The sequence below is a fragment of the Physcomitrium patens genome, chromosome 22 (genome assembly GCF_059467195.1).
Source record: "Physcomitrium patens ecotype Gransden chromosome 22, ASM5946719v1, whole genome shotgun sequence".
Classification (NCBI taxonomy): domain Eukaryota; kingdom Viridiplantae; phylum Streptophyta; class Bryopsida; order Funariales; family Funariaceae; genus Physcomitrium; species Physcomitrium patens.
In genome coordinates this window covers 1,219,699-1,271,575 of record NC_143431.1, presented here as the reverse complement: position 1 = coordinate 1,271,575, position 51,877 = coordinate 1,219,699, and the positions used below count along the sequence as shown (strand labels likewise).

At 31.3% G+C, this 51,877-nt stretch overlaps 3 protein-coding genes across 16 annotated transcripts in view; all 3 read right to left on the bottom strand.

Annotated features, from left to right (window-relative positions):
- Positions 1–13,654: 13,654 nt before the first annotated feature.
- Positions 13,655–23,925, bottom strand: LOC112274784 (uncharacterized). 6 transcript variants are annotated; one of them, XM_090246227.1, is made up of 22 exons: positions 23,295–23,925; positions 22,729–23,006; positions 22,254–22,508; positions 21,893–22,006; positions 21,395–21,542; positions 20,825–20,999; positions 20,420–20,660; positions 19,799–20,113; positions 19,559–19,708; positions 19,100–19,312; positions 18,766–18,843; positions 18,386–18,517; positions 17,902–18,133; positions 17,501–17,685; positions 17,299–17,349; positions 17,000–17,149; positions 16,708–16,823; positions 16,137–16,317; positions 15,578–15,736; positions 15,208–15,383; positions 14,681–14,984; positions 13,655–14,341 (listed from the first exon to the last, which is right to left on the bottom strand). In XM_090246227.1, exons 3-22 carry the CDS (start codon positions 22,317–22,319, stop codon positions 14,018–14,020), a joined length of 3,510 nt encoding a protein of 1,169 aa, XP_090102353.1. In that variant the 5' UTR covers positions 22,320–22,508; positions 22,729–23,006; positions 23,295–23,925; the 3' UTR covers positions 13,655–14,017. The 6 variants fall into 6 exon arrangements, with proteins under 6 accessions (XP_090102353.1, XP_073386113.1, XP_024360312.1 ...); XM_073530012.2 differs by having other exon boundaries at positions 22,254–22,503; XM_024504544.3 differs by having other exon boundaries at positions 17,030–17,149; positions 22,254–22,503.
- A 1,959-nt stretch (positions 23,926–25,884) lies between these two features.
- LOC112275244 (putative sucrose-phosphatase 2) lies at positions 25,885–29,559 on the bottom strand. Of its 9 annotated transcripts, none has more exons than XM_024505447.3 (10): positions 29,492–29,559; positions 29,332–29,394; positions 28,808–28,919; positions 28,333–28,629; positions 28,069–28,170; positions 27,670–27,864; positions 27,247–27,543; positions 26,886–27,072; positions 26,593–26,639; positions 25,885–26,350 (listed from the first exon to the last, which is right to left on the bottom strand). In XM_024505447.3, the coding sequence occupies exons 3-10, from the start codon at positions 28,862–28,864 to the stop codon at positions 26,204–26,206; spliced, it is 1,329 nt and encodes a 442-aa protein (XP_024361215.1). In that variant the 5' UTR covers positions 28,865–28,919; positions 29,332–29,394; positions 29,492–29,559; the 3' UTR covers positions 25,885–26,203. The 9 variants fall into 9 exon arrangements, with proteins under 9 accessions (XP_024361215.1, XP_024361218.1, XP_090102505.1 ...); XM_024505450.3 differs by having other exon boundaries at positions 28,808–28,915; XM_090246379.1 differs by having other exon boundaries at positions 28,808–28,851.
- A 20,731-nt stretch (positions 29,560–50,290) lies between these two features.
- Positions 50,291–51,877, bottom strand: part of LOC112274765 (uncharacterized) — a 2,472-nt gene continuing 885 nt past the window's right edge. The window contains exon 1 of the mRNA XM_024504507.3: positions 50,291–51,877. This exon is cut by the window's right edge and continues 885 nt beyond it. Coding sequence (XP_024360275.1) covers positions 50,688–51,877 — 1,190 coding nt within the window. The 3' untranslated portion in view covers positions 50,291–50,687.

The following is a 51,877-nucleotide window of genomic DNA, read 5'->3' as shown; positions in this document are numbered from 1 at the left end:
CAGACATTAAGTATGCAGCACATTTCTGCTCGAATCAGGACATTTTCAGATATACTCAAATCCCTCTGCACTTAAGAACTCATTGTTACAATACATAATAATCCATAACTAAGTAGTCAACTGAAATTAGAGCCATCTCTTTCCGACCAATCTGTCAACTCAAATTCTGTGCAAGATTCATTTGCCACCTGAACTCTAGGTGTAGTGCTATAGTACCGTTTACACAATTTACATTCTCAACCTTCATCTTGAATTGAAACGGAATCTAGAGTACTTACTGTACTGTTACAGATAATACTGAGATGCTTCGTCATTCACGACATTTAAAAAAGTTAATGTAATCGTAATTTACAACAGTTAGCCCATACAGAATTAAATATAATGTTTATGTCAAACATCGAATTTTGAATTGAATTTATATGTTGCAAATTTTAAAATAGTGAATTCATGGAATAGAATCAATAATTATACCAAATGTAAAGAGAGATTATGAACAAAATACTTTATGATATGGTAGATTTCAAGAAAATATTTTATCACAATAGCTATACATTTTAAAAAGTAATTGTAAATTAAAATTGTAGTTGAAATTGGAATAAAAGTACACGAATAAATAAACAAATAAACAAATAAACAATATATATATATATATATATATATATATATGTATATTCATAAAAGTTATTAAAGTCATAGCTGATAATGTTATGCATTGAATCATTTTGGGCACCAAGCTGATTCTTCTGATAAAAGCAAAATATATACCTATCATTTAATGTAATTGGAAGTCTGAGATGTCATTTTTTTCCCCTAATCTGATCACTTTTGATGAATTAGTTCCATCAAGATCAAGTTTACAATTTATATTACTACTATGCTAAAAAAAACTTTGTATTCTTTAAAAAATTGGTATTCTCAATCACATGCAAAGAGCAAATATTTCATTTTGTACATTGCTACAACTTATGTAATATACAAATGATATCATAATCACATCTATTTTCCAAAATCTCTTACTATTACATTGTATTTTTTTTTCTTTGAGAAATACTTAAATGGTTCATAAATAATTTTTATTATTCCACTCCTAAATATAAAAATAATAGGAAAATAAATATATTTGAGATATACATTTAGGAATATGAGGACAAACTTGTATAGAAAGGGAGAAGAACAAATAAAACACAGAATCTTGTTGATAGTTGAGTTATTGTTTTTATTGTTTTTATTTTTTTTATTTTTATTTTTATTGACATGGACATTCATCTACAATTGGATGACATCATCTTACTTATGTATATGTTTCAAGGTGCTTTAATTTGTTGAATTTGAAGTTATTGAAGATTGACACTATAAGCTATATGTAAAGATGGAAGATGCAATAAATGTTAGCAAATCGAAATGCCATAGATAAATGTGAGTCTCTAAAACTATAATGAGATATTGGTTGTGGTAGAAGTGAGAGTCTTGATTTAGATCCAACAAGCATGTAAAGACATAAAAATCTCAAAAGCAAATAAGCCTTAAGACATGCAAATCTAATATATATATATATATGTCTCAAAATTAGAGAACCTTCTACATATTACCAGACCAATAATTATCTTGTGTGTACTCTACAAGCTACGAATTATTTTGCCATCCAAGATTTATTCTATTTCTTGAAGAAGTCAATGTCTTATTTTAGATGTTTTTGTAGTTTCTTCTTTATGGATTTCTAATTAATTTTCATATATTCAATTACTTCTTGCTAAATTATAGTCATAGAATAGAGGACACTAAATGCTTCTTTTTTTAAAAATAAAATAAAATAAAATAAAATAAGATAGTATATGTACAAAGTTTGCTTTTTAGAAACTATAACTTATAAAAATATTTAAAATAAGGTGTAGTAAAGGGAGGGTATTATTTGTAAATATGTCTTGCTTGTATGTAAAGGCCTTTTAAGCTCTTTATTCCTTAAAGTTGGAAGTCGATTTATATAATAGAGAAGTAGACCAATTTTAAATTTTATAAGCTAGGTGACAATTCTAGAATCTATGTAGAATGGTTTTTGGCTTTTGGTTTTTGGAGACCTCATAAGATATAATAGATGTCAATGTGGGGATCAATACACCCTTTCTATATATTAATTGTTGGTACAAGATAAGCTGAATAAACATGACTTTTTGATAGTGTGTATTTGGAACCAAATATTGTATTTTAAAAATAAATTGTAGTCTAAGAAATTATTTTATTTGATTGTCAAGCCATTTGCAAAAAGTTATTTCTATATAAAAGATCATGCTCAAGTTTAATAGTGTAGGTTATTAATTTTTTCCTTGTTGAGTAATAATATAAATTGAGATCAAAAATAAATTTACATACTAGTTCATAGAATAAATTATTGTCAATAGTTTCTTTTCTTATTAACATGTTTTTAGAGCCACTCTAATAATTTTAAAAATCTAATCACTGTCAAGGACATGAATCTTAATCTACTTATTTCTTTCAATTGCATAACTTCCTGTTATAAAGTCAAAATCTCATTGTTGAATTTTTTTTATAGATATAGGAATAGTACCTCCATGGTTCATATTAGAAATATATGAAATTTCTATCCTAAGAATATTGAAAAATTCATAAAGGTTTGCTATAGTTACAAATCTATTTTTACTTTTATTAAATATAACATCTATAATTTTTTCTTTCATAAATTTTTTTAATATGCTCACAAGTTAAATTAGAAGATATTTTCCAAAATCTAATACAAAATAATGATTTCCACAAAGAAAGGTAGTCTATTTTTTTAAGAAAAAAAAATCAATGTTAAAAAACTAAATTGTTAGTTAAAATATAGATAGTCTACACTCTCAAAACTCAAGAATAGAAGTAAGATAATTTATTCACCTCAAAAAATAAAATAAGAATAATGAATTAGTATTCTTTTCAATCTATCAAGGATATGAATTTGAAAAAAAAAAAGAAAAAAAAAGAAAAAAGAAACTCAATATACTTTTGTGTCACTTGAAAATATTAGATATTCAATCAAAACTAATACAATATTGAAATTAGAATAGCTATTGCCAAAAAAAAAGACTAAAAAGTCTTGAAACAAGACTAAGGACTAAAAAAGCATTGATAAGAGTGAAAAAGTCTTCATTCTTGCCTCTATATATACTATCTAATTAAGAGCTATGTAGAAATATTCTATAAAATCTTCAATATATGTTTAACTTGTGAGATATGTATCTAACTTATAAGACAAATTTCTTATATGTGTGCCACATAATTAGTTTGTTCCACAATCTATTAACAAATGCAACATGTGAATAATTTGTTGGTTAAGTTTTTAACCTATCCATCAACTATAAATATTTATAAGGAAAAATATGCATCTATAAAGTATCTAAGAAGCTTTCATAGAAAATAATATCAAATATATCTATATTTATATTTTATCCAATAATTCTTATTTAAATAAATATGTTTATCTATGAAAACTATATATTTTTTCTTATATTTTGAAATTTGGTAATTTTGGTCTGAAAATAATTAAAAAAATAAAATTAAAGAATTTATTTATATAGATTAAATAAAAGCAAACCTATTATCTTCTTTAATACTTGTATATTGTATAGGTAGTTGGTTGTTTAAATTTTTTTATAAATCAATCTAATTATAGAATTTAAAAAGAATCAAATCTTATTAAAAAAAGATTTTTAGGCTCTTAAAAAATAATAATATACAAAAGTTCAAATATACCTCATATTGTTCAAAATCTAATGTTTGGATTTAACTTCTTTTAAAGTGAAATATTAAAAAAATTCATTAAAAAAGTCATTGATTCTTTGAAGATGATTTGAATATAGAATTGCAACATAATAAACATTAAGGTAAAAAATTTAGTGAGATAAAAGTAAAGATTTTATCATAAAAATCTATTATGAACCTTATAAAAAAATTTTAGGGAGATTGAATACAAAAAAAAAAGAAAAATAACCATCGAAGACTATACTTTGATAATCTTATTTTATATTCTTAAACCAATGCTTTATCTGTACTTAGGCATTATTGACCATGTAAAGTTTAGAAGCTATTGCTTATCATTAATTGACTTAAAATTTATTAATTTGAATCTAATAAAATTTTAAATACTAAAATGCTATGGTTATAAGGTGCGTATAATATATTTCACTAAGAAAGTATTAATAGCTTCTTTTGAATCAATCATATTCTAAATTTCTATCCCTTTAATTCTTACAACATATAAATTATGTGTCATAAATATACATATTTATTCTAATAATTAACTAAATATCATGAATAGATAATAATATATAAAAGTAGATTAATTTGATAATATCTTATAGAAAAGGTTCCTAGAAGCTTCATAGATATGATTTCACTTTCATATATTGTTGTATGGTACTATGATTGTTGTCATTATTGTATGGTACTATGATTATATGGTGAATAAAATAAATTATTATATTATAGAAGAGCTTAATTAAAAATACTTTAGCGATATATCTTAGATATATAGATAAAAGGCTAGGAGTTAGTAAAAATTAATAATTTTTAATGCTTCTTTTTTTAAAAAATAGACTTCTACTTACTTTGTAGGGACATAAGTAAGTCAAATCACAATAAATAAAATAAATAATTAATATAGGAATTTTTAAGAAAAGATAAAAAATAGGACTTAGCAAAAATCACCTCAAAATATAAAATAGATATCCATAGAGGACCAATGTTGTATTGTAACATGACTATATTATAAAAATATAATAAAAAATAAATTTCTAATTAATACTTAGTCATCTTGGTTTAATAATAAATCAATAGTATAGTTGGAAGACATCTAATTTTTGATAGAAGAAGGTATTGAAAGTTAGTAATTTAGAATCAAGTAGGATTTCTATGATATCTGAAGATTTAATAGTTAGAACAAGGTGAAATTTGGCATGGTATTAGAAGAATTAAAGATCAACTTTATACCAATTTTGAGTTGAAGTTAACAATTAAAAAAACAAAAAAAAAAAAAAAAACAAAAAAAAAACATTTTTGGAACATCTGCATTAACTTTTAAGTTGATAATTGAGTGATATCAATACAATTTTTGGATGTTTTCTTACAATCTATAAGTTGGATTGGATTGAATTTTTCTAAGCATATAGAAGTTTTATAATGGCATTTTTATGTAAATTTTTTCACTAAGTAGATAGTTAGCTTAGCATTTATAGCTTATTGAAGCTCACTAATCAAAATTAGGACTTGCAACAAGAAATAAAAATTATCTAATTATGAAAGTAATAAAGCAATTAGAATTTGTATATAATTGAGATTATGGAGAAGAGTATTTTTGAGCACTTTGTATTGGCTTTAAGCTTTTTTGAATTAAAATTTGAATTACATTCTTTTTACATAGGTGAAACCTATTAGGATTTCTTGAATACTTATAAATCACAACTTTACCATCCACAGCCAGCTGCCTAGTGCATTTCTAAATAAGAAAATATATACTATGACATTAATTATGAATTAAGATCAAAATCAGATCTTGAGGCACAAAACTATGTACATATAGCAATTCTAAGGTTCTTTGATTGATTGAAAAGCTTGATGTAAGAATAAACTTATAAGAGAGTTTTTGAGAATTTTTGAAAATTTAATTCATGTGATTTAAAGGCTTTTCAAAGTGATAGATATATTCAATGGATTTGGATTTTAAGAAATAAAAAGAAGTTTAAAAATTTGAATATTTGTAAATAGTCTATTTATAAGTCAAAATTTATTCAATTTATAATTATATTTGTCTTCAATGTGTTGAAAAAATTTGATGTGAATCAAACTATTAGATTGACAATTATGAAAATTTTGTGAATTATGGTCTCAGATAATTGAAATTTAGGATCAATGAGGGTTTTTGCAATCTTGCAACATTTACCAATTAGATTGAAAGACAAGTTGGTGAGATCAATTTGGACTTAGAAGTCTATACACAAGCTAAATTTTGAAGTAATTTATTAATTCAAGAAGGAAAAAACGTTGTTAAAAGATTAATATTTAAGATAGAAAAAGATAATAGTTGTCAAAGACACAAAGCTTGAAGAAAGAAATCCTTAATACATTCTTATGTGACTCAAAAGAACTAAAACGTCACTCAAAGATAGTATAGTATTAAACTAGAATGGCTATTTTCAAGAACAAGAAAATTAGAAAGACTTGAAACAAGACTAAGGACTAGAAAGGTATTGACAAGACTGAAGAACGCTTCACTCTTGCCTCTATATATACTCTTAACTAAGAACTACATGGCAATGTCCTATAAGACCTCCCAAAGATGTTGACTTTATAAGACACATATCTTAACTTGCAAGGCAAGTTTTTTATATGTGCACCACGTAGTGAGCTTATTGAGCAAGCTACCAACACGTGGTTAATTTGTTGACCAAATTTCTAATCTATCAATCAACTACAAATACATATAAAGTCAAAGCAACGTGTATGAAGCTTTTAGGAAGCTTCTTAAAAAAATTTATAAAATAAATCTATTTTTACCTACTTCTACTTAATCATATAGGTAAATATTAGAATAAATATATATATTTATAACAACAAATAATATTTGAAAGGTTTTGAATATATTTTTTTTAATTGGTAGATTTTATTCTCTTTAAATTTTGTTTACTTGTTAATTACTTGTGGATTGAAATGTGAGTGAAATTTTAGTTAAGATCAATGATTTGATTGATATTTATTAAAATTTTAAATCAACTTTAAATAATTATGAAGATTTACTTAGAATTTTGTTTGAAAGATTTGAATAAGGATTTAGAATTTGCTTAGGATTTAATTAAAATTTGGTCAAGATTTATCAAAAGTTTGTTTAAGATTGTTTGAGTTTTATTAAAATTTGATTAAGGCTACATTAAGATCTAGTTAAGATTTACCTAGGATTTATTTAGGATTAATTTATGATATTTATTATTAATATTTTTAAAATATTATTTTTATTTTTTTAAAGTTTTTTATTTTTGATATTTCTTTAAGGTTATCATTATTTCTTAAATGATTTTATTTCTTTATTTTTTTAGGATTATTTCATTTTTATTTGTTGAAATTAATTTATAATTTTTTATGTTTCTTTTTTAATTAAAAAAATATATATTTTTAATTTTTTAAAATTTGATTGTAATTATTAAATATTACTTAAAATTTAGTTAAGATTCTATTAGATTTTGTAAGATTTTTTTGTTGCATTTTTTATTTATCTTCTACAACTACATGCTTTGTGCATTCTCAAGAAAGAATTTGCATTATACAATAGTGTTGCTATGTAGCTCTTAGTTGAATAGTATATCTAAAAGCAAGAATGAAGCCTTCTTTATTCTTGTCAACTCCTTTCTTGCTTCTAGTCTATTTTCGAGGAAATACTTTTTTATTTCCATTTTCTTATCTTTCTTTGATACATACCTCACTTATTTATGTGTGTTCTTTGAGTTTTCGTCCTTGACATTATGCTACTATGGATTAAGTTAATAAAGATATATTTTAATATATAAACTTTTTAACCAGAAATTTTATTTTACAATTCTTTTATAGAAATCTTGTGTATATGATTAAAATAAAGAAAAGATATGCAAATGAATTGATAATTATGATAATAAATCATCCAACCAAATTGATTTTGGTAGAATACCAATACTCAAGCTTATAAGCTATTTTATCAATTAGAAATTGGTCAATATCCTAAATATAAAAAAAAGGCTAAAAAAATTACCTAATAACTTTCTAATATTATTGAAAGAAGTCTAACCAACCAAAAACATCTATTCAATTGAGTCTGAAGTTTTTTTATATTTCTATTAGGTAATTAATTTAGACCAATTGATTTTTATACTTAAATTAATTGAATATTCTTATAAAGATTTGTACAATATCTTTATCTTTTTTTTTTTTTTTTTTTTTTTTACTGTAATAGTGTAGTCAACTAAATGTTGGCTTATAACTTTTTGATTAATATTCCACAAAATATTAATACATTCAAGTTGATGATTTTTTATTGTATCTTCAATGATTAAGTTGAGGACTTTTGTTATGAGTAAAAATAAGTAAGAAACTAAAGAACATCTTTATATCATTTTTTTATATAAAGAAAAATATTTGATTAGGAATCTATTGATATCAACTAAAATAATAACACCTTAAAACATAATCTTAATTACATGAAATAATCAGGAATTAAAACTATTTTTCTAAAATTAGATTTTAAAACCAAAAATCAGGTTTTAAAGCCAAATTTCATGTCTTAGATTAAAAAATCCCAATAGACTTTATTATATGTTTTAGGAAAGTCAATTTAAAAAAAAAAAAAAAACTACTTCTTTGGTCTAATTGATATTTTAATAAGCTATTAATTTATTATTTTAAATATACTAAAAGATAAAGAATAATATATAATCTTGATGAGTAACTTCTAATAGTATAGATTAAAGACTCTTCAAATGCCATCAAGTTCCAATATTATAATTTGTATTGTCTTATTTGAGAATGCATCGGATGCTTGGCTATAGAAGATATATTATATTTGTAAGAAATAAAGAATCCAAAAATCTCAATAATATATTAAAAAAACCTTAATTGAATCATAAATATTCTAATTAAAGCTCATTTAAATCTTAAAAAATCTTATATAAATTCTAAAAGTATAATTAGATAATTCATAAAAAAAAGTTCAAAGAAATTATAAAGAACATTAAAAAAATCCTAAAGAAATTCTAAAAAATATATAAAAAAAATCATAAAAAATCTCTAAGTAAATCCTAAAAATATCCTAATCAAATCTTAATTTAACTAAAATAAATCCTAAATAAACCTTCATAATCTTTAAAAAATCTAAATAAATCCAAATAAAATCTTTAAAAACCACAAGAAAATTCTAACAAAATCCTAATATATCCTTAAAAAGTCCTAGTAAACTTTAAAAAATCCTAATGAAATCCTTACTAGAACCTAAACAACCTTAAATAATACTCTAGTAATCTTAAAACTTCAATAAATATTGATTAAACCTTCAACTTTATTTAAAACTTTGCACAAATGACAATCTAGTGATCAAAAACAAGCATGAAATTTTTCAAAAGAATCCAACCTACTAATTGAGAAAAAAAGCTCTTTAATTGCTTGGATGTTGATTGTTCTCTTCCTTCAACCTTGATGTTGATTTTTAAGGAGTAATAAATCTTCATTTAATTATTCACTTGCACTCAGAAATTGGAAAATATTTTGAAAACTAAATTCATAACTGATTCAATTTTTTTTTATTTTTTATTTTTTTATTTAATTTTTTTGAAAAGAATCCAATCAAAATATTATTTAAGTTCAAAGAAATTCTTGTTAATCCTTGGAATCTAAATTCCAAGATCCTATTTCAATTAGATTTCAATAACCTTGGATCTAACTATTTTATGATGTTTAAATTTATATATAAAAATTGAGACAAGTAGATACATACGTTTACAAATTTTAATTTGTCAATATGCTATAATTCTTATAAAATTCTTAAATAAACCTTATTTTATTTCTCAAAATTCCAAACCACTTAAAACACATTTCACTTTGAAATGCTTTCAGAAATTCAATAATATTCCAAATCACTCAAAATTAACGTTTTATCAAATTGTAGCAAGTTTTCTCTCAAATATTACTCTCCAATTAAAAAAATTATCCCAGAATTACCAAAGGTGTGTGGTTTTGTGTCTTTGGATCTGATTTCAAGCCTAGATTACAATTAATCCTCTCCAAGTATCAATTTTTAGCTTTTGAAGCCAAGTTTTGTAAAAATATAATATTAATATTATATATGATTATTACCTCCCTATCTTTTTATCCATGTCTTTTTAAACTATAATTTATATTTCTATTTTATCTTATAGTTATGTTGGAACACCAAACTTATGTCTTACTTTTTTTTTAATTTAGTAGATTCTTTAAATTTATTCAAATTAAAAGAGGAGATAATTTTAAATTTATTTTATTAATAATTTTTTAAAAATGTCACTTTAAAAACAAAATTAAAGGCTTCTATTGACTCTTTTAAATCACATTATTTTTTTATAACAATGAGAATAAAAACCAAAAAAAAAATCTTGATTTATTAAAGATTTCTTTAAATTATTTCTTGTGGATTTTAATTTTGAAACAATTGATTGTAAATGATGTAACTTTAAGTCTTCTTTGACATTACTGTATTGCAATTGCTTCTAATTACTTCTAGCAAAAGTTTTTTGAATTTCTTATTGCTACTCTACTATTAAATATTATTTATTTAGAATTTTTATAAGACAAAATTAGTACAAAAAATATTTGTAAGTTGGTACATAATTGGGCATAAAAAAATTATATTTGACCTTTGAATTTAATGTATTACCTTGATCTCAAGAGAGTTTTTTTTTTTTTTTTTACAAAAATAATTTATAAAATCATATTAATATCCTCATCTTCTGGATACATGACTCCTTATGTTTGTATTGAGTCCAAATTCTTCTAACTTGTTGTAATCCATGGATCTTTTAAGAAGAATAGATTTATTTTATAACTAAAGTTTTTTAATTTGGATTTTTTTAATTAAAAAATTGATATGGTAATAATATTATTGTATATATGTAAGGATCTATGGCAAGAGAGAAAAAGAGAGGAGGGAGGAGACATGTAATAACCATGTAATAAAAATGGAGCATCCATCTAACGGTCTTTTAAAAAATAAGCATTCTAAAATTTGTTTAAGTTCTTCCTTTCAAATCTTAAGACTAGAGTCTTGTGATTCTTTATCCAAAAAGTAGACAGTAATAGTATTTTAATACAATTTGACCATTTTTAGTCTCATCAAATCTTGGTCTAGTACAAATTTGTCCCATTTGATAAGAACAAGTAAATTAGTGTAGCTTCTAAAAAATCTCATTGACAAATTAAGATTTTTAGTTTAAGTGTTGGCTCCATTACTTATAAGAACTATTATCAAGTTGAAAATGCTTTCCTTCATGTATTTAACATGTGTTGTAATTGTGCCTTCTTAAATTTTGAAAAAATAAAATAAAATAAAATAAAAAATACTTTTTTTGATCTTTCTACTCTAATCTAATCTTATTACATTGTATCTATGGAAAACTACAACCTTAGATTGCAATTAAGACATATAACCTAAGCTATATCCATTGTTGTACCAAAGATATTGTAATGCTTTATAATCCTAGCATTCAAGGCTCCACCAATTGCAACATGCATTTAAATTTAATTTTAATTAACCACTTCACAAAATTTATTTTTTGTATTATAAATTTGAATTACATAGGTATTATGATTGTAATTGTTGGCCACCTTAAAAGAGAGCTGATAGTATATTAAAGAATAATACAATAAGACCAATAATAGATACCTAATATATGTGATGGGTATTGATCAAATTTTTAAAATATAAGCTTAATAATTCAATTAATTTTATAGCACAAGAAAAAATAAAATAAAATTATATATATATATATATATATATATATATATATATATATTTTATTTTATTTTTTCTTGTGCTATAAAATTAATTGGATTATATATATATATATATATATATATATATATAAAATATAAACACAATATGTTGTTAATAGATACATACATTTGAAGTAAATTACAAATGTCTAATTTAGGCCTAAGATCTTAATTTATTTTAAGTATTTTAGTAAAATAACATAAATTTGATAAAATATGTAATAAATTAATTAATTTTTATTATTCAAAGAAAATCCAAATTTATATTGATGTTGCTTAAATGATTATCTATACATGGAATTTATTTTGACAAACATCATAATTTACAATAAAGATGATGCATAATGTCTTTTTTTATTAAATTATCATTTCAAAAGTTTTAAGTTTTTATAACTTTAAATAAAAATTCTAAAAAAATATGAAAATTTATGTAAAGAAAGTATAACAATACAAGAATATATATATATATATATATATATATATATATATATATATATATATATATTCTGGAAAAAATCTATTGAGCAAGCTAAATAATTAATAATGTAATTTAGCTATTGAATCATATGTTACTGAAACATTGGTTGTGAATTTTCAAAAATAAAATATTTGAGTTTATATTTATAAAATATTTGAGTATATAATACGTTTATAAAATATTCAGTATATAATGTATTTTAATAAGAAGATTAAAAATTAGTGTCGAGTTTTAAAAAAAAAAAAAAATGGTTTTTGATTACTGTACATATTAAAGGTAAAAAAACAATTACCATATACTTTGTCTAAATTGTCAAAACTTTGGTGTATTTTCACTGAAAAATATTTTATATTTTTTATAGTTGGTGTAGACCATGGTATTATATTAAATAATATTAAATGAATATTAAAAAGTTTAATTTTTATATTATAAAATCATTTTTTATTACACCTTTTAAAAATAAAAAATTTAGAATATAATTATGAGCAGAATACAAAATATCTATGAAGTTTCATAATAATAGTATAAAAATTTGATTCTAACATATGATCTTGAATATTAATCTTTTAAAAAAACGTATTTTGGTTGATTTACTCAAACTAAATAACATAAATATAAAATATATTTTAAGTATATATTTTATTATATATTGGATTATAAAACAATCTTAGAAAGTGTTTAATAAAGATCTCACAAATACTATTAGCTTAAAATAATAAATAAATTTCTAATACTTAAATTAGTATACCTACAAAAAAGATGATATGTGTTACCTTGTAATAAATTAATAAAGTACGTTCCAAAAATTTATTAAGTAAATGCAAAAAGAAAAAGCTTCAATATTAATTTAAATTAAAATAAAATATAAGTAATCTAACATATGTATGATAATAAAAACAGGCACAAAATTTCTACATGTTATTCAAGTATTGCAATAAGTTTTTATTTAAGTATATTTCATTATTTTTTATAAAAATAAATTTCTATTAAATTTGAATGAAGAATCAAATAAAATATTAATAAATTGATTATTATAAAAACACACATTATATATGTATTTTAAAATGGCGTTATTGTACTAACACAGTATTAACTAAAGTGAATTTTAATTACAAACACATCTTTTAAAAATGCTAATTGGAAAATTTGCATTTCTATTTTTTTTAATTAATTAATTTAAAAAAAAGTTCCTTTCATATGTTCAAAATTCCTTGTGATGCTGAAGAATTGAAAATTTAATACTTCAAATGATAAAAACCGCTACATCTATAAATCTTCATACTTCATTACATTGGTAAAAATATAGATGGTAAGCGGATTTTAAATGAAAATTATATATATTTTTATGTTATTATCTTTTATTGAATTTAATAAAAATATTGATAATTGTTTGCTTCAACTACCTTCTTTTTGATTACTATCGTAATATAACCATTAGATTAGGCTTTTTAATTAATGAAGAAATATTCAAACAGGATAGAAGGTTAACTAATTACAAAATTAAAAAAGAATTTGATGGATTTTCATGTAATTAATTATTACATGAGGATCATTACAAAGAGTATTTTATGATCTGAAAATAAAAATATCAAAGAAATTATTTAGGCATGTACCAATCTCAGAAGAAAACCAAAATCACACTAAAAGTTTAAATGTTTTAATGACAGTTTTAATGTTTTATTTTAAATATATATATTTGAAATAGTCACATTGTAATAATATCAATACATAAATGAATGTAAGGTACAACTATCATAACCACACACAGTAAAATAAAACATTAAAAGCACCCAGCATCTATCTAGCATCCAGCAGCGATCATTGAGTTTTGTGAGTTTCTCCTGCTTCGTAGTTGATGTGATCACTAGGGATTTCTGGAGACTGGACGACGTCGATTATGTAATCAAGGATCAAACTCACCCCAAACCTTGCAGTGCATTTCTAAAGAGGGCGAGTCTGTGGGATCAAAACATTTATGCTATGGAGATGGATCATGGTACTTTTTAGTTCCTATGCTCGAACACAAACACGAGCTTTTTCAAGGATGTCTTTTTTGATCTTTGGATAGTTGGGCGAGATTTGTAGAACTTTCTGGCACACGATTATTGCCTCAATGTGCCTCTTGTCCTTAAGATACATATATGCGAGTCTATAACCGACTGCGGGTGATGATTCTTTCAGACACTTCCACGCATTCTCGTAGAAGCCGACAGCTTCTGGGTACGAATGGTTTTTCTCCATTATCCAGCCCAACAGCTCCCATGCCTTGGAACATTCTTTGTTGTACTTCAGACATTTTTTGCAAAGCTCCTCAGATGCCTCCTGTTTTCCTGCCTGAAAGATTTGGTTTCATGCAAAATGACCTTGATTCAAGAAGAAGGCAAAACGAAACAAAATAAAGCACAACGTTTTCTTGATAAGCAAATCACTTACATAGCATCAGTAATTGGAAGCCACGCAGCTGCTGGTGAAAATGACGGGAAGACATGTTCACTAAACTGAGAATTTGCATTGTTCCTCAACTGACAAGTACCACTAAAAACCCGAGGCGACTGTACATTTCATGAAGTCCAAAAAGTATGCAATTGTCTCCATATGTTTACGCAATTTTCTCCATATTTCTGTTTGATTTAATAGATGATTAGAAACAGAAAACTGCATGAATGTATGTACCTGCAGATGGATATATGCTAACATTAGCCATGCTCGCTCGAAGTCATCTCCATCATCCCATTTGTATGGCATACGGTCTATGGCTCGAAGTTGATTCTTTGCTTTTGCAGTTTGTCTGAGCAGTGTGAGCCCAGTAGCAATGGCAAGCATGGTACATACTCGCTCTTTCTCTCGGAGGGTCGAATCTTGACTCGACAGTTCCTGAAGCTTAACTAGTGCGTTCTCGACATCATCCTTGTGACGAGTTGCCATCGATGCATAGCATTCCAGCACTGACTGTTTAACTGTATTTCCTTCCAGATTTCTACACAATTGCAAAAAATGCAACAGTTCGTGTACACTACTTATGTTGTAACTCACGCATTTTCAACAAATCCCTTTACAGTTAGATTAATTCAAACAAAGTAATTAGCTTAACTTTCCATTGTACACCACTCGACAAAAAGAGAAGAACTAATAAGATTCACAAAGATGCTCACGTTGGATAGTAACAAATAAGCGAGTCTAAAAGTTATTTCGAGGCTCACCGGCTTTCACTCAACAGCTTTTGCGCTACCTTGATAGCCTCGTCATTAGGGCTGGTGTTTCCCTCTAGATTACCTTCCTCAAAACCAAGATTATTTTCAATGTTGAGATAAATTTCGACCATTACAAAGAGCGCGGGCTTTCCCCAGTCGTAGTCGGTCCGAGCAGTATTAAGAAGCTGCAATGAAATGATGTATCTCAGTTAAATTCAGAAGCACTGTCAATCTTAAACATATCATGGCATGTCTCAACACCATCAAACTCTGGGTTCTTTACACTATTACTATCTTCGACATATACTCTTCGATACTTCAAAAATCTAGAGCATCGAGTCAATAGCTTGTATCCATAAAGGTCAGACAGATGTAGAACCATTATGGCTTCATATGGCTTGTTTGAGTGTAGTGCGACCAAACCCTTGCAGAAATTTAAGCCTGCGTGAAAAGTAGCAGCCGGTGTAGCCTTCTCTGCATTACTCAGATTCTGGTTGATTTCCTCAAGTCTACCGGTCCTCCTGAATAGCCTTATAAGCTGCAAATGCATGAAAAAGAGATTCGTTTGAAATGTGTAAATGCTTGTAATCCAATCGTCTAATACGTATCATCTTTTCCTGGAAAATCCACGCTCAATCTGAGCATAAATCCCCTTGCAGTTGTTCAAAGTTCACTACATCTGTGTGATTGCAGTACTTCCAGTAAGTCCATAGAAGATGAACTATATGAACTAGAAGTACAGAGATTTTCAGTAGCTGAGAAGTTTAATACAACACTCAAAATAGGTGAAAAAATTACGAAACATACTTGAACATTTATTGATTTCTTCAATACACTAGATGGATCCATATTATTCATTTTTTTATTATTATACTTAGATCGCTCCAAGCCTCAAAATCTTACAAACACATCAATAATACTAGAAATCAATAACTTACTTGGGACAGTGCAGAGTAGTGATTTGGATCACGCTCCAAAATTTGCTGATAGTGCATGATGGCTGATTCATAGAGTTCCCTTTGAATCATGAGATACACCAAGATGTCTCCAGCCTCATCGTAAAAAAGATTTTCTCTAAGAAGTGCCGCACACCTTTGCTCACATTCTCCTACGTCCCCCCTGTCATAGAAAGCATCAGATTTCGCAATAGATTTGAAAATCCGATCGATTACGCCTATTATAGCTGTTCCATATGCGAGGGACATCGTGTTTCATACTCATGGACATTTCTTTCAGATTACACCACCAAAGTTATCTACGATAAAACTTCTATAAGCTGCTTTAAGTCTTTCGTGATGTCCTCGTTTTTTTATCCCCTTTCTTTTCAGAATTGCTTCCATCTCAGAAGTAGCTCTTCTTTCGAGCATGTTTTGATAGGTGCTACGCATTTGAGTTTACTAACCAAATAACCAAACCATAATAACATTGGAAACAAATCGGTACACTAGGTAGCATCTAACTTTTACAGTATCCTTCACTCGGAGACAAAATGTAGAACTAGGATCAAACCTTGCAAGAAGGATTTTCGCAAGAGCTACAGACGCAGCACTATGTGCAGGGTTGCATTTGAGTGCCTCGTTTAGCAATAATATGGCTTTATCTGCATCATTGTTCGCCTCGCATCCCTACAGTGCTGCCCCACCCGTGATTGCATAAGTTTCACATTGTTGTGTTTCACATATTTAGCAGAGGTGTTCCGCACTGTGGCACAGTTCCACAACGGAATTTATAATTGTTCCTCAGTTAGGGGTCCTGACTCTCGAAATTCAGGAGTACCACGATCCCACAAACATTTAAACACCTGCGTATATGAGAGGTAGGTGAAGAATACGTGTGCAAACTGGAAATAAATGTCAGCAGCCACATGCTTTTGCTCCTTGATGGCGTCACAATGCTGTCCTTGGAGCTCCACGAGGTAATTGTTGAAGAGATCTCTTGCTTTGAACATCACCTGAAATGCTGTCAATGTTTCTATTATGCCCGTTTTGGGGGTAGTGCAACAAAAAACGACTCTTTTGAAAACAAAACTCTGAAAGTTGTCTCTTATTCGGATACATTATTCCAGTAAAGGATGATATGCTGTGGAAGACAAAAGAGCACCTTGTAGTGATGCAGGTACTTGGACCGATTGTTGATCGCCTCAGGCGTCCCCTGTGACATATCTCGATACATTAGAAAACAGAAAAAGATACTAAATTATTATTCTCTGTTGAAAATTCTTGTAGCAGAAGTACTTAGAAGCTTCTGTTATACCTTTATCTAGATGTAAGAATTAGAGCTTCAAGAGCTTTTCCATGAGAACCTGAGAAGAATTCTGTTGCCCTTGGACGTTCTGCACTTTGGATAGAAGTAGAGATGCCTTGAGACACAGCATGAGCATCTTTCCATTTTTAAAACTTCGCTCCATGGAACCATTGTCTACATTTGCTAACAACTCGCAAAGAACCTCGGCAGATCGTTTGTAATTTCTCAGTTTGAAGTTGAGGTCTGCTAAATCAGAAATATATTCGGCACAAGATAATAAGACGAGAGCTTCAATCTAGAACCATAATACTGGAAAAAGCTTGATCAAAAAGTGGTTATTCAATGGGAAGCATATCTTGTAAAGTAAAGGCGCTCAGTTCTGCAAAGAAGACGTTCATTTTTGCTGTGTAGAAGAAAAGGAATATCAACAGCTTAAAAGCAAAGTTGTGGAAACTGAACCTCCAAAATCATAAAGTAGCTCAAGCTTATCGGGACTCTCTTTATTGCTGGCTAATGTATCCTCGTAGTGTTCCACTGCCTTTCTATACTCATATGAGGCGACCAGGGCTTGTCCCACTTTTTTTGATACTGTCGCATTAAGAGGGCTTTTCTTCCTGGCAACCTCGAAAGCCCTCATTGCTTCCTCAGGTTCATCTACTTTCATTAGAGCTTCTCCAAGCAACATGTAGGTCTGAAAACACAAATAAAAATTTATCAAAATATAAACATAAAAGATGACTTCGAAATGAGAGCTTCGATGTCTGTGAATTCTTTTACAAGAGCGCTCACAGAAGGTAATGAAACGCTGTAGGATAGATATCTTTAAATTAACTACCGAATAAGCTTCCAGTTCACAAATACAGAGCACGATGTTGTTCTCTCAAAACAGCATAAAGTATGACAACCTTTTAAAGAAGATACATATCCATGTAATGATTTCAACCTTCGCATTTGGGTGTAACTGGGTAATTTCAGTGTAACATTTAGAGTAGAGAACTCTGTTATGTTGATGCTTTAAGTACACATCTGCCAGTTTGATTCTAGCCTGCACATAGTAATTGCTTTCTCGTGGGATCTGGACGACCGATGCGTCAAAGAAAGTTCCAAACCACAACACAGGATAAATTAGAATCTCGAGCATGTGTCTAAAAGATCATCTTACGAACAGAGACATTCACATTTACTTAACAGAATTGCTGCTCGTTTATGAGTATAGACTACGCGTACAGAAGTCATAAATACTTTCTTAACGTTTCCGCCCCTTCACCCGATTGTCTCCAATCGTGACTTCCACCAAAGGGTTGAATTCTGGAATAATGATACCTGGCTGAGCATTGCAATTGCTGCTGGAACATCACCTCGACAAAGCGCCAGATCACAATTGGATAGAACCACTCGCATCTGAAGGAAGAGAGATTGCATCTGTCGGTGATCTATCCTTTGGTTGCTCGTGTGACAGTGTTACTTTTTCATCGCAAATGAATAGGTAATACAAGATGACACCTGGCCACTTAACTTATCAACTCCTTATTTTGAAGGATACAGAATGTAATTTTTTTCTCGACGGTAAATCTTAACCGGTCGGATAAACGGTTCTGGATCATTACAATTGTGCCGACAAATATTTTGGTCAGATTGGAGGGGCTGTATATGTCACCTCCTCCGGAGTTCCAGAAAATCCAGCCATGGCATCCTCTACGGCTTTTGCGGCTTCTGGGAAGCGACCGAATTGCGTGTGCACCTCCACTAGCAACAGAAACACCATCACCCTGTCGGTGTCTGTGGTTTCCACATGCTTCCTGGATGTGTAATATGATGACTCCTTACCTATATGTTCCATCTCTGGCAGACTTCTTGCTGACCTCAATACCTGTCATCAAATATTCATGAGGTCCATTGTATCTAAGAAAGACACACAAATATAAGAGGAAAAAGAGCACAGCTCTTGTGCTTTTAATCCTGCATGCCGGCTCAACTTCCGAAAAGATCGTCCAGTTTTAATTATGTGCATTATAGGTACTGTGCAATATAATGCCACCGATGAATTTAGCTGAAAACAAGATAAACATAAGCAAACGTGAAACCGCGGAAAAAGTTGAGATGGTCTGTAACGTGCTTTCAAAGCTTCATCAAATTGCTGGGAGTTCATCATAATCTGAGCCTGGAGAACATGATAGACCACTGTATGTCGCACAACAAAATCAGCACTAAGAGATTGCTCAAGGCTCTGCTTTGCCAACTCAAATTTTCCTTGATTCACATAGATCTGTTACGAAAAAATCAACCCGTGAAAATCAATATACTAGTGTGCACGAAGTGAAAACGATGGACTGCGGTAATAGGTGCATTATTTTACCTGAGCGAGGAGTAGATGAGCACTTGAACATCCCAAGTCAAGGGCTATTGCAGACTGTATGCTTCGTTGTGCAGCTTCCCAATCGGCTAGTAGGAAAAATACCCGAGCCAGCATGAGATGAGCATCCATTAGGCCTGGCACTAGACCAATCAACTGCTCTAGAATGTCAGCAGCTCGGAGAAGCGAATAATTCTCCTCGACGTGAGGCCCCATACATTCATAACGCGAAATTGTCATGTAAAGATGAGCAATCCCAAGTCGTCTGTTAGGATTCAGGTCTGCATAGAACGTGAAATCGTGTTGATGCCTCATTCTCTGCTAACACAACATCAGTGATATGGTTGGTATATAAAAAATTAACTGAAGCTCTTATAATGGCTGTCTGTCTTGAATATTCAAGTCACCTCTACGATCATCTTCATACATCATAAGAATGCTTTTGTTACGATTTAAAACGGTATTTCACGTAGATGTATTAATCACCTTACTGTGTAAGCGGGCAATGACACTGAAAAAATCAGATTTCGAGAGGTGGAAAATCCCATGATTCACGCTCTGGTGTAACACATCTCACCAAATATTGAAGCTATAGAACTTAGAAAATAATGACTGCGCACGTACTTTTGTCTGAATACCCATAGATTCGTCCAAAAGGTCACGACATCGTAAACCATTTCGCTGTTTCCTCCAACATTGCTGGGCCATAAGGTACGGAAGGCTTGCCGATTTTCCAGTAGAGACCGAGACCTCGGCAAGGAATTCCAGTTGTTGTTCTGCATCATCAAAGTCTCCAAGCACCACCAAGCACTGAACAGCACCATACATGGCCTCCATGTTCACTTCATCCATGTTCGCTGTTGATCTGTCCCGATGGTTGGGGTATCAAACTGTTCAGAAAATATTTTTTCTATTCCTTTCTCAAATTTTCTAATTTTGTAACAATTCTAGAATCGTTGATTAGTCACTGGCTCCGTGATCTTGAGTGTGCCCTACCCCAAAATTCCAAGGATCTGTTGGTTGACTTACTTGTAAGTGGCCAAGGCTGTTTTATAGTCCTCCAGAAGAAACAATTGGTCCGCAAGCTCGACCACGAATGCTGATTCTTTAGGATTGAGTTGACGAGCCCGCTCAATGATAGCCATTGTCTTTTGTAAAACAAGCACTCTACATCTTCCAGCGAGCCTTGCAATTGATCTCACAACTAGCCAAACCAAAGAGAAAGAATTTACTCAAAAAGTAGACCACCCCTAAAGATTTTGCTCCATGTATAAGACTTAGTACAGGCGCACAACATCAACATTATCACCGATACTGATCCGACTGTCTCAAGCAGAGCAGGGCAAACTAGGATATGTTCCTTGCAACACAAGATGGAAACTGTACAAAGGTCGTTATTGCAATTCATGTCATACATGTATGATTTTTTAGTCTTGGTCTGATTCGATCTATTGACTGCTCCTTTAAGAAACAGAGCATGATAGCTAGGTCACACATGCAACTTTGCAGTACAATATCCTTCGAATTATTTAATTAATAGTGCAGATAGGAATTATCTCCATGACTAAACTTTAGAATCACAGTATCTGTTTGGTATACCTTCAAGGCAAAGATATGCATTTTGGGGCTCCCGCTGCTCAATACTCCGGAGAAGGTCGGCGAGGAGGCCAGCTGCTGTTGACTGATTGTTGTCTGAGCAAAGGTGCAAATGGATAGCCATACGCAGGCCATCAATATTATTAGGATCCTGTAAATATTCAAATCAAAGTCAGGAAACAAGTCAACATCATCGATCAATCTTGGAAGGAGGAATACAATTACACAAGGCAAGCTCTAGCAGCAACTTCAGCAGATTAGAGCTATCTACTCAGCCCTTCTTTCAACCACAATCGAACACGTAATGCGTGGCACCCCTGCGCTAAGGTGAGAGAGGCTCCAGAATTACTCGCACATTCTTTTTACCAACCAGGCATTTAAGTATATTGCTGAAGAATTGTAGGATAAAACGAGTACACTTGAACAGAGAATAATTATATCTTTATGTGCGGAGGGGAACCGATTAACAAATGTTGGCAAGAAAGTCATGCTGGAACAGACCTTCTGAAGGATTTGCTGGGAAGTTTCATGGGCTAGGTCGAAATCCCGAAGCAGCAATCCCATGCGAGCTTTCTCCAAAACAGCTGGCAGGAACCAAGCATGCAGAATTGTCACCTGTTCATGCACATCACAATAAACATGTTTGGAATTATAACAGGAAATCACCATGGCTGATTGTCATTAATTTTAACGTGAATGATCAAATCTTCTGTTCACCTATGCATTCAAACTGATATATTCACGTACACTTTGTCCACACTCTACACCCAGTTAAGATTCAGGATTCCGAAAAATTCCTTGTGATCATGTGTAAGCTACCAGCATCGATTGAACTCTCTTGCATTATCATTCCGAATAATACCTGACTGAGGTCTGCAAGAGCTTCTGTATAATTCTCTTTAAGCTCGTGATAAAAGGCTCTTCCCATCAAAGCTTCAGCGTTACTCCCTTTACTGAGAACTTCCGCAAAATGTACAAGAGACTTATCGGCAGTTTTCCAATCCACGGAAGGGATATCGCTCTCCACACGGTGTCGAATGTGTGTGTCTCCCAGACACAGCCAACCAAGCAAACACTGCGCCTGGGTATACTGTGGCTGCACCCTTAACACTCTGCCCTGTCCAATCCCAATGGAAAAGTCAAGATGCTTGGGGTCATCCACAGAGAACCTGCCGAGGAAGCCTCTATCTTACCATCTGTTCTAATTTGAAGTGAACTTAATAATTGCTGGATACACAGAGTCAACGCAGATACACCACAATTTGACACGCACAGGCCCTGCTCAAGGAAGAAACTGAACTTTCAAAGTCATAGATGCGAAATAATCTCGTACTGACCTCGTCACGAGGTCGTAGGAATTTCGTATATGCGTCGATCCGCCAAGATGCCAGTACAAAGTGGCTGCCAAGACCAACGCTCTTTCTGAAGCATTTTGGTCCACAGTTTCCAGGCGACGGCGCAAGGTGTGAATGGTATCAGTATCAGGGGAAGGAGAGCGCTCATGGGAATACAACATAGCCGCCAGAACTGCGACTTGAAGCTCCCGGTGGTCTTGCAGAGGCTCCATTTCGAGCAGGGCCTCAGAGTATGACCCTTCTAGAATTAACCCGTAAGCCTGATTCACCATGCAAACCACATTAAGACTACCTAACCATCTTTTGGCGAAGGACGAATTATCCATTTTCTCAACGACCTAATACGTTAATTAAGCTACTCCAGAGGAGTCACAACAATTTAAGATTCAATCAAGCTTAGCTCCCTCTGATGGAGGTATATACTTCTAGTTAAATTCCTTGGTCAAGTCATGTTCACTACAACCTCATGATAAGCCATCAGAAAAGGAATGTAAAATACATTCTACTTTTAAATTGGATCAGTCGCATTACAGTTCGAATCCACTTACATGCCAAAACAGAAGAATAGGTTCTCGAGGACGCTTGAGAAGGAGATGAGTGCAGTAGCTCTGAATGTGATGACCATAGCCAACGCGGGCATAGTAATTAACCGTAACATGCACCTCATCTCCCATTTCCACTCTCCAAATTAGTAATGTTACGTTCCCTCCCCTCTAAGATTTTTCGGATTTGTAAGGTTTATTTATTAATATGCTATCCAGATTAATCACAACTCCACATACTGTTTCCCATGGACGTCAGCCCGCTTCAACATGTTCTCATGTTACACAGCAACGTCTTAGTTCGATTCCTTTTTCGACAACTTCAACATTTCCATCATAATATCATGCTGTTTACAGCTTCCGACTCCACGGAACCTCGTCTCAATCTCTTCCACTCATCAGAAAATAAAGGTGGGAAAGCCCCTCAAGAGCCACAAAAATCGTTCGAAAAACAATCTGAAACAAGTAAAACTGAAATTAAAACTTCAATACTGAGTCTAATCTCTGCAGTTAGAGGTACAAATCAGGCAGCAAGCACAGCTACACCGCTCGTAAGCCACAGAATCGAAGGCAAATACAAGTGAAACGTGGACCGGGCGGCGTGCTTCAAAGACGTTTAGCAACAGAGTGCTCTGCGAAATTCGAGGGTAGTTAGCCATGGCAACAAGTGAACGACCAGTGGTACTATTCATCCACTCGGATGAACGCTCCCCATCTACCTATGTCGTCCATCCACATCCTAATCACGGAAGTTGTACATGGACTAAGTTATATTTTTGAATTAATAGGAATTTTTAAGTGGACACCCCCTTTATTACGTGGACACCCCTTATTATTGTGTGGGCACTTTTTGTGCCACACCAACAATACACCATTCTTACAAGTTTTTTAACAAGTTGGACATTAATGAGGTTGAAAGGTATAAAAACAACAACAGGAATTATAATAATCCACTAGATAGGAATATTAGGAATATTAGATAGAAGCTAATCAAAATAAATGAAACAAAAAATAGAAAGGAGGTTTCTACCTAACAGAACCACTATGTAAACACCTTTCTTTATTTATTTGCTTTGTTTAGCTTCTCTATTGTCGACATTCTTGTGTTGTGGATTGTTGTTGTTTTTATATCTTTAGGCTTCATTATTGTCCAACTTATTGAGAAATTCGTAGCAATGGTGTGACATGGAGGAGGAGGACAAGGGGGGTAGGTGTGTCTGTGCAATAAAGGGAGATATTCTTATATTATATAATGTTGAAAATAAATTGAGAATTTGGCTGTCTCATTTTGTGATTTGTTGTGCATTTCTATTGTTTTGCATTAATTGATACTAACTATTGAGTAGTTTATAACAAATTGCAGGTATTTTTAACATACAAGTTATTGAAATACTTGTGTTGTTGAAAAAAATTAGAGATTGTGCCAAAATTTTAAGATTGATAAACATATTGTTTTTATTCATTTTCATTGGTGAAAACAATAAATGATTGTTACAATATTTCTTTATTCTTATTTCAAACTTAAATTCTACATTGAAAAAATTTAAACTTTAGAATAAGTTTTAAAAATATTTTTCAATGATGTTTTTGCATGAGTACATTTGCAAAGATTGTTTTGGAAGTGTCTAGTTTTTTTTTTTTTTTTTTTTTAATTATTATTATAGAATTCTTCATTCTATGCTCTTTCTGAATAAATATTGATTTATTATGTTATTCTAAATTTAAATTTTATTTATTTAATATTTCGAAATTTTATGTAATAAATGAAAAAATTTCCAAATTTGTTAATTTTGTCTTTTTTTTTTAAAGATGGTAATTATAAAAATATCCAAAGTTTGATTTGTTTTAGTGACATGCTACTCATTCTGTTTTCTATGTATATTTTTAATAAGGCCTTCATTCTACCAACCACCTTACTATAGGTTTTAACTTTACTCTACAACTTTGCCTTAGGGTATGGGCTATCATACATAGCAAGCTATTTAAATTTTTTTAAACCTGCTAAAACTTTCTTCAATTGAATGAACATTTATTTTTCATTTTTATTCTTTTAAATGCTCAATTTAAAATTTGATTCTTGGTGATTTTATTAATAATATTTATTATATCAAACAAACAATTTTAGAAATATAAAAGTGCATACTTTTATTACATCAAGATCTCATTTCTAGCATCACACAAACATTATGACATCATAGATACAAAATAATTTAAATTTGCAAAAAGATAATATTTAATGAACAACTAATTTAATAGCTTTAAAAATATATCAACATTTGATAATAATTTCTCAATCATATAGCATATAACAGATATTAATTATTTAGTTTAAACAATGAATAGGAACACAAAATATTAAAAAAGAAAAAAAAAAGGGAGAAGGAAATTTCAGAATTTAAAAACAATGCGTCACACAAATATAACATCCAAAACTGAAATAAGGTCACATTGCAAAGTATCCATAGTTCTAGGAAAAATGACATTGAGTATTTTCAAAATTATTTGAAAGTCAACAGAATACATGAGAATGACTACACACATCCATGGTTAGTGAAACACGACTCACATTATCATTATCAAGTAGTTTTAGATTTGCTTTCTGTGTTTTCTAATTTTATGCTTTGAAAGCATGTGTATTGAATATATTTCAAATCTGTTTTGATTTACTGAGAATCACACCCATTTCAGTTGATTTCAGAGGTTACTTAAGAGGTCACTAAGAAACACCCACACAAGATGGGGCAATAAAGCAACCTGAATGGGTTCTGTCAATATGAAATACATTAGATAACAGAATAAAAAATATTAGACTAGTCGGTACGTGCACCGACAAACGTCAACGTCGAAGACCATGGTCAAACCATGATGCAGATCATAAACAGCAGCGGAATAAGAATAATGGAATCCCAAGCTTGTTATAACTTGAGGACTTCCTTCAATGGACCTTCCTTCCCTGTAACATGTGTCGTTGAATCTGCCGATTTAGGAGCTCCACTCCCTTCACGACCAGTAAGCCATGTCTCGTGGATCAACTTCCACAGTAATCCGTTCGGGGCGTCACTCTGGCAGACAACGCTACATTAGCTGAATCGCACACTGTTACTTTCAAACTACGTGGTAAATCGCCATGACTACCATAATATTAGAAGATATTAGTTTTAAAGGTAAACAGGAAAGACAAAGCATCAAAGATTTTGTAGAGATTACGTAATAATATGAAGCACAAAAGCAAACACGAAGAATTCCGGGAATGTATGTGGTGAATACAGTGAACATTCGTGTGAGAGTGTTTTAGGAGACGCACCTTTGTTTGCAGAAGAGCAGTTGTGATTGCACAAGAGAGTCCAGAGCCTGCATCGTTATAAATAGTTTCGGAATCAGCACTCTAATGAAAGACCAACGTTTGAAGAAACACTTGTTGTCTTCATAAAAACACTATCCAGAAACTGTTCTGTTGGATCACAAATGCCGAAAAGACTGCTGAGACAAAGGATGAATGTGTTTGTGAACCAAATTTCTAGCCATTGAACTGACAACTAAGACAACCGTCCTGGCCCTATAATGTGATCATAGATTTGATTCATTCATGAAACTTACTCGATTTCTCCCACTTGTCGAATCTTGCAAGATACATGGTATCTGATAGTTGCTCTATCCGAATCCGATCGACCCAAATAAAAAAGGGTTTATTTTTCTTTACACCATGTAACTCCCGCATCGTATCGATTTCCTCGTGAGGATTAGTTATTATTCCATAGGCGTGAACATAGCTGGCATCAGGTGCCTGTGCACAACCAAAATCATATTTCAGTACAAACATGAGTAGGACACATCCGCTTGAAGCAAGCCATTATTTCAAGAATAATCGAGCGGTACAAATATGAAATAATGACAAATTAACTTTTCATCGCAAAGACTTGTTGACGTATGCAAGAAAAGACCGGTAAAGTGCACGTACCAGTGATGCTTTCAGACGGTTAAAAACAGCGTCGGTGTTTTCAACGACGGCTTTCAGCCACTGCTCCATCAGGAGCAGATATTCAACAACCATGTGAGCGACAGTGGACACACTCAATTCAGAAGCTGCATCATATGCTTGGAACTTCAGACGTGGAGAAACGTTGGGCTGCAGGTCAAAATGTTGCATAGCCTCGAGAATACCTGCTGCACACCTTTCTTTCGCCAGGTAGATATGGGTTTTGTCTCCTTGATACTCCGAATGCCATTTAAGAAGCTCCTCCATAGCATTCCCCACCTGGATATTGTACCAGCGTCGCTCCAGTTTCAACGCAGACCAAGGAGAACTAAGATCACAAAAACGTTTCTAACAGAGATTAAAAGGTAAATGATGGTTTCAAGGCTAAGAATTATGTCCTCTTACAATAACTCCATAAACGTCCGACACAGCAAAGAGCTCGGCGTCATTTCCTGAGTCACCACACACAAGAGTATGGCCAGGAGCGCGGCCTTCAGCTTTCAGCTTCTTCATCAAGTATTCAAGCGCTTGACCTTTTCCAGCTCCTGTTGGAAGCACATCAAGATCGACTCCTCCGCTGTATATGATCTTGGCATTCAACTGCAGTTTAGACATACGCAACAGAAACGTAAATCACCGATTAGTAAACAACGGACACAGGGTCCAACTGACCTAGACCTAGCCCTGGACTGTGGGGGCGCTTTTCCATGAGAAATGCAGATGTCGAAAAGGAAAATAAATCGAGAACCTCTCCCTATATTCTCAAAGTAAAACTTCAACTTTGTACAGACATAAGAGTCTTGCCTGACGCTCTTTGAACCTTTCTATCAAGGTTTTTATAACTTCGTCAGCTTGAGCTTTGTCCACGTAGAAACTCACTTTATGTGGTCGCTGCTCTGAATCCACCTGACAGTTTACAAGTCGCACTTGAAAGCGTTCAGAAAACAGTTCAGTTTCATGCAAACCCGTTCCTGATCGCTGATTCTAAGTTTTCAAAGAAAGAAAGAGAGAAAGGCTACCTGTGAAAAGTACAGAAGAATATACCATATTCTTTGAATACTGACGCACCTGGAATTTCAAATTTAATTTCTTCCCCTCCTCGACAATCGCTTCTCGATCCCAGCCCTGATTGAGCTCCTCCTCCCACCCGTGATCGGGTTCCATGGTATCCCCATACCTGATTTCCGTCCCGACCGACATGATGGTGATGCCGGGTGTGATCAAGGGAACCTCTTCCCGCAGTTCGGCATACAAAGCAGGAGACCTTCCCGTCGAATAGACAAGTAAAGAGTCATGCTCGTAATCTGCTTGCCACAGAGAGCCAAAGCGCAGAAGCGATGTATAAGAGTCATCTTTGTGATCAACCTACACAGCAGAGAGGAGTAAGTTACGTGATCAGTGACGAATTGAGTGCATCATACAGGAAAATCATCCTTATTCGTCTCACTGACGGCTGGTCCTGCAAAAGTTTCAGAGCACCACAACGCGTTCCTTGCAAACTGGTACACCATTTTTCTTCAAACATGGATCGGGAAATATATACCATTGTATTATCAAGGTCTGAAACGACCATCAATCGAGGAGCTCCTGAGAAAACCATGATGACTCGAATTCAGCTTCTAGGTGCCCTTGCTTCAACGATCGCAGCAAACTTCCTAAGTTTTAAGTAAGAACCAGGTGTATCAGTGCAAAATAAGACGGAACTAAGGAAAATGACAGTCTGAGTACAGTCCGTACAAAATTTGGGGCCACCTCGACACCTGATAAGTGCGAAAGTGAATCCAAAGCTTTCTATATTCATATCTAGAGACTACTCGCAGGTGATTACATCGCACTGCTCTTCCCTCTGATCCCAGGAAGGCAATTGAAAGCGCAGCATGTGGCCTACGATAATCGACCACAACAGCACACAATGAACAATAGTAACAACCTTCCATACAATTGGCTTTCGCTTCAAGACAATCTCTATGCTATACCTAGTCTCGCGAATGCTCTTAGACGCAATTTCATCAATGCATTATCAGTGCCCAAAAACTATGCATGAATGCTTCATCCCGTGAGCTTCACCTTTCAAATTGACCAACAAACAGCCAGACCTCCTCGACAAAAAGCTATCAACAGATGAGAAGCCTGCATTGTAACAAAATCACGAAGCATGCATCAGCACTACGCAACGGCCAACGAAGCTCACATGCGTCAACGATTGCCTCTACAGTCTGTTACCCACCTGGCGTTAACAACAGGGTGTTCGAAACTGCAACTCTCTGCCCTCAGACTGTCACCAACGCTGATGCCACAACAAGCTCACAACATCTGCTCAGAACAAGCAGCCTAGTGGTCGATTTGCTGTCACACATGTGTGTGGCCCCAAATCAGCGAATTTGGAGCAAAAGTGCTGTAAAATCCAGTCTCTCAGGAGGCAGATTAGATAGGAAAAAGCACAATCGACAGCCAGGCAAAAGAGATGATAATTGTTTCAATGCCAGAACGGGGTTGCGGACTACTGATACGTGGCAGAGCATTCGGAGATATACTTCGCCGAATCTCTGCAAAGATTCGTCTTTTGGCCAGCAGACGAGGGACCTGAAAGGTGCAGAGTGTAACAATGCGGCAATGAGGCCCTGTTGGTGCACTCATCCGTGAATGCTCGCCGCTTCACCCTCACCCAGCGACCACGAGCGATGCCGCTTGGCCTTTGTAATCCAATCGAGCCCTGCGCAAGCTCGTCGACTCTGCGAAGGATGATGCACTGGGCTCACTCACACGCAACAACAACCAATCCCCACCGTGTTGGTGAAACCCTAACGCACCATGTTGCTGTACTGAACAGCGAGTTGTGGATCTGCTTCCGTCTTGGGTGATATGCTAACATCGCTATTGCTCAGACTTTGTCTTTTACTTTCCATCTCATAATTATTAGTGTTATTATTATTTAAATGCACTGAAGTGTTTTCTTGTGTCAATCTTTTTTATTTTTAGTAAAGTAGATGTTTTTAACAAGGAAGCACTTGAGTTCAATCATTAGATATTAGGTGGGTTGGAAATAAGTGAGTAGGGGGCTTTGAAGTAAGTAGTTTAAATGTTTAAAGAATGGAGAAGCAAATAGAAAAAAGCATTGAAATTGGAGAGTGCATCTTGTTAGAAAGATAGAAGATAAACCACAAATTTAAGAGTATACAAATTTAGGCAACATAGGAGACTTAAAGGTCATAGAATCTGATTCTTTTATTTTTTTTGTCTTCTACTAATTACAAAAAAATAGTTAAATAAAGATATTTATTTATGAAAACTCTTATATATATATTCTTTCTATAATTGTTGTTGTCTAGTATAAATTCTTGCTCATGTATATTACAATTCACAATTTGGCTAAGATTTATAAGGTTTAATTAAGATTTTTATAATGATTTTTTAGGATTCTTTAGGATTTACTTGAAAATTATTTTATCTTAAATTAAGGTTAGTAGTGGCTTATAGAGTAGAACCCATATTCATAAGCTTGAATACACTCAATTATATTAGAGATGAATATAAGACATGTAAATAATCTTAAAAACTATTTATAATCATCTATTTATAATTTTTAAGTTTATAAATATATGATTATATATAGCTTTAGTAAAGCCATCTGTGACATCTGATTGATAAAACTTGATTGACTAGAAGATTTTAAAAGAGTTATAATTTGTAAAATGGGTATTTTTAAACAATTCATGTAGTCTTTTGATTACAAAAAAAAACTTTAAGATATGTTGAAATTCTTTCACAACCCAATTCTTAGTATATTTTTGGGCTAAATTTCATATAATACAACATTCTTAACAAAAGTGAGAAAGGCCTCACTATTGTCTCTATATGTACTATCTAACTTTAAGCTATGTGACAACAATATATAAACCATATGATATTTTTCCCACTTACAGGACATATATTTAACGTGTAGGTTAAGTTTTTAATATGTGAAATACACGGCCAACTTCTTAGTCAAGTTTTGAATCTTAAAATTATGTAAAAACACTTATAAGATCAAATCCATGTTTACAAAGCTTCAAAAAAAACTTATAAATAAGATATCAATAAACTGATCTATTTCTACTTATTTCTACCTAATTATGATTATTCTAAATAAATACACTTATAAATATGGATAGTTTTATAGTTCTTACCTATAATCATATATGATTTAGAAACTCTTCTTTATATTATGAAAGTTTTAATAAAATATAATATGTATTTAATAATTTAATAAATATTTAAAATATTAATTTAAGATATTTTAAACCTAAATAAAGTGATAGGATTGAATTAATTTGACATTATATATTTGATTGTTAATCTCATTAACATATTAATTAATTATTTTATATTTACTCAAGTATTTTTTTTTCTTAGAGGATATTTTATATCATATATAAGATAGTATACATTGGCTTTAAAGGTTCATTCCATACTATTATAGAATGACTAATTGAAGCATTTAAAAGAAGATTTACTATCAAAAATCTATGTATTTGCAGAAGCCATATAAGGCACTAAATCTGAAGTTTGTTATTTCATTAAATAACAAGTCTATGAATAAGAATAGATCCAACTTTTGAATTTGAATGAGATTTAATATAGCTATCTAATGAAACTTTAAATGGCTTATTTTTAATTATATTTTTGATATTAAGTTAATTTAAAATACTTATAAGATTAATATGCATCTGAATTATGCTAATTAATGTCCAAAATTCAAATCAAAATAAAGGTATTAATAGTTGCTAGAATTAAATATATATTTTGGTCTTTATTTTTAAAGAAAAATATTATAAATATCAATGTATTGACTAATATTGAATTTATTGTTGTTGCAAGATAAATAAAAATATTTTAATATAACAATATTTGACTGTAATCTTTAAGTTAAAATCATAAGAATTTCCAAATAATAAAAAACTATAACAAAAACATAAATAAATTCTTATCTAATTTATTTATATATAAGAAATAAATAGAAAAAAATATTTATACCTCAATTATATTAAATACAATGATTTTTTATAACAATTAATTATGATCAAAATCTATAAAAATTAAAAATATTAAAAAATAAAAGATTTTAAAATAAAATTTAATGCTTCTATCAATTAACAATTTTATTGATGATCACCAAGATTTTATATAGTTGCCATCACATGAAATTAAACCATAGTAAGTTGCTAATAGTCAAAAGATAGCAAAGAGTTAAATCAAGTTACTATAGTAGTAGCTAAGATTCTAGATAGCAACTAGATTAAGAAGAATCTAGGATTTAATTAGGTATAGCAAAGAAAGATAAAAACAATCATAGATGACATTCATTTATAATAAATTTAAACATTAATTGAAAGAAAAAAATGTTGGAAGTGAGAGTTATCTTACTCCACACTTCTCTTTGTGTGCAACCTTACTAGTATTAAATATTGTAGCTTCTAACTTCTCTTTCTTCATCAAGTTATGGACCCACTTACATTTGCTTGTGAGTTTTGAAGTTATATGAGGTCTTTATTGTTGTGTGGAGTAGATCATGTTATTTTTGTTAGTATTAGGAATTAGAATTTCTTAACTTTGAGATTCAAATCTAGATCTATATCTTAATTAGTTCTTTTTTAAACTTAAGTGTATCTCAAATTTAGGATTTGATTTAAACATTATATTAATGTTATAGAGTACTAATATTGTATTTTCTTACTAAGTTAGATCTTCGGATTAACTTTGTAGTTTCATGTGTTAGAGAGAATTTAAGGTGTTTATAAGACCTCTTATAGTGCCTAGAGGTCATTACTAAGCATAAAAGTGATATAAGAGTAGCAAATCTGGTTTGAGACGTTTATGTAGTTCATTAGACTTATGAGAGGTCCTAAAAATGAAGTTGAAAATATTTTGAGAGCAAAAACACTAGTTTACCCACAAAGAAGGCATTTTGAGATTGTATTATAATAACACTTTTTTGCTGATTTTGAGAACTTTAGGACTATTTCTTTTGATCTTTTTAAATATATGTCTCTCTTAAACATAGCTTTAAATGAGGGTGAAGGCTTGAGAACAATTGAAAACTTTAGAGATAAGAATTTTTACCATTGAAAGGTAAAAATCGAGCTTTTATTGACTTCTTTGAATCTTAGGAATATTGTAGAAGAAAGTAATGAACCTCAAAGCATGCATGCTGATATGAAAGAGAAGAAGGACTACAAACATTATGAAAAGAAGGCTTTTGGATTGATTGCATGCAATTTTCATGAAGCCAACTTCTCCTACATTATCTCTTACAAAGATCCAACAGAAGCATAGAAGACTTGTTGCAATATTTATGACAGCAAGAACTTATCCAACATCATCTATACAAGGAGGAAGGTCTTTACTTATAATATCGAAGAGAGTGAAGACCTCATGGCACACATCAATCAAGTGAAGGCATTTGCAAACCAGCTTGCAATTATAGACAAGGCCTTAGAAGATGCAGATGTTGTCATGACTCTACTCATGAGCTTGTCGGAATCCTACAACTACCTCATTGTGGTTTTAGAATCCATGAAGATGGAAGAACTCACAATGAACTATGTGAAAAGAAGATTAAGCCATGAAATGATGAAGAAGAAAGAAAAAGAGCCTCAAAGTGAAAATTTAGCAACTTACTGACGACAAGTCAAGGGCAACTATTCAAACCAATGAGGTAATGTTAAAACTTGCTTCATTTGTCGCAAAGTAGGATATTTTGCTCGAAATTGCTATAAAGACAGAAAGATAGAAAGGAAGAATGCAAATAGTATATAAGATGAGTTTGGACAACAAGATTATATATTCACAATAGGAAATGACACCTTTATGGCTGCCATATCATGATGGATTGTAAACTCAGGTTGTTTCAAGCATATGATATCTTATAAGTATTTATTTGATACTTATGAGGATATTTCAACATCAAATATGATTTTGATAGATTGTGGTACATATAAAGCCATTAAAATTAATTCTATTATAATAAAATTCATAATAAATAGACAAATTAATAGAATCAAATTCAAATTCATCCTCCATATGTCCAAGATGAAGCAAAACCTACTTTTGATGAGTGAACTTATAATGAAAGGTTTTATAGTTCAATTCAACATAAATGGATATTTTTTGAGAATATTGTGTAGAAATATGGTTTCCAAGACTTTAGAGAGTGGAATTTATATTATTTCAAGTATAAGAAGGTCAATGAAATGGAAGTAGCTACATTTGGTGAATTCATATCAATCCTAAGACAAGTTCAATATATAGCATTGTCGCCTTAGCCATTTGAATATGAAGAATATAACAAAGCTTAAGTCTATAATAAGTGGCTTAGATCTTAGAATAATAAGCCAAAATACAATACAGCTTATATATGAACGATGCATACAAGACAAACAATAAAGGGCCTCATTTCCAAGTCATATAGCAACATGTGCTATAAAGTTATTTGGGTTCATATATTTTAATGTATGTGGACCTATAAAGACTACAAGTATTGAAAGAGCAAGATATTTCTTCACTTTCATAGATGATTTCTTAAGAAAGATTTGGATCTACATTCTTAAGGCCAAAAGTAAGTACTTTTGGAAGTTTAAAGAGTTTAAAATACTTAGTGACAAACAAAATGAGTTCAAGATCAAGGAAGTGTATACCGAAAATAGAGGTGAATATATATCTTAGCAATTTGATGTTTATTTGAAAAATGAAAGAATTACATGCGAATGACAATTCCATACACTCCATAAGAAAATGGTGTTGCTGAAAGGACAAATTGAACCATTGTAGACATGACAAAGAGCAGGCTTTATGCTCAAAATTTTAGTTATGAGTTTTGGATGGAAGCTGTGATAAATATAATATTTATAAGGAATAGGAATCTAACAAGTACTCTTATATCAATGACACCACAAGAAACTTGGAGTGAAAAATAACTTTACATTTTATAAATGAGGATCTTTGGATGCATTGCATATACAAAGATACAAGATTATATGAAGTCCAAACTTGATGCAAAAGATACAAAATGTGTTTTCTTCAAATATTGTAAAGGTACCAAAGCATATAAGCTAATGTGTTTGGACACCAAAAAAATCATCAAAAGTCATGATGTATAATTTTTGGAGCATAAGAGCGCTTACAAGTACTTAGAAATGAGTCCAAGTAGGAGTAATAATATGTTTGTGGATACATCTTTAAATTCAGTAAAGAAATAAGAAGATGAAAAAAATGAAGATGGTGAAGATGTAAATAAAGATGAAGAGGCAAAAAAAAATAAAGAAGAAGGCCTTACAAATTTCTAAGACCAACAATGAAGATGTTGAAGATTATGATGATTATGATGATAATGATGATGATGATGATGATGAGTACCAATCTTTTAATGAAAAAAGACAAGTTTTAAGAGAGAAGAAGCTTAAAAGAGAGTATAGAGTACAACAAGATGAATCTTCTTCAAATGAAATAAGATATTTTTTGAGAGAAAGAAGACCACATGGCAAATAGCAAAAGAACCACATCTTAATTCTAATAAGTAAAGAACATACAAATATATATTTTTTTATTAATCTATTATCGTTATGTGATGCTATAAAGTCTTAAGTTACAATTAAGTAGAAAAAGACTATAAAAGAAGAGTACCAATTTCTTATGGATAATAGTATATGGAAATTGACAGTTTTTTTAGCAAATTGATCAAGCATTAGTTGTAAGTGGATGTTTAAGACTAATAGAGATAGAATAGATGTGGTAGTGAGGCATAAGAAAAGATTAATTGCCAAAAGATATTTATAAGTTATTGGTGTTAACTTTAATGAGATTTATGCACTCCTTGCCAAATTCACTATTATTAGGACCATTATCACAATTCGGCAGTGATAGACTTCGAAATGCACCAAATGGAAGTAAAAATGGCCTTTTTGAATGGAAAATTGGAAGAAGACATCTACATGGATCAACTTCAAGGATTTGTATAACAAATCAAAGAATACCTTATGTGCAAGTTGAAGAAATCCTTTTATGGATTGAAATAATCACCAAGAACATGGTATCAATATATTGTCATATTTTTAGTCAATATAGGGTTTGTAAGGAGTGAGGTTGATCATTCACTATATGTAATGCAATTTAAAAAGTTCTTCTTGGTTGTAATCCTTTATGTTGATGATTTGATCATCTTGACTAATAATATATAAAAAAAATAGATTAAGGCTATATTAAAAAAGAAGTATGAAATGAGTGATTTGAAAAAGCTTCGCTATTACGTAGGAGTGGACTTTATAAGAAATTGTGGTACCAAGACCATTACAATGAGTCAAAGCAAGTACATTAAAGAAGTGTTGAAATGATTGAACATAGAGGAGTATAATTCTATTGGACATCTTTAGAAGCCAATTTGAAGTTAATAAAGCTTTTCAATGAAGATTGTACTTAAGTTGAAGGTGAGATGCCAAGTATTCCATACAAAGTAATTGTAACATGGCATAGATAGGATATTTGTATTATTCGTACATAAAGATATGTGGGTGGAGTCATTTTTGAGAAATTTCTAAAATTGAGGTTATGATGGTTTATATAGGATCTACCATGGAACCTTTTAAAAAGACTTAATGTAATTATTATGATGGAGTCCACTTCTAAAAACTTCTAAAATGATAGTTATTTTGATAGAGCCTATTATAAGGGATATTTTAAAAAATTCCAAGATAGTTGAATAAAATATAAATAAGACAGATTGAGGCCATTTAGGTATTCAGTGAAGTATGACTTCAAAGTCTTTCTCTTAGTAAAGTTTGGTTTTCTTGTTCTATTCTATTTAATTCTATTTGGTTCTGTTTCATTGTATTTGGTTATATTCCCTTCTATTTAGTCATGTCTTTTAGGTTCTATTCCATTTAGTTACTTTCAATTTTATTTTGATGTGCTTAGTCTTATATTGTATTGAGATCTTTGTTGTTTAAAATTTTATAAGGTTTTAGACCTTAGAAAATCTGATCCTATTTCAGCAATAATATACTCACTTATATATGCAATGGTAGCCATAAGAGTGGATCTTATATGTAATCCAAATATTGTGAGCCAACACATGTCTAATGTAGGATCTTTACATTGGACAATAGTAACGAGGATATTAACATAATTAAAAGGTATAAAGAACTTTAAATTGTGCATTGATGGTAAGAACATTGATTTACAAGATCATTGTGATGCAAATTGGATTGGAGATGTAAATAATAGAAGATCCACAATGAGATATATATTCTTTATGGGAGTGGGAGTCATTTCATGGAAATGCAAAAGACAACCTATCAATTTAAGCTCAACCATGGAAGTTGAGTACATGGCAGGAAGTCATTATGCAATAGAAGTATGTTAGATAAAGCAACTCTTAAAAGACATTAAATTAGTGCAATTAAAAGCAGCTCTAATAATGTGTGACAATCAAAGATGTCTTGTATTTGCCAAGAATCCAAAGCAGCATTCAATAATCAAGCACCTTGATATTTCATACAAGAGAAAATTGAAGATGATATAATAAATATAAAATATTGTGCTACAAAAGACATGTTTATTGATGTGCTTACAAAAACATTCATAAGAGATAGACACCACAATTTGATAGAGGCATTAGCCTTAAAAGCCTTTTGACCATTAGTAAAGTAAGAAAGTTGAAGTTCAACAATATCTTCCTTAATTGCAACCACATAGAATTAATCCATAATAAGTGGTTAATAGTAAAAAGATAGCAAAGGATCCAAATAAATTACTATGGTAGTGGCTTAGGTTTTAGGTGGTGGCTAGATTAAGAATAATCTAAGATTTAATTAGATGTAGCAAAAAAAGATGAAAATAATTATAGATGAAATTCATCTATAATAGATGTAAATTTTAGCTATATGTGGAAGTGAAAGTTATCTTATTCCACACTTCTCTTTATGTGCAATCTTATTGATGGTAAGTATTCTAGCTTTTAACTTCTCTTCTTAATTAAATTTAACAATAAAATATTTTATATGTAAAATTATATTTAATGTGTTACTTTATGAACCAAGATTGTATTGTTGAGGGTATTTCTTATAAAAAGAATATTATTTAAACTTAGTCAATGAATTGCATTGGAATAGATTATATGCAAAGCTATAGACTTTGAAATAGAATTTGTATGTGGTATTAAGTAGAATAATTGAACAAAAAAATGTTTAAAATATTTCTTTTTTTAAATTCAAAGATGAATGTAATAAAGCTTATTAAAATAAGTTTACGATAAATAAATGATAGATCTTTTATATTTTTATAATATTACTATCTTTAAAAAATCAAATATTAATAAATATTCTATTAAGACTTTAAATTCTATTACAAATAAGGTTTTTGAGAATATATTAGAATGTTTTTAGAAAGATGCTTCTTTAAGAGAATTTTTAGCTTGTAAATTTAATTTTCTATGATTTATAAGATGAAGTGGTCAAAAAATGATTTTTAAAGTTTGGTGGAATTTCAAAAAAGTATAGATTTTTGAAGAAAAATAATTTCTTAAATTTCCACAATACTCAACTTATTATAAGTAGAATTTTTTATTATCATTTCTTCAGCAAGAAATCTTAGTTGCTTATTGTTGGCTTAGAAATATTTTTTTTAAATGTATCTCTATGAATATTTTAGTTAAATTTTTATATAATTTTTTAATTTTTTAATTATCTTATTTTTTTTAGATTATGCAGATTTTGTTTTTTTTAGTTAAATGATTTTTTTAGAAATTTACATTACAAAGAGCATTTTATACTTATCTATAAACTATTTTAAGAGACTTTTTATTTCATTTTTTTAATAATATTCTAGCTTATATTTTTTAAAATTATCTATAACATTAGAATTTTTTTCTTTTAAATTTTTTATATAAAGATTGAATTTCTTAAATTAATCCTATAGTTTTTAAATAATAAGTTGAATGTACTAATTTTTTAGATATTAGATATTTAACTTATAATCAAAAAAATATTTAAATAAAGAATTTAATTGAACTAAAATGTTAGCACAATGATGGTTCAAATATATTGTATTGCTCTAAAGTATATATTCCAATATATAATTTGTGAGATTATTTAAGTAGAGAGATAAGACATGTCTAATTGACGTAAGATCTACCTTTATTATGTTTAGTGATTCAAAAATATTGTGTTAAGATGATTTGTCACCCATCTATTTATTTGTTATTTTAATCATCCACCACAAACCATCATTAGCTTACTAAAAAAGAACCATTTAATAAATTCTAATATTTCATCTTTATTAATAAATGCTTTATTATTTTAAAAAATAATAATAATTAAAATAAGTAACGTAAGTAATGTTTTTTTAAAAAAACTTTGAAGAAGTTTTTTAGAAACTAATTAGATCTTTAAATTCATATAGATATGCCACATGGCTATTAAAAGTTGTCATGCAATTTTTTTTACTTTAGAAAGTTACATTGTAGGTGATTTATAACTTTGCTCTTGAGCTTACAAGTCTTGTAGTCATTAGGAAGCTTCTTCAAGGTCTTCTTTGTAGCTTATATATATATATATATATATATATATATATATAGATACGAAGACAAGAGTGAGGTTGTTCTTACTATTGTTAATGTCTTTCTTGTATTCCAAACTTGTTTCGAGACTCCCTAAAATCTTTGAAATTAGTAATAGCCATTCTAGTTCTTTTCTATCTTATGTCTATATTTTTTTTTCTCTTCTTTAATAATAAATAAGTTTGTTTTATCTTGATTTTTATCTATAATCTTGTTTTTGGCATGCTTCTCTTACATACATTTTTGCAATTTTAAAAAAATGTACATAATCATTATAAAGAATCTTTTGTAATAATATAAAATTAATAAGATAATCAGTAGAAGAAATTAATTATTTGAAAAAAAAGACTTGTAAAAATACATATCTCAAAGTTTTCAATTCTATCTTTTATGTGATTATAAAAAAGAGCTCCTTCCAAAATAAAACACTTATATTTTTTTATAAATTGAATTCTGATTCTTTTAAATAAATATTGTTGAAACAATTTTTAATGAATATCATGTTGTAATATGTTTTGATAGAAAAATTAATTATTACAAAAATAAATAAATTTGAAGAGGTTATTTAATCTTTTTATATTATATTATAGAGCATGTAATTTCATCAAAGTTTATTAAAGATATAATAGTTATTATCTATAATTCAACAAAAAAAAACCTATTTTATTTTAAAATAGTATTAAGATTATTGGTTAATAAAAGAATAGTTAAGGAAATTCTAACCATAGAACTTCTTAAGATTTTACACACTAATTGAAATAAATAATGATTTTTAGATTATTTTTATATTATAAAGATAATAATATCAAATTCCACCTACAGCTATAATAAGTTACTTTAAGCTTTTTGTTGATTAGATATAGAGATTGCATTCATATTTGTGGTCTTTTATAGTACCTGGTATTAAAATTAAGGTAAGACCAATTCTTACATTAAATACTTTTATTTTTTTATGTTATTAAATAAAAATAGTGGCAAATCATATTGAACCAATGCAACCAAATATTTTATTAAAAAAATACAATATAATTTTTATTCTTCTATTTTAAGATCTAATATATGTTGTTCCATAAAAGAAAATGAAGGACAATAATGTGACTATTTTTTTGCTTTGAAATATTGGTACGTACAATAACATTGTTTAGGTCCTAAAGCATTATATTGAGGTAGATTGTAATTGTTTTTGTAAGATACTTGCTATCTATACAAATAAATATTATGCAATAAATAAACTATGATATTTACAAAAGATTATGTTATTACTTTAATTGCATATCATATTGCCTTCAAATGACTTCATCTTATATAATAGAATAATATTTTTTTTGCATGTTATTGCAATGAGAACACTTTATATTATACTAAAAGATTGTAGCTACAAAATATGAAAAATTATATAATAGATGTTTATATTACTTAATAAATAAAAATAAATTAAAAATAAATAAACTAGACAAAAGCATGTTATGTAAAAATAATATATATATATATACATACACAACATCAAAGAAGCTTCTTGGATGAAAAAAAATCTTATATACATACATATATATTTTTTGATGTTGTGTATGTATATATATATATATACACAACATCAAAGAAGCTTCTTGGATGAAAAAAAATCTTTAAATTATTTTTTGATTAAAAAGTATGATTATTAAAATAAATTATATATCTATTTGCTTCTAAATAATTCTTTGTTTTATTTTAATGCAACTTCTTAATAAAAAAAAAGGCTGAAAAAGAACTAAGATATATAAAAAATACCAAATTACATATTTTGGAGATTTATTTTTATATTTTAAAAATAAATAAAACAATCTTAAATATAAAAATTATGTTCTATATTGCTTTTTGTATAGAAATGACTTCCATGGCCTTAATTTTGCTGTAAATGGATCAAAATGAGGTAGACTAAGTATACCAACAATCAAAATACTTCTAAGACAAATCTAGGCTTAGATTCTTGAAAAAGTTACAACTAAAATTATAAGATTGACACTTAGGAGATAACTACTTGAAAGACATGGTTGAAATTTGACCTTGCTTTATAAAATTAATTGTTTGTGGCAAACAGAAAATTATTTTTAGAAAAGTAGCTTTATAAGAGTTTTAAGAATATAAACTTGCAAAATAATGACAAAAATAAGTTTTTTAAATGAATAATAAAATTTAGAGATTTATAAGCAAAATAGATTTGAAGACAACAAAAAATAATAAAAAGTTTTGATTGATTTTTTATACTTTATTCTTGATCTATAATTGAATTAATTATAATTATATGCATGTACAAAAAAATATAAGTTTCTTAATTATGATATCATTTTAAGTATAAAATTAATAGACATTTGACTATATGTATAAAAAATATTAGAATTTAAAAATTCAAGATTGATCACAATGTTTTAGATACATAAAGATGTAAAAATTGAACAAAGAAAAATCTTCAAGCATTCATAGAAGATATGAGAATCAAGTTTTGTATTAAGTATGTGTAAAAAATAAAATTTCAAATAAAAAAACGTAGTTTCTAAAAGTCTTTTTTAAATTTATTTTTTAAAGCTAAAAGCTAGGAATTCTATCAAATTATAAGTGAGATTTATCTTAAAGTCTTTACCATATAGTCAATATTTTAATCATAATTTTAATTTTCTAATTTTTTTTATATTTAATAATAGAAATTTTTCTAATTATATTTTATTTCTATTTTTATTACTTTCTTTCTTCTTAACAATGTATAAGAGTAGTTTCTACTATAATTTTTGTTTAGATTCATATCCTTAACAATTAATCTCATTGACAAATAGTATTAGATTGAGCAAAAATTGATGTTGTTTTTTGTAATCTTATAATTACATATATTAAAAATTATTAAAAATTCTTTATATATAAGATATTTTATATTTAATGGATTCCAATATTACTTAAGTAAATAAATTAAATTAAAATAGCTAAAAATACGTAAAAGATAGTTAATATATTTTTATCAAAAAACCTTTAAGAATATTTTTTAGAAGCAAAATAGATTTGTAGAACCTTTTAGATAATTCGCATGGCTATTATAATTCATTCTAAAAGTTCTTTATTCTTAAAAAGTTAAGGCAATGTATAACTAGATACTTAGATCACATATTTTATGGTCTTTAAGAAGCTTCTAAAAGACTTTTTTGCTAGCTTATGTGTATAAAAATGAAACTAAGGCCATCTTTTGTTTTTTTAATTCTTCTTTGTATTAAAATTTTAATTTAAGATTCTCTAATTTTTTTTATTTAGCAATAGTTATTCATTATTTTATATTATATATATATATATATATATATATATATATCCATATTTTTCTTATTTTCTATGTTTTTGATAATATATGAGTGTATTATCTTTTTAGAGTTATATTTAGAATCTTATCTTTAAAATAATAAGCCTTATTTTTTTGTAATTATGTCTAGATTTTTTAATTAATTTAGTTTTATGAATAATATTTATATATAATATACTTCTATAAATTCCATAATATCCTTTAAAGATTGTTTCTATGTTCTAAATTAAAGTTTTTTTCTTACATCGACTATTGTTTTATTATGTTGATTACTTTATTATAAAAATCTCATACATTAAAAGGATTCTTATTATATTTTTATTATAGATAAGATCCAAGGATTATACTAAGGATAATAAGATAATTAAATGTATGAATCTTATTATCAAGTAATGTTATAATAGATTAAGAACAAGACTATAAGTCCAAAATTAGACCACAAGATATGCATTGTTAAGACTGCAGAGCTCTTTAGCCTCAACACCTAAGTATATTAAGATTCAAGAAGCTTCTAGATAACTTCTTATTTTATAGATAAGATTCTAAATATAACTCTAAAAAACCTTTGCTCCCAAGTCATCCTAATGTGCTTCTTGAGTGGTGTCTTTATTGCTTCATTGTAAAACATTCTCAAGAATCTTTTCTTGTGACTTCTTATATTACTTAGGAGTTAAGGAATTTCAAGAATCTTTACTTGTGACTTCCTACATTACTTTGGAGTTAAGAAATATCAAGAATCTTCTCTTGTAACTTCTTATATTACTTGGAAGTTAAGCAATCTTAAGAATCTTTTCTTGTGACTTCTTACATTGCTTGGGAGATAAGCAACCTTGTAAACATCTTCTAGAACTTTATAGAATCTTCTAAGATCTTCTAAAAACTTCTAGAATCTTCTAAGAACTTTTAGAATCTCTTAGAACCTTTAAGAATCTTATAAAATCTTCTTTAAATGGATGGTTGTAATACTATCATGATTGAATATGCAACTTACAACCTAAAGTATATCATCTATTATCTAGGACTTTATTAATTATTATATTTTTTTATTATTTCTTTAAATTAATTTAATTTTGGCTATTTATTTTTATTATAATAGAATCCAAATTTAATAAATATAAAGATAAAAGCAATGTCAATTAGAAAAAAATATATATTTCTTACCTTTGTATTATCCAACTTATTCTCCTTTGATTTTATTTTGGATTATTTCTAAGTATTTGCTTCAATTAATGTATAGCATTCTTCAATCTTATAATTAGTATCAAGGCATTATTAGCATCTAATAGAAAGGTCATTTTAGTATTTAAAAATTTTATTTTTTCTTTCTTTTGTAATTAGATTTTTTTATTCTTACTTATGACTCCCATAATCTTTTAGAATTGTCTATAATGTAAAATGAAGGATCTAAAATATCTAAAATGCCCTTAATTTTATTTAAAAGATATTTTAGGTTTATTTAATAATTTCTGTTCCAAACATTTAAAATTCTCCTAAAAGATTGTTGAAGGTAGTCCAAGTAAATATTTAAATGTGATTTTTTTTTTTTTTTTTTTTTTCTAATAAGATAGAATGTATTCAAATCCAAAATCTATTTTTGAAATGGACTTATACCAATATTTTCCTTAAATAGATTCATCAATTGGAATTTTTTTTGCTATATCAACATTAGTAGATTTTATCGAAAAAAACTGTATTCTAGGAACCTGCCCAACCCAATGTTAAGAAAAAGTCTTATTTATGATAAAGTTGTACAACCAATTATTAAACAGTTTAGTTAAAATTTTCCTTAAATAAAACCCAGCAATTTCCTCAGTTTCCTCTAAACAGTCCATTTTATGCCTAACAACAACCTCATAGACCTCAACCAACTGACTAGAATTGTGAGAGAATAAACTTCCAAAGCTCCATCTTATCCCCGAACACTGTTTTCTGAAGTGCACTGAGTGGCACTCGGCTACCGAATATATGCCCTCTGGACAGAAAAAAAGCGATGCGAATAATGTGCGACTGATTGGTGCTGCATTTTTCTCTCTGTCCCTGATGTGTTACCATATCGGGGTACAAGCACACCTGATTCTCGCAGATGCCGTCAACCAATTCAGCACCCTGCCATCCGTGACCATCACAGGGTGCAGACACGGTTGTGTCGGTGTTAATCGGAAGAGCCGATTAACTTCGCCAGTGGGGTAATTGACAACCCCCACGTTTACAATCCTTCTGTTTGCTCGATGATTCAGGAAGTCGATTACCCTGCAGAATAACTTTCTTGCTCGAGAAGCTAAATGGCGTGGTCGTGAAGATTGTGCTTCAGCCATCCCCATTGCGCCACTGTAAAAGACCCCAAGCAAAATTATGCCGTCGCTGAAAATAGGTTGGCCTGGATCCGGCCCCACAATCGACCTTCTCGCTGAACAGGTGGTACAAAGCCCTACAAATATTGGGTTCGACACACCAGATATGATGTGCTAGTGGAGCGACGGCAAACCCTATCCTCCGACTATCATTCTTGTCTTGATACTAATCATTATTACAACTAAAAAAAACATAAACGTGGGTCCGAAAACTGCTAAGCGACATGGCAGGCACCCAAGACTCTATTAGAATACTGCATTATACCATGCCGGGTGTGGGCCTGCAGTTTGGCGGGCAGGGGCGGATACAAGGGCGGGTAGGGTATGTCCGGGTAACTAGGCGGGTAGAAAAGTCAATACTCCTCACAGCAGGGACCAAGGAAGTAGCCAAGGGAACTTGAGCCGCACGATTACCAAGAGGATTCGGATCAGGCACAGATTGGTGATAGTACAACAGTTGTATCCCAGTTTCAGGAATTGCCAAGAGGGAATAATGTCGGGTGGATACGGAATAGTCCCCTCATGAAACACAACGTCTCGGGAAATAATCATCTTGCCATTTAGTACTTTTTGATGCCTATATGCCTTATTTTCGGTTCTGTAGCCAAGGAGGATGCACTCTTGAGATTGAGAATCAAGCTTCACCCATAGAGCATCAAGAATCTTGGCAAAGTATTTACTCCCGAATATGCGAAATGTGACCAATTGGGCTTTCTATAGTGCCAGAATTCAAAACGAGTGGTGTTCTGCAGGATTGCTTTCATGGAACACCGATTTTGAAGATATGTGGCACAAGTAATAGCTTCGCCTCAATATTGTTGTGAAACTAGGGTTTAGTGAAGCATGCAAGGGTCGGTGTTGAGAAGGGTACGATTTTTTTGTTTGGCCACACCATTTTAAAAAGGAGTGTAGGCTGCAGTGAGTTGGAGTTGTATGCAATGAGTAGTTAAATATTGATTGAATTTGGAGGAATGGTATTCTCCTCATTGATCTGAGCGGAGAGTACAAAGTTTTACTCCAATTTGTTTTTCCATCCAACAATGAAAAAATTGAACGCCTCAAATCATTTTCTATTTTTACAAAGAAGTCTTAAAATAGTATATTAAGAGTAATTGTCAACAAAAGTGACGTAATACTAAAATCCCGAGAAGGTAGGAGTGGCAATTCTTCCACTAAGATTGGAGTGAACCAATTCAAGAGATCTTGTTGCATAGAAGCTAGCCATCTTTGAAAACTTGGTAGCAAGTTATTTGCCATGTTGAACATAGTTGGTGCAGAACCTTTTTGATAGATAATCCTGTGACCACTTGACTTTGGACAAGTTTTTTAAGTCGATTTGTACTAATGTGACCCAATCATTGGTGCCAAAGTTGCTAGATTTACAAGCAAAATTTATAGCTGAGCCTCTTGAGGGAATTGTTGAGTTTTCATAAAAAATTGATTTTGGACTGCTGACTTGATTTATGTTGCTCTTAAAAAAAATTGTCGAGGTGTGTGATCTAAAAAATCAACATAAGGTGGAGGAGGTGCGTGGCCCAAAAAAATAGTGGTGAAGGGGCTAGAATGACATGCAAAGTCCAAGGCAGAGAGTATCGCCTGAGCAAAGAAATTTTATAGGACCTAGAATGTTGAATTTATTGCAAAGTAGACAGATTGCAATTGGTGTGTCTTCCTTCTTGAGAAGGCAAAGCATTTGGTTTTTTAATGAAAATACCACTTTTGTACTCATCATAATCACTTATTGAGGATAAGTTTTTTTGAAGATCAAGTACATATAATGTATTTGTGAGGCAAATTGTTTTGCCATTTTCCAACAAGATTTCAACTTTTCCTTGGCCAGCTAGTGGTAGGGTTGTGTAGTTGCCAACATGCACTTTGTTCTCTCAATGGGATAAAGTTTCAAAATTTACAAATTGTGTTCAATTGTGTGTCAAATGGTGGATAGCTGCCGTATCAGTAAACCATTGGGCATCTTTTTGTGTACCCGATTTTGAAGATTTTTTGGATCAAAATGCTTGGATGAAATATTCATGAGGATAAAATGCTGGAGGTACTTCATTAACATGGTTGTTCTTCTGTGTTTGTTTAGTCTTCCAATTGTCATGAGTTGAAGTGGTAAAATTTGCATTTGTTCTTGCTTTATTTTTGTAACAATCGGATCCATAATGACCCATTTTCTTGCAATGGAGACATGGAGTTGTTGGTTTTGTTTTGATTTTTGATTGCTTATAGTGTTTTGGGTTGAATTTTGTAGGAGATCTTAGTTGCTACTTTCCTTTCCCTTTGCTGTTGGCAAAGCGGGTTTGTGATTCCAAGGATGAGCCTTTTATTATTGTCTCTTCTTAAAGAAGGATCAATATTAATGCAAAAAACATTGCGGTTCTTGTTGTATGCAAGGTTTGTATAATGGTGCCATATTGTGAGGGCATCAATCTCATGAGAGTTAATATTTTCATTTGTAATGGAATAATGACTTTGGCAGAGTGACATTGTTAGAGTAAAATTTTGAAATTGTGTAGATGAGAGTTGATATTTTCATTTGTAATGGAATAATGATTTTGGCAGAGTGACATTGTTAGAGTAAATTTTTGAAATGTGTGTAGATGTTGAGTGACAAATTTGCCACCTCTCATTTATTGTGTAATGAATTTTTCTTGTAGATATGCTTGTGTGATTATATTACTTGCAGAATATGTGTTTCCAAGAGCTAACCTTACTTTATTGACCATTGTATACACTCCAACATGTGAGAAGATGGTGTTGTCGACACAATCCCAAATAGAGGCAAGAGCCATATGGTCTCTCTTCCTCCCTGTACATATTGCCACTTGATTTGTCGTAGACTGGTGGGGCCTCACCATCTTAGCCAAGTGGCACGGCAGTTTAGTGGGGCAGGGTGGGGATGCTCTGACGTGAGAGGCTTCGGGTGCAACTACGATCTTACCAACCAAATTCTAGACTTGGAGTATGCTCATACCAATTTTGCAATAGTAAGAGATGAAGGTGGAGAATTGTGTTGCAAGTGCAAGGGTATTAGCAGTCGGCAGCACCTTTTCATTAAAGGACTGTGTAGAACTGTAAATGAACCTAGAAAGAGAAGTTGAAGGATCTTCTTTCGAAGAGGCATTCTGGTATCTTCTGTTCTTAACAAGAAAATCCTTTCAAGGCCTGAAAAATGTCTATAGGGGTAATCGTGATGCCAATGATTCTCGTTCACATGTTCAGCACACTGAATTTGAGCGTTCAGTCGCAAGAGAAATGACCTGGGGCATACCTGGATACGGAGTTGACCAGATGAGCAGTGTGAGAGGGTTCCTTTAATGGCTCACTGGAGATCGCAGAAGAACACATGGAACTCTCCCCGTAATTGGCTACAACGCGGTAAGGACTTTTGATTTTTGTGTAATTTACTGTATTATTGTTACAAACGGGGTCGATCCGCCGCATAAATCAATGAGAGTAACTGTAGAACGGCTAAGACGAAGAAATGTTGCTTGGAAGTCTGTGCTGAAGGGTGCTACGAAACTGTCGACTGTGTTGGCGTGGACTCTGCAGCCCGATTTTTCTAATAATAGAACGAAGGCGAACTTCGAAGGAATTTGAGGCATGTGTAAAATAGACACAAGTACAACCGCAGCAGTACTTGTTCAACATTGAACACACCAAAGCTTCGCAGTTCAGTCTTCCTTGCAGTGGGCTCCTTCTGGAGCAGCAGCTGAACAGTTTCAATTCCAGTTCCACTCCAACCTACTGGCGCTTTTCAACACTCCATTATACCGGCTGTTTTCTAATAGACCGCAGAATTCTAATAAAAGATACTGCAGGAATCAAGGGATTAGCTGCTCAATCTTGTAGTTCAAAGTTGTCAGCTGATGAAGTTCATCCGCAGCTCACTTGCCACTATTGAGCAACCACGATTTGCTGACGCATTTAATGATGGCATGCACGTTCCAAACACGTGATGAAATTTCTCCCAATGTTTCCACAAACGGTTTCTGGTGCATGTCGGATCCAAAGTTGAAGTATTGCTTGCGTTGCTCCCGCTAAGCAAGCAGATCACAGGTGACTTGGTCGATAGCAAGTCAAGCGATGCAACTGAAAGAATGCATCAGTACCATGAGAAACTCGGGAAATTGAAGGATTACGCAGATAAACGAGGCGAACCGGCACGAACAGTAAAATCACATGTTATTTTTCAGACATATTTCTGCATGAAGTAAAATCGTGTGCAATGACTGGCTCATTTCAGAAGGTGCATGATCTTGACTGATTCCAGCCAACATTTCTCTCTTTTCCCTGGACTAGTTTGCCTTCATCGTTTGTATATCCACAGTTTTGACATTAGGATGCTTCCGCTCCAAATGCTCACATGGAGCTCTGTGCAGGTCTTTCTTTAAGAAGTCACGATTATTTTTCTGTTGCTTCGAACAGTCGATGAGCGTTACATCCCCACACACCATCTGTCGAAGCGAGAACTGGCTCCCTTGATGTGAGATTCGTCCGCCGAATTCAAAATAGCACCATCTAAGTGAGCAGAACTTGGAAGCATCCTTGTTCTGGGGCTCATAATTTGGATCTCTAGGGAAATAATGCCAGAGAACCCCTCTCCTGGGAATCAACAACCGTAACCGCAAACTCTGAGCCCCATGCGCTTCGCTTGTATGTATTGATTGATACAGCTTCTTGTTACCAAACATGGTCATTGCCAGTGTGTTGACTACTTGAAACTGAGTTTCATCAAAATCTCGATTAACCACTAACAAGATTCGTGAATGCAGAGATGAATACACAGCAACCACATTTCATTATACAAGAACGAATCCAGGTTCATTGCCTGGCGCGTTAAGTTACAACAAGGGTTTAGGGTTTAGGGTTTTAGGAACACTAATTTTCGACACTAAAATAAACCCCCAAATGGTCTCTGCCAACGCCAACTTTCGCGTGGTCACAGATGTTTTCTATCGAATTGTAATTATATCCTGCACTGCTAACCTAACTCGGCAGCTTGAAAAATGTGCCGCGAAATGTCACGAACAGAACAGACTGCAGAGATCGCCAATCTGAATCCCTACTTCATGGACATTCATCGTAAATCTATCTCCTAACAGGTTTACCATAACACAAACTATAATTTGTAGCAGATACGAAAAACACGCGATCGAGGGTTGTGTTATTGCCAGGTAGAGGGGTCAGAGGGCGGCAATGTATCTCGGGTGTCCCAGAGCTCAACGTTCTCAGGCACAAGAGGCTCGTTCAAGACACTGTCCAGGCTCTCCAGCTCGGAATTAAGAAACTGGGTGCCCAGGTTTTCGTCATCCCAATGAGGGTCAGGGGGATAGGAGCCACCTGCACTCTCTGTCGACTGAGACAAGCTGGAGTTCGATCCCAACGCATAGTCATCGTCATCGTCCATTCGATTCAAGAAAGATTCGATGTCCTTGAGGTATTCGCCTGACAAAGAAGTGCCTAGCCTACTCCCTTGCAAGTTGTAATACCGGTGCTGCTGAAACTCGGGTGTGATAGAGAAAAGCTCATGTGGTGGATTGACTTGCGACGACGAAGACGAATCTGTACCCATCTCCAGCGAAGGTCCTGCCTCTCCCATTCCCCTACTATCCCTAACCATTTCATGAGGAAATACCTGTCTCGCGTCCGAAGCACCGAAAGCTCTTCCGGAATCAGCCATCACTAATTCGACATCGAAGTGATCCTCCCTAATCCCTATGTGCATTGATGTACGACTGCTACTTCCTGCACTTGCCGAAGTTCCGAGACTGTGTTGACGAGGAAGCTCTAGGTGTTCTGTGATCTCAACGTCGTGCATTACTCTGGGGGGCGATGATGACTCTTTTGTGGGCGTTGAGGAAGGAACGGAATCAATTCCAGCTGACTCACTGGGAGGCAGATTGAGCTCCGCCATAGAACCGTACAATTTGCGAGCTGCAATATCGTAAGCCAACGCAGCTTCTCTGGCGGTCGAAAAGCTTCCGAGCCAGAGGCGAGCGCGTTTCTTAGGCTCCCGAATTTCAGCAACCCATTTGCCCCAAGTTCTCTGTCGCACGCCACGGAATTCGCAAGCAGCGTTCTCAGGGCCGCCCTTGCCTTTCATTGCCCCTTTCTTCCATCTCTTTCCGGGTTTGCGGGCTGGCTTCTCAATATGACCAGAAGTCGGGCTCAGCTTGTCATCCCCTCCGCTGCCCAACTGCATTCCGATCCGCTGAATCGTCTTCGTCGCGATCGCCTCCCAGTGCGCTGACGGGAAATTGCTGCTTATACCTATGTTTGCTGAATTTACTACCCCCGATACTTTGCTCTTCGCAACTGTAATAACGACTTCCCCTCGACCTCGCTCAGCTTGGA

Excerpts from the sequence above, each read along its gene's own strand:
- LOC112274784 (XM_073530012.2), bottom strand. The coding sequence starts at position 23,420 with ATGGGAGATGAGGTGCATGTTACGGTTAATTACTATGCCCGCGTTGGC. Across the intron at positions 17,686-17,901 it reads GCTACTTTATGATTTTGGAG|ACCTCAACTTCAAACTGAGA; the intron begins GTTCAGTTTCCA and ends CTGATTTAGCAG. Across the intron at positions 17,350-17,500 it reads GGCAACAGAATTCTTCTCAG|GGGACGCCTGAGGCGATCAA; the intron begins GTTCTCATGGAA and ends GATATGTCACAG.
- LOC112275244 (XM_090246378.1), bottom strand. The coding sequence starts at position 28,864 with ATGGTTTTCTCAGGAGCTCCTCGATTGATGGTCGTTTCAGACCTTGAT. Across the intron at positions 28,630-28,807 it reads CAGACCTTGATAATACAATG|GTTGATCACAAAGATGACTC; the intron begins GTATATATTTCC and ends TCTGCTGTGTAG. Across the intron at positions 26,640-26,885 it reads CGACAAGTGGGAGAAATCGA|GCTCTGGACTCTCTTGTGCA; the intron begins GTAAGTTTCATG and ends ATAACGATGCAG.